The sequence below is a fragment of the Bubalus bubalis genome, chromosome 20, assembly GCF_019923935.1.
Source record: "Bubalus bubalis isolate 160015118507 breed Murrah chromosome 20, NDDB_SH_1, whole genome shotgun sequence".
NCBI lineage: Eukaryota > Metazoa > Chordata > Mammalia > Artiodactyla > Bovidae > Bubalus > Bubalus bubalis.
The window spans coordinates 7,928,999-8,001,087 of record NC_059176.1 but is presented as its reverse complement, the minus strand read 5'-3'; the positions used below and the strand labels follow the sequence as shown (position 1 = coordinate 8,001,087).

The window sequence follows — 72,089 nt, the reverse complement described above, 5'->3', positions numbered from 1 at the left end:
TTAATTACATTCATTCCATCCACTTTAGCTCAGAACCTGAGGGAGGGAGGAACTCATGCATTCTAACAACAAAGAAGAAGATGGTTTGAGGCATGAGATCTTGAGGAGACTGACATGATTACAGCAGTTCCCTCCCTGGACATGAGTGAATTGTCCAGAAACTACTTAAGAAATCATCAACTCGCACTTTATTCCCACATGGCATTCTGGATGCCTAAGGAAACTTGGCAGGTTGGTGAACCAAGTCAAGCTCCACCAAACAGCAAAGGACTCTACACCAGCTCATGGACACCCTGAGAACCTAGAACCCACTGCCATATTTACAATATTATAGGTCCTCATGAAATGTTTAAATGAGGAATAGGTGAATGAGTTCACGTGTCAGAGAATGCATAGGTGAGACAGTCAGTTAATGATGAAATGAGTCAGTGGAAAGGTAAATAAATAATGGACACATGTGCCAAGAAACTGAGGTCTTGCTTGTCTTGTTTTGGTTTTGACTCATGAAGAGTGGGAGATGCTGGAGTGGTTTAAGCAAATAGAAGATGTCACCACATGGTTTTAAAAATGGGAAAGGCTAAAAAAGAAAAATTGTTTAGTATCAATATTTAGAATTTTCCATATACTTAAAGGGGAACATTCCAACCTGCCTACATTTTGCATTTTCTCAATAGACTGAATTTATAATAGTAGTTATATCTTTAATAGACTGAAGTAAGAATTTAAATCACTTTGAATTATTTGGAATTGCTAATGGTTCCCTGCAGTGAAGGGAAGTTGAAGTGAGACTGACTTTATAGGTGGTTTGGAAGGATGACCCTGACAACAGGCTGGAGGTAGGAGCAAATGGGCGGTCTGGGGGCCTCCCATTGAAGGATATAATGGTGATCACGGCTTAGTGATGGTGAGACTCTGAGTGAAAGTCATTGCAGGGGGATGCACACGCATATACCTGGCGGTGGGTGACTTGATGAGATTTACTGACCTACCGGATGTGGGAAGCATGGGGAAGAGAACAGAAGTAACTAACAGATGATGTCACTGCCGTTAACTCATCTTCCTTCTCAGGTCTGTGTAAAAAGGAGAGTAACATCAATCTAGATATGAAATGTGAGCTCTGTTCCCAATGTCACTGGCCGAACATGAGTGTCTCATGGCTAGACTGTCCCAAGTCAGCCTGTACTTTCCTAAGGCTCCTCATAGAAGGGCCAGGCGTATTCTAATCTGGATATCTCTTAACTATCTCGAATGTACCTAGAACCTCTTGACGATCTGAAATAGATTGTAAAATGGAAGTATAGTAATTCTCCTACATACGAACAAATTCTGTTCTGAGAGCACAGTCATAAGTCCAATTTGTGTGTAAGTTCAACAAAGTTAGCCTAGGTATCCAGCTAGTGCAATTGGCTACATAGTACTGTCTGTAATAGATTTATAATACTTTTTGAACAAGTAATGCACAAAAAATAAGCACAGACAATAAACATTTTAAATCTCCCTGTACAATACCATGAAAAGTAGAGCAGTGCCAGCTGTATCACCACTGCTTTCTCACTTGGTTCTGGACGTCCTGGGCTTGAAATAAAGATACCGTACTCTGCACTCTATGTAGTTCTGTACAGCAAAGTACTCAACAGCACAACCACGTGTAGAGGGTGTACACACGCGACAATGTATGCCAGGCCAGACATGTGAACTTACACGACTGAACACGCAAGCTTACAGTTGCATCTTTGAAAGTTTGCAGCTTGAAAGTTCATATGTAGGGGACTTACTACATACAGAATTATTGCTGAAATTGGAGAACTCTTGGAAAGGTCATTTGTTAAAAATACAGACTATATTTCAACCTTAGGGCACATAATTAGCGGAGTAATGCCCTCAACTAATGTTCCTAATTATTTTGGTGATAATCATCTTCCACCGTATGGAAATGGTCTATGGATCCCCACGTAATACTGAGTTACACCTTTAAGAAGCACTTCTCAAACTATGTGATGAAGCTAGTCTGAATTTACTAGAAATACTAAGTGCTTTGGAACTGGGGAGAGTTGGCTTTAGATCTGCCTCTTTGTAGGAAGGTGACCTTAAAGCAGCTGCTTGTGTTCTCAGGGCTTTAGTTTCCTTGTCAATAAAATGGGAATAAGGCGAGTGGGCTGTTATTAGTGGGCCCAATGCCTCCTGGGCTGTTGTGTATACTGAGTAAGGTAGTAGATTTAAACACTTACCTCTGGGACTGAGACACAGGGGGTGATGAATAAATACTTAGTTGTAGAAGTGACAAATGATGTTCTGTGCACAATTTTATTGGAACTAAAGAAAAACAAAAAAGACAATGATTTTTGTGCATATGGATTTGAGGACCCCCTTAAAAAGACTCTTTTATTTGCTCCTCTGTAGGCATCCAGCCAGCTATAATTGAGAATCCAGGTCTTAATGTGTCTTGCTAACATTAATTATAAGTCATCAATTAAAAAAATCAAGATAATTCTACTTACACTCTGAAGATTATGAGTATGTGAAGACTGGATTGTTGAACCACCCCCAGGGTCAACGTTGTCTCTAATGGAAAACTCAATTTTTATTTGGATTTTAAAATGTCTCCAATTATCTAGTCAATATTACATGAATATTCAAAGACTGGTTTCATCTCATCTGAAAGTATATTCTCCAGGCCCACTCTTAAGAATCTATATACTTATAAGAATACAAATGAAATTGGGTCAATAAATTCTCCATATGTAATGTATGTATGTACATATGTAATGTATACCTGTACACATGTGAAGTGTGTGTGTACACACACATGCAATGAATGTGTGTGTGTACACATGTAATGGATGTATGTATGTAGTGAATATAATCCCCTGCTTGATGAGTGTTTCTGTTACCCAGCCAGCTTGGTTTGGACTTCTGAAATGGAGACAACCCAAGATGCTCCCTTCTTCAGCATTTCCGCCTTGAACTTTATTATGAAAAACAGAGGTTTAACTTAGAAATGGCGAAAACTTTCCATTTGTATGTCAGCCTGGAGGAATTCAACTTAAAAAAGAGTATTTAATAATACACAGAGTTGAAGGGGAAAAACCAGTTGAAGGACTTTGTGGTTAAGCCTGCAGCATTTGTTAACATTTAAATTCTTAGATTGCATTGCATTTTTTTCCCCCTAAGTCACATGGCAGTGGGTAATCACCATTAATCTTCCATGCTCATAGCTTTTCCCCTTCCCTGAAATAGTACTTCACAGGGATAAACATGACATCCATTTTGCCTTCCATTCATTTTTGTTCTTTTATTAGCAGAAGAAGGAAATGGCTACCAAGGACCAAGTTCTGTGGGTCGGGCACTGCGCTAAGCAATTTATGTGAATCACAGTGATTAATTCTGGAACCTGACAACATCTTGGGGATGAAGGACTGTTATTCCCTAATTAAGAGAAGGAAACTGGAGTTCAGAAGAGGGAAGAGATATGTCCAGAGAAACTCAGATAAGAAACAGGAGTGTGTACTGCCAGTGGCCATGTGTGAAGAATTGGAGCCATTTAAAAATGCCACAGAAAATATTCTGCATGCCACGGCTAAAGAACCCGCATGCTGCAAGAAGACCAAAGATCCCTTGCGTCACAACTGAGACACAACACAGCCAAATAAGTAAATAAATATTTTTTAAAAATACAGTTAAAATTTGTGTTTTGCACTAGAAGCAAGTTTGGCCAATGACGCAATTCTCCAGGTACAAGCTAATAAAGGCAGTGATTGGTCTTAAGGACTGACAGCTGACAGAGGGTATGTAAGAAGGTAGGGTAAATATCAGGATATCTGTGGCAAACAGGATCTGAGGCAACATCCATGATTCCCACCTCTTGGCATTTACATTCTTGAGGGATCCCCATTTTTGATTGTGGGCAGAACCTATGACTTGCTTCAAACCAAAGGAAAACCACAAAGGTGGTGGGATATCACTCCTGTGATTTCACTGTAAGACTGAAATGTCTGTCTTTCTGGGAGACAGTCCATTTGCTGGTTTTGAAGAAGCAAGTTGCCATATGGTAAGCTTGCTTAGGGGTTGTGGGCTAGGGGTTGTGGGCAGCCTCCAGCCAACATCCAGCAAGAAACCAGGGCTGATAGTCTGACAACCTGTAAGAAACTGGATGCTGCTAACACACCATGGGAGCTTGCAGACAGATCCTTCTCTAGACAAGCTTCGATGAATGAGACCCCAGCCCTGAAGGACAGCTCGACTGCGGTATTGTGAGACCTTGCAGCAGAAGCCCCAGTTGAGTTGGACCTAGACTTCTGACTTACTGAAACTGAGATGATAAATGTGTGCTGTTTTAGGTAATTCAATTTGTAGTAATTTTTTATGTAGCCATAGATAGCTAACAGGACATCTTTTGAAACCACACCATGAAATGTACAATTCGTTGGAAATCATGGTGATCTTATGAAAAGACCAGTAGACCTGTGTGTGAAATGACTCTCACTGAATTCACACAAGCCCAGTGGACACATTCCAGTATCCAGCTTAGGCGGCTTCTGGGGGATGGTGGACCTTCGATGGTGTTGATCACTCTCTGTTGAAATATCTTCATTTTTCTTCCTTGATGGTCCTCACCACTTTAATTTCTCTGACTATTCCTCTTCAGCTTTGTTTGTGACTTGCTTTCTCTTTCCAACTCTCACACATAGATCATCTCTGAAGATTGGCTGCCGGCTCTGTTTCTCTTCTTATACCAAATGCTCATGGCATTCAGTGCTGAATGCACGCTGTTCAGCCCCATATCCATTCCTCTTGCCCCAGGATTTCTCCTAAGTTCCTGACTCCAGTACCTCCTGGATTTCTCAGTTTGGATGTCCTGCAGATACTTTAAACTCAACTGTCCTCCCCAATTCCTTATCTCAGTGAGTGATACTTACCGCTTTCTATTCATCCATTCAGCCACTTGGGCCAGAATATGATAGTTATCATATTAACTTTCCTTCTCCTTGAAAGAACCACTGACTAAATCCTGTTAATTTAATCTCTGAAATAATTCTCAGCCTACACTCCTCTCCCATTCTAGCCCATGCTGACTTGGTTCAGATTTATGTGGATTCAGAGGAACTATGGAAAACTTCTCTAGGTGGTCTTTCCAACTGGTTTTCTTTAAGTCACTCCATATATTGCTTCCATAATGTAACAAAATCAGAGAAGCCTAGAAAAATTCATCAAGGAGCACCCTAAAACCTAAATCTCTGCCTCTTTCATATTTTATCATAGGAACCACTGACCATGAAGCTGATGATGTTCACAGCCCCTTACTTGCAGGGCTCCTTCCAATGTCCCTTCTTTCTCATGTTAAATAAATATTTATTTTTATATCCAACTGTATATTCATGATTATATATATTTTTTCTTAAAGAAAGTCCCTACAAATACTGCTTGTAAAATTTCTTTGGTTCTGGATTACCCCTGTGATTAAGGTTAAACTCCTCAATATGACCTGGGTAATGTGACCTGGTTCATCAAGCTTATCTGACACTCGTTGTCTCATATTTTATCTTAAGTGCAACAAATTTAATTTTTTACTAAATACCATGCTGGGTTGGGAAGATCCCCTGGAGAAAGGAATGGCTCCCCACTCCAGTATTCTTGCCTGGAGAATCCCATGGGCAGAGGACCCTGCTGGGCTACAGTCCATGGTGCCACAAAGAATCAGACATGACTGAGCGACTAATATGCTATTTCAGGTCTCTATGTCTTATGCTGGTCCTTTAGGTGGCAACATCTTTCCATATCTTATTGACTTATGCCAACATATGTCTAACCACAACTTCTATTGGATAATTTCTCCTCCTTCTACAAGACTCAGCTCAAGTGCAAACTGCCTGAGTAGCTTTTTGGGTCCCTCATCCGTCTGCCAGTGGATCTCTGTGCTTCTACAATACCTTGACCTTTCTTTTATCTCCATGGTGACTAAATCTGCTGTGTGCCTGACGTAGGTGTAAAATAGAAATTTGTTGAGCTGTTGCTGAATTACCATTCTGTAACCTAGGCAAGTTACCTGACCTTGTCAAATCTCAGTCTCTATCCTTGTAAACAAGGCTGTTACACCGCCTTAAAAACTGTAGCAAGATTTCAAATAGGTTATGTAAAATAAAAATATTCAGTATATGTCAAGCCTTATAGTTAACACAAATAGAATTGCCTGTATTAAAATATTTTTAGAATCACAGACATGTTCACCTTAAATAACACTGTACGTTTAAATGAAAACTGAATTCTTGAAGTCAGATCAGGAAAACAGTAAAAATTATATAGTGGTTCAAAGCATGGGGGGCTAGTTGGCTTGGGGGTGAATTTGGGAATCACCATTTACTAGATTGTATGACTTTAGTTAAAAAAAGAAAACTGTCCTTTCTGTGCCTCAGTTTCTTCATCTGAAGATGGAGACCGCAGTAGTGCTTCTGTGGTGATGAAATGTGTTAGCGCACTTTCACCTCTTAGTAGTCTCGGGCTCTTGGGGAATCCTCTCTAAATGTGAACTCTCACTATTGCTGACTATGACTAATAGAATTTCAACAAAGGCCTTTTTGGTATCACAGTGAAATTAAGACTTCTTGATGGCTAGTTAAGCACAGACACTCAAGCTGCACAATCCCATTACCGACAGAAATTATGGCCATATTTGCAGTTGTAGAGAATAATGATAAGACATAGAAGGCACTGGGATATTACTAGTAGATTTAATCCGAGAAATGGAGAGTTACTGCTCAAGGGAGAATGTTGATGCCTTTCTCTTTAAATATTTGAATCATTCACATTATAAGCATGGCAGCAAAACTAACAAAACATGAATAAAATTTTGTCACATGGATTAATAAACAGAGAATAACAGAGAGTAAAGAACACAAATTCCGGAGCAGAAATTTTTTAAAACTCAGTGGAACCAGTTTTTCCCATGGTAAACCTCTTCTTGGAGAAGGCAATGGAACCCCACTCCAGTACTCTTGCCTGGAAAATCCCATGGATGGAGGAGCCTGGTGGGCTGCAGTCCATGGGGTCGCTAGGAGTCGGACACGACTGAGCGACTTCACTTTCACTTTTCACTTTCATGCATTGGAGAAGGAAATGGCAACCCACTCCAGTGTTCTTGCCTGGAGAATCCCAGGGATGGAGGAGCCTGGTGGGCTGCCGTCTATGGGGTCGCTAGGAGTCGGACACGACTGAGCGACTTCACTTTCACTTTTCACTTTCATGCATTGGAGAAGGAAATGGCAACCCACTCCAGTGTTCTTGCCTGGAGAATCCCAGGGACGGGGGAGCCTGGTGGGCCGCCGTCTATGGGGTCACACAGAGTCGGACATGACTGAAGTGACTTAGCAGCAGTAGCAAACCTCTTCTGGATGCTACAGTTTTAGAAAACCTATTTCCAGAAAAGTACTAAAGAGAATTGCATGTCAGAAGTAACCTGGCAGTCTGCTTTAAGGACTGAGATAGGGTGGAGGAAGAACAATAATACAGAAATGAAGAGGGCAGTGTCAAGTTCTATTTCCAGCTCTATGGGAACCAGTGTAAACAAAAGATACAGATATAAGTGTGTGTCAGTTTATTGTACAATGTATCTGTATCTTTGGTTTACATTATGTCCCCTGCATTGGCAGTCAGGGTCTTTACCACTAGTACCACCTAGGAAGCCCTGTAGAAGGTACCTACTAGTCGAAAAAAGGCAAGGGTACCTATATTAATAAAAACAAAAGAAAAAAGAAGTGTCACCTCATAAAGCTAAAAGTTCTAGTAATAGTTCCCTAAATTGATGGATCTATAAAGATAGTCTCAACACAATTCATGCATTGGAGAAGGAAATGGCAACCCACCCCAGTGTTCTTGCCTGGAGAATCCCAGGAACGGCGGAGCCTGGTGGGCTGCCATCTGTGAGGTTGCACAGAGTCGGAGCAGCAGCAGCAGCAGCAACATAAATAAAGCCAAAAATGCCGACTTCAAGGAGAGATTGACAGGCTGAATATTATGGGACGGAATTTTTAACATGCTTCTCTTAGTAACTGATAGATATGGTTAGTATTGCCTAGACAATCTGGGTTCAAGTCTTGACACAGGCACTTATTTAGCTGTGAACCATAGGCTATGAACCTTAGGGAGTTTTCCTAAGTTTTCTAATCTATCAAATGATAAATATTCACTTATAAGATTTTGTGGAAATCATATATTAATATATAGAGAGCATTTGTAAATAGGTCTTATGAATGATAGCTCTATACGTCAGTATTACTTTTTAATTGAACCAATGGGCGTGTACAGGCTACTCTAGCCAACAGTTGTAGAATACATATATCAAACACACCAAGAACATATACAAAACTTGACCATATACTAGTCTAAAAGTAAATCTCATTCACTCTACAGTCTCTGCTCCCAATGTAAATAAATTAGTATCAACATCAAAAATACATCTAAAAATTCACTATATCTTTGGATATTTAGAGATACAGTTTTAAACAAATCATACATTAAAGGAGTGATTATAATGGAAACTAGAAATATTTAGAACTGAATATTAATTTAAAAACTTTCAAAATATGTGTGATACAACTAATGCAGTATGTAGAGGAAAATTTTATATTTCCTTTTGTATATAGAATATTATTCTATAAAGGATAAAAGTTAAAAAGCTAATGAAATCATTCTCCAATTTAGGAGGTTAAAAAACACACCATAATAGAGAGAAGAAATGACAAAAAGGAAATTATATTTGAAAAAAAGAGTAAAAAAAAGTAAAATTAAAATGGATGGACTAGAGAGAGTTGATAGAGTAAAAGCCTGATATTTGAGGAGAAAAAATAAAAGTGATACAGAAAGAAGAGAGTAAAGAGAAGTAAGAGTGAAAAAGAAAGGATATATTACTACTAAGCTGAAGACATTGAAATGATAATAAAGATATTATAAACAATTTCACAGTGATAAATTTTAAATTTCAAGTACAATGGAGACATTCTTAGAAAAATATGATTTACTAAAACTGACTCAAAAAATTAAACAAAGTATGAATAGCTCTATAATGAGTAAGGAAATTTGTTCAAATTAAAAAAATCTTCCCTCTCCCTCTAAACACTCCAGGCCTAGATGTCTTCATCACCAAGCTTTACCAAAAAGTCAAGTAACAAATAACTCAATTTTACATAAATTATTACAGATTAGGGAGTAGAGGAGAGCGCACCTCAACAAATTTTGGAACCAGAGTAACCTCAATACCAAAATCCCACATTTTATAAAAATAAAAATTATAGACCAATTTCCATGTGAACATACGTGAAAAAATCCTAAATAAAATACCACCTTATATCACAAGGATCATTCATTATGTCCAAGTAGGATCACTTTCAGGAATGAAATTAGTAAAATACTTTAGTAAATTTTCCAAATTCAATCTACAAAACTCAATGACATGTTTATGCACAGACAATAAGTAGATAATGTAATTTTATAGATATGCTGTTATTAATAACATCAAGAATATAAAGAATTTAAGAATATATCTAGCAAAATATATTTAAACTCTGTATGGATAAAATTAGAAAAGCAATTATGAGAAGATCTATAGAAATTGAAGTAACATGGATCTACAGATTGGAAGATTCAGTGTGATACATATGATAACTTCTCCAAATTGGTCTATAAAGTCACTATAATTTGAAGACCAGGTTTTGTGAATATGTGTATATATGTATAGAATTTGACAGGCTTATTCTAAAGTCTATATGAAATTGCAAATGGCAGGTAAAGGAGGATCCTCTTGAATGAGAAGAACAAAGTTGGTTGGCTGGTTTTTGCATATATCAGTAATTACTTTAATGATAGTAATTAAGGCAGGGTTATATTGTTCCTGGGTTATCCAAACCAACCAATGAAACAGTTTAAGAGTCAGAAATATGGGAAGATGTGTGTGTGCCTGTGTATATGTGTTTATTTTATGTGCAGAAGTAGCCTAACAGATCAGTGGAAAATAACACATTTTAAATACACAATGGAGGAAAATTTATAATCTGCAAGAAAACTGTGAACTCTACATCACAATATATTAATAGATAAAAGTGAACTTCAGGTTAAAAAATACTTACATGTGAAAGGCAAAATTATAAATGTAAAAGAAAACATAGGAAAATGAATTAAATAAATTCATGTGAAGAGTGTTCTTAAATAAGTCACAAAATGCAAAATCCATGAAAGAAAAGGAATAACTGCAGAAAACAGAAAAATAAAGGGAAATCTTTAAAAATGGAAAAGATATTTATAACATACATAATTGAAAATGATTACTATACAGGATAAAGAAACTCCACAAACCTGTAAAAAAGTATAATAAATAAAACTCAAGTGACCTAATAGAAAAATGGTCAAAAGATTTACACAGACACTTCCTCAAACCAGAAGTTCAAATGGCCAGTGACACAGGAGGAGATGTGCACTGGTAAACAGGGGAATAAAAATTAGAATAATAATGAGATACTATTTCATACCCACCAGAAGGGCAAAAACTCAAATAATTGATAATAATAAATTTTCAAAATGACAGGGAGCAAAGGAGACTCTTACATTTTTCAAGAGGGTGAAAATTGGTAAAACTGCTTTGCAAAGCAATTTACCATTATCTATTAACAACTCTGCTCAATATTCTGAAATAACGTAACTGGGAAAAGCATTTGAAAAAGAATAGATACTTGTAGATGTATAATTAAATTACTTTGCTGTACACCTGAAACCAACACAATATTGTCAATCAACTATGGGTTGTGCTGTGCTTAGTCACTTAGTCGTGTCTGACTCTGAGACCACATGGACTGGAGCCCACCAGGCTCCTCTGTCCATGGGATGCTCCAGGCAAGAATAATGGAGTGGGTTGCCATGCCCTCCTCCAGGGGATGTTCCCAACCCAGGGATCAAACCCAGGTCTCCTGCATTGCGAGCAGATTCTTTACTGACTGAGCCTCCAGGGAAGCCCCAATCAACTCTACTCCAATATAAAATTAAAAAGTAAATAAATAGAAAGAAAAAGTACACACCATAAACCCAACACTTTTTTCCTCTCTTGGGATACACCCTAGAGCTCTCTATATATGAAGAGCTGGAATAATCAGTCCATTGAAGCTTGACCTACCAAAACACTGGCAAGAACCCAATACACATTTGGAGCAGACTATATAAGGACATCATGTCCTGGTCACACAACAGAAGCTTGTTCAACAGAAAACATAAAGCACTGCTGCTGCTGCTGCTGCTAAGTCGCTTCAGTCGTATCCGACTCTGTGTGACCCCATAGACAGCAGCCCACTAGACTCCTCTGTCCTGGGATTCTCCAGGCAAGAATACTGGAGTGGATTGCCATTTCCTTCTCCAACATAAAGCACAGGGAACCATAACAGCAAGGATGAACCTCAGAAACAATAAGGAGCTAAAAATGCACAACAGACAGGTCACAACCACTGCAAACATCATATTGTCCAGAGAGCCCATTCTGGACGATTCCACTCATAGGAAACTCAAAAACATGTAACAGTGAACCTTAATTTGCAGGCAAGTGGTAAAGCCCTAAAGGGAATAAGGAAGTGATAAAAAGACAGACGAGGTTCATCTACCTGATCAGAACTGACTCAAATGTGTTCTTTTTATGACTGAGTAATATTCCATCGTGTATGTGTACTGCAACTTCTTTCTCCATTCATCTGTCGATGGACATCTGGGTTGCTTCCATGTTCTAGCTATTGTAAATAATGCTGCAATGAACAATGGGATACATGTGTCTCTTTCAATTTTGGTTTCCTCAGGGTATATGTCTAGAAGTGAGATTGCTGGGTCATATGGTGCTTTTATTCCTAGGTTTTTAAGGAATCTCCATACCCTCTTCCATAGTGGCTGTAGCCGTTTACATTCTCACCAACAGTGCAAGAACATTCCCTTTTCTCCACACCCTCTCCAGCATTTATTGTTTGTAGACATTTTGACGATGGCCATTCTGACTGGTGTGAGGTGACATCTCATTGTAGTTTTGATTTGCATTTCTCTAATAATGAGCAATGTTGAGCATCTTTTCATGTGTTTGTTAGCCATCTGTATGTCTTTGGAGAAATGTCTGTTTAGGTCTTTTTCCCCCTTTTTTTTTTGGTTGTTTGCTTTTCTGGCATTGACTTGTATGAGCTGCTTGCATGTTTTAGAAATTAATCCTTTGTCAGTTGTTTCATTTGCTATTATTTTCTTCCATTCTGATGGGGGAATGAGGCAGGAGATGAAAGGGAGGTTCAAAAGGGAGGTGATATTTGTATACCTATGGCTGATTCATGTTGAGCTTTGACAGAAAACAGCAAAATTCTGTAAAGCAATTATCCTTCAATAAAAAATAAATAATAATAATAAAAAAGACAGATGAGTTGTTCCAGGTGACAACAGGAGGTGTCAGGATAAGGTGTTAAATTGGGTGGGTTGTATCATTTTTACTTTTTATAGTTTATATACACTCTGGGAAAAAGTATTGGGTTGGCTAAACATTCAATCTAGTTTTTCTGACATCTTACAGAAAAACCCAGATGAATGTTTTGGCCAATTCGGTAATCATTCATGTGTGTGTGCTTGCTCAGTCGCTTCGGTTGTGTCTGACTTTGTGACCCCATGGACTGTAGCCCACCAGGCTCCTCTGTCCGTGGGATTCTCTGGGCAAGAATACTGAAGTGGGTTGCCATTTCCTCCTCCAAGGGATCTTCCCAGCCCAGGGATTGAGCCAATTATTCATATATAGTCATAATGTAGTATAAGGTGGGTATATGATGATGGAAATTACTCCAAATTTGATGAGTACACTGTAGATGTAGGAGGCAAATAGACTTCTATCTTGCAATTCTGGAAGGGTAAGATTTAAGGGAGGTTCATGGTGAGGGAGACCATCTCAGCTTGTACAAAAAGGAGGCAAAGTTTTAAGTGGGGAGGGACCTAGCATAGATTTGGCATTTTAGAGTTGCTGGAACTTGGACAATTTTTAAGCCAAGGTAAAGATCTGATGAAGCTCAGGGTCAAGTAAATGGCCACGAAAGTTGGCTTTGCCCCTTGCATCTGCTGACTGTCTGGCTGCGTGACCTTGGAGGAGAAATGTCTCACCCCGAGGCTTACTGGGCTTCCTCATGATGGAGTTAAGAAATCTACATGCCTCTAAGTGTGGTTTTGAGGGCTCAATAAAGGAACGTGTATATTGACTAATCAATCGTGTGTATTGAGCACTGTTTTATTGTGGTGGTGGTGGCTGCTGCCAGGGTTGATGGATCAGAAGAAGAACAGATACAGGAGGAGCAGGTATGAGGATGCAGGTAGGACAAGAGAGAAACTCAGAGGGCGGGGTGGCTGAAGCCCAGTGCCTGGGTGAGACCAGGGGGTGGCTGTGGATACACAGGTCATGAGAGGTCTTTCCTGCCAAGCTAAGAAGGTTGAACGCACTATGGAGACAAACAGTCAAGGGAAGCCACTAAAAGGTATCAAGCCGGTTTGAAGCACGCTCCTGGAGGGAGTGTGATGTGTCTGAAATCAAAGCCCTGTGCCTTTGCGGCTGCGTCAGCCCTGGGTGGCCTATTTTTGGTTAGAAAGATGCTACCAGGTGCCTCTGCGTGGAGGGTGACTTGGGGGACACGGACGGGGCAGGCTCTAGGGAGGCTGTCCTTGCCTTGTCCGCGCAGGTATGAGAACTGGGTGGGGCTCCACAAGAAAGGACGGAGAGCCACATGCAAGCCGGCGGCGTCTTTGACAGCATCTCTCTGTGGCTTAGTCTCAGAGCTTATTTTAAATGCAAAAAGGGAAATGGGGGCGGCCCAGCGAGCTTGGTGGCAGGGAGGAGGCAGAGCTCAGATCTTATCTGGACTCTTGGCTGTCATCGGAGCTGTTCAGAGCAGGTGTTTCAAAGCCTTCGGCGGCATGATCCTGCATTCGGGCCCGTGGCGGGTACACACACAAAGTGGGCATGCATTATTCAGGTGGCATCGCGCGCCTGCTCCGCGCCGCTCGTCAGAGCGTTTGCAACGTCGGTCCCTCCTTCCCCAAAAGCCCATTGTTAAGAATTATAAACAAACAGGATGGAAGCCTTTACAGTCACTTCCCTGCTGGCGAGATCCACAGTCATAACAGGAAATCACGCGCTTGCTGCAGAAAGATTCTAAGAGGCGGCATGAATGTCATTGACCTAAATTCCAGCGTCCCAGCCTCTACCTGCAGAACTTTTCAGCGAAGCGATGCTGGCGAGAGGCAGATTAAAAGGATCTGCAACTACTTCTTTCTTTCTGTTTTATGAGAATTCATTGCCATGAATATCTAGTGACCCTGAAACCTACTTCCAATTTTTCAATAGGCTCCCCCAAGGTTGACTTAAAGGTACAGAAGAAAACGCAGCAGATGCTGGCTTGTTATTTGTGGAAGCTGTGACCAGTGAGGCGACCATGGGGCCCAGCGCTGCCCTCAAGGGTCCTGCCCATCTGTGAAGCCAAAGGGGCAGTGCCCGTACGCGCAGTCTTTCAGATTTGGACCCAAGTCCGACGTGGCTGATTCACAGTGCCTCACTCGTGCTGGTTATCTCTATGACAAGCACATCTGCGACGGTGAATTATTACCATTTTGGGGGTGGGGCAGTTCTGTGGTCTTTCCATTTTCTTAGCACTTTGCATTTCCTAAAATGACTTGCCCAAGAGCTCATGCAGTTGCGTAGCTAGAGCTCAGAGTTCGTTCGTTGGGCCTGTTTTCCTCCTACCTCAATAATGTATCTTCGGGGGCTATTTCCTTCATTACACAGTCATCAAATCGCTATTTATAGCATTACTACTGCATTCAGGCCTGGTACTGAACACTATAGAGACAGAACTTAATCAAATGTAATTTCTGAATGCAAAATTCTCACTCTCCATAAAACAGCAGGTAAGTTGTAAGCTAGATATGATACACAGTGATAAATGCCACAACAGAGATTCCAGAGGATTCCAGAGAGGAGTCCTTAAGACCAGGGTAAGACATCCAAGGAAAGCTTCCTGGAAGAAGCAACATGGACACTGATTCACAAATCTGGCTTTCATAATTTGAAAGAAAAAGAAGGATGTTCTGGTGAGTGGTCATTTGGGTCTGAGACAGTCAGACATGACTGAGTGACTGAACAACAATAAAAGCACGTTCCAGTTGGTCATTTACTTTGGTGGGGAAAGGGTCGTTGTTCAGTTGCTCACTTGTGTCTGACTCTTTGTGACCCCGTGGACTATAGCACACCAGGATTCCCTGTCCTTCACTATCTCCCAAAGTTTGGTCAAATTCATGTCCATTGAGTTGGTGATGCCATCCAACCATCTCATTCTCTGTCACCCCCTTCTCTTCCTGCCCTCAATCTTTCCCAGCATCAGAATCTTTTCCACTGAGTCAGCTCTTTGTATCAGGTGGCCAAAATATTGGAGCTTCACCTTCTAATGAAAATTCAGGGTTGATTTCCTCTAGGATTGACTGGTCTGATCTCCTTGCTGTTCAAGGGATTCTCAAGAGTCTTCTCCAGCACCACAATTCAAAAGCATCAATTCTTTGGCGCTTAGCCTTCTTTATGGTCCAACTGTCACATCCGTGGACAGGGAAGCCTGGCGTGCTGTAGTCCATGGTGTCACAAAGAGCTGGACACGACTGAGGGACTGAACTGAACTGTCTCATCCATATACCATGGCAAATGGCAAGAGGTAATAACCATGCTGGGTAACATACTAGATGGGTACCAAGACTTCTCGATTTCCACCACTGCAGCTGAAGAACAATTCTATAAAGTAGTCACTAGAAATGCCTTTTGAAGTTTAGGAAACAGAAGCTGATGGTTGTGGGTGACTTGACCAGCCACAGAGCTAGCTGAGTGAGACAGAGATGGGAGCTTTGATGATCTGAACCCTGTAGTCTGGCCCAGGGTCTACACAGTTAACCACCGTCCCCTCTGCTGACGCACCCAGGGCATGGGTCACACCTCCCTTTGGAGGGATTCTGATTCCCGTTCCTTTATCGTCTCATCCAGAGGATGAATGGGTGTACCTTTCTCTCTGATGGTGGGCATCATTGCATTTACCTCTTCCTTTTGCACCTTGGATAGAGATGCCCTGGGCATGTGCATTTCCACCTGGATGCTTCCTCTATGGCTCAGAGACTCCTGGACCCATTTCCTCGCTGTGTGGAGGGTCATTCCTCCACTTGGAACTCCCAGGCCTTGCCACCCACTGGTGATAAAGTGAGAGGGATGGAATGTCATTCATTTTCCTGAAAGACTTGTGCCACATGTACTTGGCAAGAACATTGGCCGAGGGAAGACCAGACAGTCTCCACTTTTCATCCAAATACGGTGACTCTTGGGGGATACCTATCTTGCTCCAGCAAAGTAGGCCCTCAGGGTGGCTTTGCTGGGAGAAAAAGAACATGTGGCAGGACCGTAGCTTGTCTGGATGTGACAAGATGCCCCTTCTTCTGGCAGACACAGCCCTGCCCCAGGTGCTTGGCCCGGGAGGCAGTGCTCTGGGCGAAGTCCCAGGAAGTACCTTGTCCCCACTGATGCTGCAAAAAGGGATGTGGTGGCCATGGTGGCCTGCAGAACTGCTCAGACCTGGTCCACAGGAGACATGGGTTCAATCTCTGGGTGGGGAAGATCCCTGGAGGAGGGCATGGCCTCCCACTCCTGCATTTTTGCCTGGAGAATCCCATGGACTGAGAAGCCTAGTAGGCTACAGTCCCTAGGGTGAAAAGGAGTCGGGTGTGACTGAACGACTGTGCACACGCGTGCACACACAGAAAACTAGCAGCACGACCCTGGAGTAGCTGTGGCCTGTCCTCATCTCTGTGTCAGGGCCTGTGCAGCCTTGCTGAGAATGAAATCACGTACTCATCTCAAGGGCTGCATAAGACACCATGCTGCTCTCCCCAGCGCTGGTCCTATGGGTGCAGGCCTCTGGTGAAATAACCGGAACCTTCCTCCATGACCATAGCGCCAGACAGTGGTATGCCTTCCTGCCAGAGCCTCCAAGTGCAAGAGCAAGACTTCCTGCAAACCAGCGATCTCTGCTGCCAGCTCCCTTTCACGGAGGCGAGAAGTGGGGCTCAGAGAGGGCAAGTGACTTGCCAGGGTCACACAGCAGATGGTGGGGCTGAGCTCTGACAGAGCAACTGCCAGGATCTCCCCTGTGCATCTCTGACAAATTACTTAATCTCTCTGTGCCTCAATCTTTGTATCTGTAAAATGAGAAAATGAAGAGTTATCTACCCATTGGCCACTACTTAGCAACCAAACAGCAACAACGACCCATCTTAGAGAGTGGTACAAACCCCCTGAGTTGATAAAGGTAAGCCTAAAGGTCTCATAGACCTTTGAACATTCCATTTTATGTGCCTGGAATGTTCTTCCCCCGTTTACATTTCCATCCTTCCCGCACTCTCACTTTATTTTTCCCAACTTTGTTTATTGTTGTTAATTGCATTTTTCCTATCCATTCTTAGGTCTGGGTTCAAACATGATTTTGGAAGGATGCTATCTCTTATTTTTTAACCACTGTCATTCCAAACAAATTTCTTTGTCCTCTTCATCACAGTTTGTGATTATACGCGGACTCTGGTACCTATTTGATTAACGTGTGACCCTGCCACACTAGCCCACTAGTCTTTGCACCCATGAAAGCAGGGACCATTGATGGTGTATGCTCACCATTATATTCCTGAGCCAACCATACAGAAAACCCTCAAAATGCAGCAGGGTCAATTTCCAATTGCATGAGATTCCTCTGGCTTTTTGAAGGGCTGCAGATGTGAAGCTGCTGCTGGACTGATGGATGGATGCTTGCTTCCTTCTCTCTCTAATTGCCAGGTTCTGAGACCAGGGTTTGCCAAATCTCTGGTGGTTTCCCTTTATCTCCTTGTCCGTGTTGTCCCACATGCTTATTAAAGTAATATATTGTACACCCAACAAAATGATTGTGTTCTGCATAATGCACCAGTCATTAACCTGCAATTACTTTCCACATCACTCTTGCGTGTTCATTGCTAGGTGTGTGCACTGTCTCCTTCCCCTTCTGTTTATACCTGAGTAACTATGTGTGCTGGTTGTGGTATTTTAATCTGCTCTGTGTATTTTGACTTTATTAATTGATTCCACCTGATTACATTAATCATGAGTAATTGAGATGTAAAATAGTTTTCAGCTGAAGTTTTCCAACCGTTGCTATGATAAGAAAGGGTCTCCATCTCTAATGGCCAAATCATGTTAGAAACACAGTTTGCCCTTGAACCAGAGATCAAAACAAATCAGATACGTGTATATGTGTATACACGTATCTGATTTATTTTAATTTTTTACATAACTGGAATTCAACTATGCATTTTGTTCCACAGTTGACTTTCACTGATAGATTTCCGAAACCTTCCTGTGTCAGAGCTATCTTTGTGAGCTGCCTGGTATTTCATATTAGGTGTTATTGCTGTTGTTGTTTAGTTGCTAAGCCATGTCTGACTCTTTTGTGACCCCATGGACTATAGCCCGCTAGGCTCTTCTGTCCATGGGATTTCCCAGGCATGAATACTGGAGTGGCTTGCTGTTTCCTTCTTCAGGGCATCTTCCTGACCCAGGGAATGAACCCACTTCTCCTGCATAGGCAGATGGATTCTTTACCACTGAGCCACCTGGGAAGCTCTTTACTACGTCACACTGTGATTAATTCAATGAAATTCATTTAGCTTGGTAGCAATTTTTCACTATTACACAGACACATAAAAAGCTACAACAAGCAGCCTTGTGCATAGGTCATATAATACCAAGGAAAATTTCCTAAAAGTGGAATTCCCAGCTACACTGCTCTGCCTGCCTGAATCTCATTTTTATTTATTTTGCTACGCAAACACGTAGGTTGTCTGTTACAGTTACTCACTTTACTTTGAAGGTGTGCACGGCGCACACGGCCTGAAGTTGGTGCACACACCACAGAAATGCTGTGAAGAACTCTTCTCTGAGCCCTCCTATGCGATGTACAATGTATTTGCAAAGTTCACCTCTCTTCACCTGAGTGCCTAAGAAAATAACAAACCTTCTTTTTGAACTCTAGTTACCTCTGCTGTGGGCTTCCCTGGTGGCTCAGAGGTCAAAGCGTCTGCCTCCAATGCGGGAGACCCGGGTTTGATCCCTGGGTTGGGAAGATCCCCTGGAGAAGGAAATGGCAACCCACTCCAGTATTCAATCCCATGGACGGAGAAGCCTGGTGGACTACAGTCCACGGGGTCGCAAAGAGTCGGACACGACTTCACCTACCTCTGCTGTACATCCACCTCAAAAGCAGGAGAAACAGCTAATTTCCATTTTACCTTGTTCTGCTTTAAAGTGGTAAAAATATCCATTTTTGTTAATCTAGGGGCATTCTCCTTCTTTTAAAAAATTATAAAAGCAAACAGAAGTCGATCTTTACCGACGCATCTCTTAAGGGAGAGTGGCCCTGCAAGCTTTCAGGTGCAGTGGTCGAAGTTTAAACTTAGGAGTCAAACGGGCAGGTGACTCAGCCTTTATGTCTCTCTGTTGTCACTTCTAGAATTGCTGCCTCATAAGAAATCAGATTGGCACCAGGACAGTGAACACAGTGGTTCTTCACGCAGAGGTTGAAAATCTGATTCTGGATTCAGGCAAACTGGTGTCCAAATTCTTCCAATATAGACAATTTTGCATGTTAAGTCGCTTCAGTCATGTCTGACTCTTCACGACCCTGTGGCCTGTGACCTGCCAGGCTCCTCTGTACGTAGGATTCTCCAGGCAAGAATACTAGAGTGGGTTGCCAAGCCCTCCTCCGGGGGATCTTCCTGACTCAGGGATCAAGCCCGAGTCTTTTATGTCTCCTACAATCACAGGCAGGTTCTTTACCAATAGCACCATCTGGTAAATTAATAATTCTCAGATATCTAATCCACAAATAGAAAATATAACAGTACATATATTACAGAGCTTTTATAAGAGCTGGAAAAAAATATGATATAGAGATTGCTTTGTGCCAGGCAGGTAGTGAGCACTCAGTGACTATTAGCTTCACTTATTCTTGTTGTCAAAATATGGGGACAAAAAAGTCTTATTGTCACACTTGGGATGGGAGATGGAAGTTGAGGTTGTGCGTGCTCACTCGCTAAGTCGTGTCTGACCCTTTCCGACTCTATAGACTGTAGTCTGATAGGCTCCCCCGTCCATGAGATTTCTCAGGCAAGAATACTGAAGTGGGTTGCCATTTCCTCCTCCAGGGGATCTTCCTGACCCAGGGATGAAACTTGAGTCTCTTGTGTCTCCTGCATTGGCAGACGGATTCTTCCCTGAGCCACCCGGGAAGCCCTAGAACTTGAGGCACTCCACAGATAGAGCTACCTCTGGTTTACATTTCACAAATGACCAACCAGGCTGGGTGCTGAAAATTCATTATTTTGCAAGGGATTTTTATACAAAAGTATGCGAGAAGTGTTTTCCCTGGAAGACTAGAGAATCTCATTTCTTCTGATTGATGGTGAAATTCCTTGAGAAAATGATTAAGTCTTACATGGTGGAAGGTGACTCACTCACCTAGCTGGTGACTGGAATTGGCTATGTCATCTCCAGTATAAAGCCCACAGCTTTGCTGAATTCAAAATAAAGACTAAAGCTGGTAAACTCAAAGTGAATGGAACAGATTGTTTAAAGTGACTTTCCCTTATCTGTACAACACATGCATACGATAATGCTGTTGACATTTTTGTCAAGGAAATGAGATGTGGACCCTTAGCATCACTTTAGATGGAAGTCAGGGGGAGGTGGCAAGGCAGCAGGTGCGCCAGAATCCAAGCATCTGATGATAAGACAGACACAGTGGCCGCCTTACATGTTCTCGGCACCAGGTGAGCTGGGAAGAGACAGAACGATCTGTTCAGTCCTGGAAGGAAATGGGAGGGACCACATACATCCTGGAAAGTTAGCAGTGCCAGGGTGCTTGTAGATGATTTTGTCTGCCTTTCTTTCTGTATGTAGTCAAACAGAAAAGGGTCTAAGCCAAGATCAAAGGAAGAACTCTTAGTGGTGTGTCCTCCCTGAATGATGCGGGTCCTGCTAAAGTACCAGGGTACATTTTGCCAAAGAATGCCTCCCTCGTCTGCAGGTTGACTTCTGTTTCTAAGCCCTCTCTGTGGCTATTGTTTCATCTTCTGTGCCCAGTTGCTCTTGGCGTGAGTTCCAAGTGTGCTTTATGTAAGGCAGGTTCAAAGAAAGGTCCTCCATGCTGTTAATTCACTAAAGCATCAAACTCAGGGTACTGAGAGAAGAAGATGAAGTTCTTGCAGTGGCCAGCCACTTGTCGTTCTTGAACGACAACACACTGAGTCTGAGCAGGAAGTAGAAACGAAAATAAATCCACAGCCAGGCACATATGGTGACACTGGGAAAGGGCAAGGACAATTTCGAAAGCAACCAGTGAGAAAAGTCAGATTATCTGGAAAGAATAAACAGTTAGGTTGACAACAGACTTCTTGTCTCCCACACCAAAAGCTAGAAGACAACAGAATATCCTCAAAGCACTGAGGGAACATAAATCTCAACCTAGTTCTGCTGCTGCTGCTAAGTCACTTCAGTCGTGTCCAACTCTGTGTGACCCCCATAGATGGCAGCTCACCAGCCTCCCCCATCTCTGGAATTCTCCAGGCAAGAACACTGGAGTGGGTTGCCATTTCCTTCTCCAATGCATGAAAGTGAAAAGTGAAGTCGCTCAGTCGTGTCCAACTCCCAGCGACCCCATGGACTGCAGCCTACCAGGCTCCTCCATCCATGGGATTTTCCAGGCAAGAGTACTGGAGTGGGGTGCCACTGCCTTCTCCTCAACCTAGTTCTAGACATAGCCAAATGCTTATTTAAGAGTGAAGTAAGACAAGTCAGGCAAGCAATGTTCGTGAGAGGTATCGCTTAGGGACTCCTGCTAAAAGGGCTATCTGAGGGTATACACATGGGTGAAGGATGCTGGAATTCAAGATGTATAGGAATGTAAAAAACAATACTAGGCAAAAAAGATTTATTCTGCATGCAGATTTATAGCAAGCAATAATTATCGTAAGGATGTATTTGAATGGGTTTAGAAATAAGAGTATACTAAAATGTTAGACCACAATGTCATGAAAGATGGGAGAGGGAATTAGATATTCTATAGTTCTTGTAATATTCAGAAGAATAGTCACGTTGACTACATTTTGTTAAATGAAATATGCATTTTAAATGTGAATAAACCACCAAAGAAGGGAGAATTAAAAAATAAAGAAAACCCAATGAATACATTAGAAGGTAAAATAAAGAATTAAAAAAAAAAAAACCTGTACTACGTTACAAAAAATAAAGTTACTGAATTAAGCTTAAATTTGTCATGAGTCCCAATAAATGTAAGTGAACTCAATTTTCTAGTTATAAGAGAGATATGTATGGAGTAAAAACAAATACTTCTGAGTTATATAAGATCTTCCAGAGTTATACATAAAGATAATAATATGAAGTTGTTGAGAGTAAAATAATTAGGGGGAAAGATGTAAAAATAAAGAATTTAGGTAGAAAATCCCAAGGGAATCTACCAAATATTTCTAGAAATAGTGTTTCAACAAGGTCACAGGATATAAGACAAACATAGACAAATTAATTTTGTATCTATATACTAGAAATGAACGTATGGAGAATAAAATTTAAAATATACTGCCATTTATAATCCCTCAGAAAAATGAATTACTTAGGTGTGAAACTAATAAAACATGAACAGGACTTGTATGCTGAAAACTACATAACACTGAAAAAATAAATCAAAGGAAGTTTAAATAAATGGAGAGACATACTGTGTTCATGGATTGGAAGATTCAACAAAGTAATGGTATCAGTTATCCACATATTGATATGTACATTTAATGTAATTTTTATCAAAATCCAAGCAAGACTTTTTGGGTAGATATAGACAAGATTATTCTGAAATGTATATGGAAAAGGGACTAGAATAACTGAAACAATTTTTTAAAGGGTAATAAATTGCAAATAATCATTCTACCCAATTTCAGGACTTATTCTGTAGCTATAGTAATCAAGATGCTGTGGTAGTGCACGTAGATCAATGGAAACAGAGCAATAGACACATAGATAAATGGAACAGAGTAGAGGATTCAGATATTGACCCACACAAATATGTTCAGTGATGTTTGATAATCATGTAACGGGGGGTTCAGGATTGAGAACACATGTACACCTGTGGTGGATTCATGTTGATGTATGGCAAAACTAATACAATATTGTAAAGTGATTAGCCTCTAATTAAAGTAAATAAATTTAAATTAGAAAAAAATAAAACTAGTTAAATGAGAGTACAGCCTTTTAAACAAACGGTATTGGAGCAACTGGGCACCCAAAGACAGAGAACAGCAAAGACAAAAACAAAAACTAAAAAAAGAACCCCTTGACCTAAGTTTCAAGCTTTCTAAAAATTAAATTAACATGGTTAAAGGATTTACATGTACAATCATAACAGCTTTAGAAAAATAAAAGAGAAAAGAAATCTGCAGGATGTAGGGCAGGCAGAGAGTTCTTAGACTTAAGATCAACTGTAAAATTACTAAAAGAAAAAAATAGATAAGTAGGGCTTCATCAAAATTAGAAAAATTTTCTGCCAAAGACACTGCTAAGTGAATGAAAAGACAAGCTACACAGTGGGAGAAAATATATGCAAATCACATATCTGATAAAGGACTATTTTCTGGAATGTATAAAGAACTCTTAAGATTCAACAACAAACAAACCAATTGGACATCTTCGAAGACATAAAGACCGCTTCATCAAAAAGATACACATATAGCAAATAAGCACATCAAAATATGTCAGAATCATTAACCATTAGGAAAATGCAAATTAAAAACCTAAAGAAATATCACTACACACCTATCAGAGTGGCTAAAGTCAAAGATAGTGTGTATCTGTTAATCCCACACTCCTGACTTATTCCTCCACTCTGTTATAGATAAAAATAAGGTCCTACTGTATAGCACCAGGAATTATATTCAATGTATTTTAACAATCTATAATGTAAAAGAATGTATAATGAAAAAGAAAAAAAATGTATGAATTACTTTGTTGTACACCTGAGACTAATATAACATTGTAAATCAACTATACTTTAATAGAAAATTAAAAATAGAATAAAATAAAACAGAAAAAAATATAGTGACAACACCAAATGGTGATAAGGAGGTGGAGAAACTGGATCACTTAAATGTTGCTTAAATGTCCCATTTAAACGGGAATGTAAAACAGTGCAGCCACCCTGGAAAACAGTTTGGCAGTTTCTTAAAAACTAAACACACAACTACCATATGACCCAGCAAACACATGCCTGGGCAATTTAGCCCAGAGAAAAGAAGACTTAGGTTCACATAAAAATCTGTACACAAATGTTTATAGCAGTTTTATTCATAGTAGCTAAAAGCTGGAAATTACCCAGATGTCCTGCAATGAGCGAATGGTTAAACTTTAGTATGTATATGCTAGGGCTTCCCTTGTGGCTCAGCTGGTAAAGAATCAGCTTGCAATATGGGAGACCTGGGTTCGATCCCTGGGTTGGGAAGATCCCTTGGAGAAGGGAAAGGCTACCCACTCCAGTATTCTTGCCTGGAGAATTCCATGAACTATACAGTCAAAGAGTCAGACATGACTGAGCGACTTTCACTTCACTTTATGTATATTCTATGTAATACTGCTCAGTGAAAGGAAAAAAAAAAAAAAAAGAACTAACTTTTGGTACATACAGCAACCTGGATGCATCTCTAAAGAATTATGCAGAGTGAGTTGGATGAGTTCCTTTTATATTTTGGATATTAACCACTTATCACCCTTGGAGTGATAGGAATTTTCTGTATCTCGACTGAACCCATGTCAATATCTGAGTCGTGATACTGGCCTATAGCTTTACAAAATGCTAACATTGCGTCAAACTGGGTGAAGGCTTCCTGGGTTCTGTCTTCATTGTCTCTTACTCCTGTCTGATGTAAACCTGCAAGTATCTTAAAATGAAAAGGTAATAAACAAGCAGACGACTCCACATATGTTCTGTTTACAAGGGACATACAGAAAAAAAGTGATACAGAAACATTGAGAATAAAAAGATTTTTTAAAAAATCAGTAAAAAGCACAATGCGAGGGAAAGCTGGAATAGCAATATCAATATCAAAAAAAAAAAAACAGACTTTGAGGCAAAAAAAGCATTAGGGAAAAATAATTTTATCAGATAATGTTTAAAATAATAATGAGTCTTTAGGAAGATATAACAATCCTGAACCTGGATATATACCTAGCAATGTATTTTCAAACTATAGAGAAGAATGTATACACTATATTTTCATTATCTACCCATCAGTCAGTGGTCATTTTAGGTGGTCTCCATGGCTTAGCAACTGTTCATAGTGCTGCAATGAACATGAAATGCAGGTACCTTTTTGAGACAGCAGTTTCATTTACATTTATTCATTTACTTATTTTTAATTGGAGGATTGTTGCATTACAATTTTGAGTTGGTTTCTGCCATGTATCAGCATGAGGCATCAATAGGAATAGGTATGTCACCTTAAGAGGTGCCAGGTGGTATCTCATTGTGATTTTGATTCACATTCCCTTGATGACTGGTGATGTGATACACCATCTCATGTGTCTGCAGGCCATTGTATGTCATCTTTGGAGAAGCGTCTGTTCAAATCCTCTGCCCACTTTTTAATCATATGATGATCATTGTCATTCAGTCACTCAGTCTGTCTGACTCTTTGCAACTCCATGGACTACAGCACACCAGGCTTCCCTGTTTTTCACCATCTCCCAGAGCTTGCTCAAACTCATGTCCATTGAGTCAGTGATGCCCCCCAACCATCTCATCTTCTGTTGTCCCCTTCTCCTCCTGCCTTCAATCTTTCCCAGCATCAGAATCAGTTCCTTGCATCTGGTGGCGAAAGTGTTGAAGCTTCAGCTTCAGCATCAATCCTTCCAATGAATATTCAGGACTGATCTCTTTTAGGATGGACTGGTTGGATCTCCTTGCAGTCCAAGGGACTCTGAAGTCTTCTCCAACACCACAGTTCAAAAGCATCGATTCTTTGGTGCTCAGCCTTCTCTCTGGTCCAACTCTCACATCCATACCTGACTACTGGGAAAAAACCATAGCTTTGACTAGATGGACCTTTGTTGGTAAAGTAATGATGATGGTGAAGATGATTTCTGCTGTTGAGTTGTATGAGTTACTTTTATATTTTGGATATTTGGATATTAACCCCTTTTCAGATATATATTTTGCAAACATTTTCTTTCATTCTTAGGTCACAGCACAACATTTTGATGAGAAAGATTCAACCACACCTGCTTGCTTAATTGTTAATGTCCCTGTGAATTACTGATCCTATCCATGGTACTGAGCTGCCATGATGGTCTATTTCAGAGGCTCCTGAATGCTTCCCTGTAGGTTAGAGGTAGTTTGCAAGGTCATTTTCACCAGTCTGCAGCAAACGAGGAAAATCAGAGAGCGAGATGAGTAGACGTCATGAGTAGGACGTCATGGTGGTAACTTTCTTTGTTTCAAAGAAATGCCCTTTTCATTCCTGTACCTTTAAAAATGTCCTCTCTCCACAAAATGATGCTGTTGGTGTTTTTATGTTTATTGTTGTTTTTCAGACTCTTAATGGATGAAATTCCAAGTGTATAAAAGTATACTTAAAACGTTGCAGATGAATTCTGACTCTTGTTTTTACTTATCCTCCTCGCTACACAGATCAGAGTCTGTGACATTGGGTGTTTTTTGTATTATATACCATGACAATTTGCTCCAAGCACTTTTACAAATGTGGTCTTCTTTTGAATAACCTTGAGGCTGGTAATTTTACTACACCCATTTAACAGAAACTGTGTCTCAGACATTTGGGGGAACTGTTGCTGTCTCAGATTTTTCATATTTATCATTCAGCAATATGTTCATGCCACTTTTTCAAGCAAATTTACCCTCCCCTTCCATTATCTAAGACATATTTGAATTGGATTTTTTTAATGAGTTGATGGTCTCCAAATCTTTGGGTCAGAGGTCCCATAAAAGTACACCTAGGTTAGAAATGGTAACTAACATGATTCATTTGATGTATGTGTGTGGGGGGCATAGTTTCAAGGTCTCTGCATTAAGATCCCGTCAATATGCCCCCTTAAATTATATGCTTAAGAAAAGAAGATTGCTTTAATAAAAATAGATCCTACACGGCATGTTATTCTTCATAATTGGACGAGATCACAAAGAGCATACACTTACAAGATAATCTGAAAATGAATGGCCAAATAATATAGTAATCACCAAATCCTTATTACGTGAAGCCTATACGCGCCAGGAGGCCCTTTCTCCCTTGATGATCAAGCCTGACCCCTATTAATTTTAATAGGAGTTAAGTAGTCACATCAAGGGAGGAATCAGTGAGTACTCTCAGCAAACCAGCCCCGAAGATTAAGACCTCCACTTTTGGCTTTCTGCTGAAAATGTGACACATTGCATGATGCTTATCTGCTTTTAATTGTGTGTTGTGTGTGTGTGTGTGTTTTCTCCCTTCTTTTTGCAGAGGAGGCAATTTGCAAGTCATTGCTCTATGCCTCCCTACAACGAAGAGATAAATTATATGAGAGGCTGTGGTGTTTGGCCTGTTTGATACCCTTTGCTGATAAATTGAAGTGAACCTTCATAATTAATACCCAGTCTTTTCTGGTTGACTCCATTGCACTAAAGCTTGAGGATATCTGACTGTAATGAAAAATGATTGTTGTGATGCACTCTGCCTTTTTCCCTCTTTTTATCTCTATCGTCAAAAATATGCACGGAACAAATCTACTGGAGGTTCTGTTGGACAGCGTCAGAAAGATCTCTCGTTTTTATTAAGCAGCGTCTTCAAAGATTCAGCAGAGACAGACTTGCTTCTGTGAGCTTTTTAACATGTAAGTGACATTTCCCTGCGTTTAAATATGGCTTTGTTAGGCTGTGCTTGCAATCAGAATGCAAAAAAAGCCCCGCTGTTAGAACCTGAAACCAAAGAGAAATAGATCCTCCTTTAGTTTCACTCTTGAAATAGAAGTCAAGGGAAAGCCAGAATCAGAGAAATCAAATTAGATTTAAAATTCCTGTGAGCTCTCAGAATGCAAGATCAGGATAAACATTCCATCCTGAACAACTAAACCAAACAAAGCAAGATACCGTTTAATAAGATGTTGTGATAGATAAGTGAGCCTGTGCACTTGTGCTGGACTTACGGTTTAAGAAGTGTTTAGAAAATCAGCTTACCAGCTCCCTGACTTCTCATTCAGAGGGGATGAGAATAATTCAGGCCATTTTGCAGATGAGGAAATTGGTTCAGTAAGTAGGCATGACCTCTCAAGGCAGACCCAGGGTCAAAATATAGGTCTTCTCACAGCTGTTGCCATTTAATAGCAGGCTCCCCAACATTTTAGGGACATAGGGAAAAGACAAAATGAGGAAACAGACAAAAGAGAGAACAGATGAAGCCTGCATCATCCTGTTTGTGAGCCCTTCCCAGTGTCTTCCATCTTTCATTTTTTAAAAAACCAGCCAGCCCACTAGGCTGATTTTTTAAATTTAATTTTTAAGTTAAATAAAAATAAAAACTAGCTGGTTTTTATTTAATTTGTTCATTGCTGCTGCTAAGTCGCTTCAGTCATGTCCGATCTGTGCGACCCCATAGACGGCAGCCCACCAGGCTCCCCTGTCCCTGGGATTCTCCTGCAAGAACACTGGAGTGGGTTGACATTTTCTTCTCCAATGCATGAAAGGGAAAAGTGAACGTGAAGTCGCTCAGTGTCCGACTCTTAGTGACCCCATGGACTGCAGCCTACCAGGCTCCTCCGTCCATGGGATTTTCCAGGCAAGAGTACTGGAGTGGGTTGTGATTACTTATTTATTTATTGAACTGTGGTTGCTTTGCAGTATTATATTAGTTTCAGGTATACAGTATCAGTTCAGTTCAGTTGTTCAGTCATGTCTGACTCTTTGCGACCCCATGGACTATAGCACACAAGGCTGCTCTGTCCATCACCAACTCCAAGAGCTTACTCAAACTGATGTCCATCAAGCTGGTGATGCCATCCAACCATCTCATGAACTATAGCCTGACACACTCCTCTGTACATGGAATTCTTGAGGCCAGAATACTGGAGTGGGTAGCCATTCCCTTCTCCAGGTGTTCTTCCTAGCCCAGGGATCAAATCAGGTCTCCAGCATTACAGGGGGATTCTTTACCATCTGAGCCACCAGCGAATTTCTTAGTCCCTTATCCCTTTCTTGCCCCTCCATCCTTCCCTCTCCTAACTGGTAATCACTAGTTTGTTTTCTGTATCTGAAAACTCTGTTTTTATTTTGCTACACTCATTCATTTTATTTTTTAGATGCTACATGTAAATGATAACAAATAGTATTTGTCCTTCTCTGTCTGACTTATTTTAGACACTAAGCATAATATTCTCCAAGACCATCCATGTTACTGCAAATGGCAATTTATCATTCATTTTTAGAGCTGAGTACTATTCCACTAGGCTTCGTTGCATATTGGGTCTGCTCAAGTGGTGCTAGCGGTAAAGAATCTGCCTACCAATGCAGGAGGTGCAAGAGACATAGGTTTGATCCCTGGCTTGGAGCAGGAAATGGTAACCCACTCCAGTATTTTTACCTGGGAAATCCCATGGATAGAGGAGTTAGGCCCTACAGTCCATGGGGTTCAAAGAGTCGAACACGAAAGAGCAAGCACACGTGCATACACACACACACACACACACACACACACACCACATCTTCTTTACTCATTCATCTGCTGTTGGATACTTGGGCTGTGTCCACATCTTGGCTATTGTAAATAATGATGCTAGGAACATTGGGGGGCTTATATCTTCTTGAATTTTTGTTTCTTCCATACTTGTTTTGGAATTGCTGGATCATATGGTAGTTTCATTTTCAGTTTTTTGAGGAACCTCTATGCTGTTTTCCATAGCATCAGTATACATCTACAGTTCCTCCAGCAGGGTAGAGTTTTCTCCACACCCTTTCCAGTATTTATTATTTGTAGACTTCTTGATGATGGCCATTTAGGCTGGTAGTTTTGATTTGCATTTCTCTAACAATTAATAATATTGAGCATCTTTTCATGTATCTATTGGCCAACTGTATGTCTTTGGAAATATGTCTATTCAGGTCCTTGCCCATTTTTTTTGATTAGGTTGTTTAATTTTCTGATATTGAGTTGTATATATTTTGTATATTAAGCTCTTATCAGTTACATCATATGCAAATATTTTCTCCCATTCTGTAGTTTGTCTTTTTGTTTTGTTTATGGTTCCCTTTTCTGTGCACAATATTTTAAGTTTAATTATATCTCATTTATTTTTGCTTTTTTATCTTTTGCCTTCAGAGACAGATCCTCAAAATATTGCTATGTTTTACACTAAAGAGTCTTCTGCCTATATTCTCTTCTAGGAGTTTAATGGTTTAAGCTCTTATATTTAGGCCTTTAATCCATTTTGAATTTATTTTTGCATATGATATGAGGAAATGTTCTAATTTCATTCTTTAACATGTAGTTGTCCAGTTTCTCAGCCTCACTTCTTGAGGAAACTTTTCTCAACTGTATACTCTTGCCTCCTTTGTTGTAGGTTAATGGACCATAAATAGGTAGACTTATTTCTGGGCTCTCCATTTTGTACCATTGATCTATGTGGTTTTTTTTTTTTTCTTTTTTTGTCAGTATCGTGCTGTTTTGATTACTGTAAGCTTTGTAGTATAGTCAGAAGTCTGCAAGGGTGTTTTTGTTTTTGTTTATTTCCTCAAGATTACTTCCCACTGACTTCCTGAGGGCCGTCCCTCCACTGAAAGTGAAAGTGAAAGTTGTTCAGTCATGTCTGACTCTTTGTGACCCCATAGACTGTACTGTCCATGGAATTCTCTAGGCCAGAATACTGGAGTTGGAAGCCATTTCTTTCTCCAAGGGATCTTCCCAAACCAGGTCTCCCGCATTGTAGGAGGATTCTTTATCAGCTGAGTCACAAAGGAAGCCCATGGATATTCACCATGTCTGTTGCTATGTCCACACTGCTAATCCAGGGTCTGACTCCTTTTCATACTCAACAGCCCTCACTACCAACACAGTGCTATTCCCCTGCTCATTAAGAGGGATCAGAGTGAATTCTCAGGGCATGGAGGGGATAGCTTTTTGGAGGGACCGCGGCATCTTGAGAGTCACAGCTGTAGATGTTGAGATGTTTCAGCTTTTGCAAGGCAGCAGAGTTTCTGGAGGGACCACAGACAGACTCCATAATACATGTGTCTGAAAACCCCAAACTATTGTTCCTAGATGTAGACCATTATTTTTAAGTGCCCGCTGTTTAGAGTTCTGTGGGGAAATCAAACTAACTTAAACTGAGAGTTTACATTTTTAAATGCCTTCCACGAATCAAGTAAGCTCATGAAATGCTGACAATTCCACAACATGAAACCAACTATCAAGTCACCCACCCATGCAACCTTCGTTGGTCAAATACTGAGTACCTACTTTATGTAAAATTCTTGCCTACTGATGTTTGGAGCTTACTTTTGGAGATTCCTTATGGATGGAGGTAAGAAATGGCAAACGTGTTTGAAATGCCCTTTCAGCTGTTGATAGTTTCTATAGGGAAATGTAAAGCAGGGTAAGGAAAGAGACATGAGCAGAGCATCAGCAAAGATGTCTCTGAGGGGGAGCCTCTGAGCAGTGACATAATCAGAAAGAGTGAACTATGTAAAGGACTGGGGAAGAAACATTCCAGGAGCAGGGCATGAGAAGGTAAGAGAATTTTAGGGGTACAGGGTTCAGTTCAGTCCAGTCACTCAGTCCAGTTCAGTCACTCAGTCGTGTCTGACTCTTGGTACATGACCATGAAACATAGCAAGATGACCCACAAGAAAGCTCTCCGTGACCTCTGAGCTGGAGGACATGCATCCATGAATGCTGTTGTTCAGTTGCTACATCATGTCCAAATCTTTGCAACCCCGTGAACTGCAGCACATCAGTCTCCTCTGTCCTCCACCATCTCCCGGAGTTTACACAAACTCATGTTTATCAAGTCTCTAATGATATCTAACCATCTCATCCTCTGTTGCTCCCCTTCTCCTTTTGCCCTCAATCTTTTCCAGCATCAGGGTCTTTTCCAATGAGTCATCTCTTCAGATCAGGTGGCCAAAGTATTGGAGCTTCAGCTTCATCAACAGCACTTCCAATAAATATTCAGGATCGACTTCCTTTAGGATTGACTGGTTTGATCTTCTTGCAGTCCAAGGGATTCTCAAGAGTCTTCTCCAGCACCACATTTCAAAAGCATCAATTCTTTGGTGTTTGGTTTTCTTTATGGTCCAACTCTCACGTCTGTACAAGACTACTGGAAAACATCCTCAACTGCCACTAACCAGCCTCATGATTTGGAAAAACTGCTTCTTCTCATGTTGTTTCCCAGTCTTGGAAATAAGCGGATGAACTGAAAAAATTCTGGGTTACTTTGACTAAAAATTCTGATTCCATGTGAGGATGACCCTAAAAACTTGATAATCCTTCTGTTTTTTGTTTGTTTGTTTGTTTTTCATTTTTCCTAACCCTGTTTTCTTTGGAAGGAATGATGCTAAAGCTGAAACTCCAGTACTTTGGCCACCTCATGCGAAGAGTTGACTCATTGGAAAAGACTCTGATGCTGGGAGGGATTGGGGGCAGGAGGAAAAGGGGATGACAGAGGATGAGATGGCTGGATGGCATTACTGACTCGACGGACGTGAGTCTGGGTGAACTCCGGGAGTTGGTGATGGACAGAGAGGCCTGGCGTGCTGTGATTCATGGGGTCACAAAGAGTCGAACACGACTGAGCGACTGATCTGATCTGATCTGAACCCTGTTTTCCATTCATGTTAGAAAACTATGGTGAGTCCCCTATGGATTCCAATCTTGGGTTCCAATGGTGTTTTTGGAGATTCCAAATGTAAATAATGAAGAGACACATTGTGTATTCTTGATGAAGTATCCTTAGCACAGATAGAAAATTATTCTTCAGAATAAGACCAGAATGTCATGCAACAACAGGGAAACATCATAAAAAGTCTCTTAATGTAATAAATGGATAGTGATTATTCTGAAGAAGACAGTTCATGTGGTGGGAAAGCTCCTCTGCCAACTTCCTGTCCACGTTCAGTTGAGAGAGCTCTGAATCCTAACTACTAGACCATCAGGGACTTACTAAATTGAGACACCATATTGGAAAGAAAGATTCATATTAACTCTTCAAGCCAGAATGTTTAGGAGAGAATACCTGTATTCTTGTTTTATAAATATATAGAGGATATGGGTATAAAAGATCAGAAATTCAAGAATTGTTTCAGAAAAAAAAAAAGCTTCTACTTCTTTTGAAAAGAAAGATAAAATAAATTTGTGAGTTATTCAGTAATACATTATTGTATCTATTAAGTCTATTAAATAAAATATTGCTTTTTAAAAAAGTTGAAATGTAGGTGATTTACAATGTTGTGTTAGTTTTAGGCATACAGAAAGTGATTCAGATATATATATATTCTTTTTAAGATTCTTTTCCATTATAGATTATTATAAGATATTGAATACAGTTTCCTGTGCTATGCAACAGATCCTTATTTGTTTTATATACAGTTGTGTGTATCTGTTAATTCCAAATTTCTAATTTATACCTCCCTCCCCTGTTCCTCTTTGCTGTGTGTGAGCTCAGTTGCTTCAGTCATGTCTGACTCATTGCAATCCTATGGATTGTAGCCTACTGGCTTCCTCTGTCCACAGGATTCTCCAGGCAAGAATAACTGGAGTGGGTTGCCATGCCCTCCTCCAGGGGATCTTTCTTGATAGTCATAGATTTGTATTCTATGTTTGTGAGCTTATTATGTCTTGCAAATAAGTTCATTTGTGTTATTTTTTTAGATTCCACATAGAAGTGATATCATATGACATTTGTCTTTCTCTCTCTGACTTATTTCAATTAGTATGATCATCGCTAGGTCCATCCATGTTGCTGCAAATGGCATTATTTCATTCCTTTTTTATAGCTGAGTCCTATTCCATTGAATGTATATGCCACATCTTTATCTTTTCATCTGTTGATGGACATTTAGGTTGCTTCCATGTCTTGGCTGTTGTAAACAGTGCTGCTATGAACATAGGGGTACAGGTGTCTTTTTGAATAAGATTTTTCATCGTTTCCATATATATGGCCAAGAATGTGATTGCTGGATCCTATGGTGTCTCTATTTTCAGCGCTTTAAGGAACCTCTATGCTGTTTTCCATCAGTTTACATTCCTGCCAACCATTTAGGTGGGTTCCTTTTCTTCACATCCTCTCCAGAATTTACTATTTGTAGAGTTTTTGATGAAGGCTATTGTGACTAATATGAGGTGATACCTCTTTATAGCTGTGATTTGCATTTCTCTAACAATTAGCGATGTTGAACATTTCTCCAAAGAACCCGTACAGATGGCCAACAGGCACATAAAAAATATTACTTAAAAAAAAAATGTTTTGGAGATTTGTCCTAAAACTGTCAGTTGCAAGAATGCTCACAATTTGGAACATTTGTTAGTAGCTGAGTTTGTGGTAATAAAAGGGCTTCTGTTGAAAGACCATTGATCTTAGGGTTAGAAGACAAGATTCAGGCTACAGCTCTTCGTTTACTAGCTGTGTGATCTTAGTCAAGTTACTAGGCTAGTCTAAACTTTGACTTAAGAGTATAAATTAGGGTCATTACACCTGTCCAGTTTACTTCATAGAGTGAGAAGTGAATGAAAACACATGTAAATAAAATTGCTCTGTTAACAGCAAAACACTGGCAAATATGAGGAAGAATTTTAAAAGGAAGGCAAAAAGGATAAAAAAAAAAATAGAAGAGGAGGAAGGAGGGGTGTTGATGGAAAGAATTTACTTTCACACATTTTAATCCCAGTTAGAATATTGGAGAAGGAAATGGCAACCCACTCCACTGTTCTTGCCTGGAGAATCCCAGGGATGGGGGAGCCTGTTGGGCTGCCGTCTATGGGGTCGCACAGAGTCGGACACGACTGAAGGGACTTAGTAGTAGTAGTAGTAGAATATGGTCAGACTTAGAGGATTTTAGCAGCAGTAGGTAGGACCCTAAACCCACATTCTTTCTCCAGCATGTTCCATGCAATTCCCATAGTTTCTCATGCCCCTTGGGTCTATTTATTGTCCCTTTCGTCTCCAGTTTTAAGGGATAAATAATCCTCAGAAGGAAGCATATTTTATTGACATTAGTCATCATTCAAACTTTTCAGAGTCCCCACTGCCTATAGACTAATGGCCAGATTTCTTCCATGGTTTGCCATTAATCCCCCTGACTAAGAAGATTATGCTTTTTCTAATCCTTCTTAAAGACATGGGATTCACTCTAGCTCACCTCAATGCAGAAGAGATATTGAAAGTCTCCAATTCAACAAGACACATGTACCCCTATGTTCAGGGCAGCATTCTTTACAATAGCCAAGACATGGAAACAATCTAAATGCATATAGACAATGCAATCGGAGAAGGCAATGGCACCCACTCCAGTACTCTTGCCTGGAAAATCCCATGGATGGAAGGGCCTGGTAGGCTGTAGTCCATGGGGTCGCTAAGAGTCGGACACGACTGAGCAACTTCACTTTCACTCTTCACTTTCATGCATTGGAGAAGGAAATGGCAACCCACTCCAGTGTTCTTGCCTGGAGAATCCCAGGGATGGGGGAGCCTGATGGGCTGCCATCTACGGGGTTGCACAGAGTCGGACACAACTGAAGAGACGCAGCAGCAGCAGCAGCATACAATGCAATATTACTCTGCCATCAAAAAGAATGAAATGATGTCATTTGCAGCAACATGGATGGATCTAGAGATTATCACACAAAGTGAAGTAAGTTAGAGAGAGAAAGACAAATATCACATGAAATCATTTACATGTGAATTCCAAAATGTAATACAAATCAACATATCTATGAAACAGAAATAGATATAGGGATGGCAGTTTGGGGTTAGCAGAGGCAAACAATTATATAGGATAAAGAGAGAAACAAGAAGGTCCTACTATGTAGCACAGGGAATTAGATTCAATATCCTATAATAAACCATAACGGAAAATAATATGAATATATATATAATATACATATACATATATATGTTGTTGTTCAGTCATGAAGTCATTTCTAACTCTTTTTATAGCCATGGATGGCAGCACACCAGGGTCCCCTGTCCTTCACTATCTCCCAGAACTTGCTCAAATTCATGTCCACTGAGTCAGTGATGCTATCTAGCCATTTCATCTTCTGCTACCTACTTCTCCTTCGAAAAGCCTCATGTTCTTTTCGAATGAGTAGGCTCAAGTATAAGTGAATCAATTTGCTGTACAGATGAAGTGAAATCAGTCCCAAAGTATCCAGGACCTATTCACAGTTACAGCAGTCATTGTCATCAAGAAAAGCCAGTGCAAGAAACATTTGGAGCAAGGCAAACATGAGGCTGTGAAGCTGCGAATAACCAAGAAATTCCATGTGCAGGACCAAGAATGAAGAAGCAGACCAATGGGACATAATAAAGAAAATGAGGGTGTGTGCTTGTGAGTTATGGTTTGGGCTGCACATAAATTTGGTTTCTCTTGGAGATTCCAAGTGCTCCCCAGAATCAGTGTTTGCCTCTAAGAATGAAAATCATCACATCCACAACACAGTGGGTGGGTTAAACCATCTGTGGGCACAAACCCCAGCAAACCATAAATTTTCACTGGAGCTTGGATACAGCTCAACCCAGATCAAAGCTTCAGCAGTAGTATCTAGGAGTCATGGTTGGAATAAACGTATCCTTTAGGAAGTGGGTGCCTGTTGGCTTTGTTATGTTTGTTGTTGTTTAGTTGCTAAGTCATTTCCGACACTTTTGTGACCCTATAGACTGTAGCCTGCCAGGCTCCTCTGTCCACGGTATTTCTTAGAAAAGAGGTATCAGGCTGTCCCAGCTGGATGTCAGAGCCACCCTGTCTGGACCCAGTGGCCGTTCTTTTTCACGGAGCTTTGAGCTTCAGTAACTTTCTTGGTGGGCTTCCCTGGTAGCGTAGATGGTAAAGAATCTGCCTGCAGTGCAGGAGACCTGGATTCGATCCCTGGGTTGGAAAGATCTTCTGGAGGAGGAAATGGCAACTCATTCAGTGAGGGAATATTTTGGTCAGCTTGGGCATTCTGTCACTGGCAGGTCAATTTCTTATCTAAAGTGAGTCAGTGAACAATTGGTAGCAAATATATCTGTCTTTTGAGATGGATTATTGTCCAGGCATGAAGTATTTCTTCCAACCTGATCTAGTTGCTTAATGTGCCAAGGTGAATGGCGATTTCTGGTTTTGGACCATAATGCAGTCATGATTAGCTTATTTTAGAAATGTCTTTCTATAACTATGTGCTTTGCTTTCAAATGACAGCATGCCACAATCTTGACTGCTAGGGCTGGTTCAGCTCTGTGTGAATTCCTTATGGCCGGATCAAAGACATGTATGTTTAAGCTAAACCTTTTTCATAGGAAGCACTCAGCTGAGAATGAATGAATGAATGAAAGGAAGTTTGCTCACTTCAGTTTATCAAGGTTCCAGATCTGACGGCCTATTTTTTATGTGCGAAATATTTTTTCTAAAGCTTCATTCCCACCAAAATAAACATTGGTACAAGAAAGAGTTTTTATAAACGTTTCGCTGTGCTCAAGCCACACGGCCGTTTATTAATGACACTTCCAAGCTCCGTTCTTGTGCTCTAACTGGCAAGGGGGAGTTCTGTGCTCACAGAATGTAATTCAAGAACCAATAAAAGTTGATTACATACATATGAAACGTATGGACTGGGGGTAGGAGTCCTGGATGGATTACAAAGTGGGTGTCATGTTTCATCTTCTGCATGGGGTTTTATGGGAGGCCTGCATGAAGCCACAGACTTCTACATCGTCCCTTTCACTAAACATCATGTAAACAGAATCATGTTCTCATTCAAAAATACATCTGCAAGATCACAGTTCAGAAAGAACTCCAGGTTTTCTATCAACTTTAGCTCTAACTGGAGAATCTTATGAGAAACTCAGTAATTAATTAGGAGGTACAAGAGGTCATCTTTAACTATGAACAATTAAAATAAAATAGACTATTAGTTCCCTGATTGGAGATGTGGCAGCTGGAGGTACACGATCTTATAGAATGATGAGCTTTTTTTTTTTTTACTTCAAAATAAAGCCATATTTCCCACTCTCCTCATCCCCAAATTGTAACATCTACTGATGAGTATTATTGAGCAGCCATTTTTTAATAGCAAAAGAAAATGTCTGGATACTTTGCTGGTTTTCTCTGGAGCCTTGGCCACAGAAATATCCAAGCCTTGTTCTGGTCTGTGTTGAAACACAGCCACCTCTGGGTATCCACATGGCAGCTGTTTGCCAGCCCCCCAGCACAGCTGGTTTTGAGCAGGAAATGAGGGAACCCTTCTCTGGGGAAAACTACAGGGAGTTTTTGGTGAGCAGAATGCAATTACCCTGGCTGGAAGTGTGCCAGGCGAGGATGGTACATGTCTGACTGTTGCGAAGGCATCATGGGACCCTCTCCCATGTAGGCTGTGCTTTAGCAGAAGACAGAATGAAAATATAATTATGATCATCTTAATGACTATAAGGTAATTATGATGATGTTAATGTTTTTCAAGAAAACTTCTTTCACTTTCCAAGGTTGAGAATGCAAAGCAGTGGACATGAGGATTGAAAACAATACATTCGCAACAAATGATCCACCTGTGTTAATAACTTGATCAACTCTTTCAAAATGACTGACAGGTATGTATCAATTCTTTAGTAAGTCCTGGTGACTCTTCTGCTTTGCATCATAAATTCTTTCTAGAGTTTATCTTTACTTAAGAGTTTTACAAATCCTTTTAACAGTCATTTCCTCTGCGCCCTCAAGGCAATTTAAAAGTGTTTTGAAAAGATGCATGTTTTTATTATCCCCAATTTACAGATGAGAAAACCAAGGCTTAAAGAAATGAATCATTTACAATCATACATTGCTAAGTGTTAAAGTCATTACACTACATTTGTCCTTACCCTTTACCACTTTTCCAGAGAAAGTTGAATAATACACATCATTCATCCCCCAGAAATGCTAATTTATGTTTCTCCACATATTTTTAGTGCCAGATTTTAAAATTATGTAAGATGTAGTTTTGAAGTTGGAGCCATCAAAAAGTTCAATCATGACTAGTTGACTAGAAAATATATCTGATAATAAAAATTCAGTTCAAAAAATGGATTACATAATCCATTTTGCTAAACATAGCCTGCAAGGATCTAATGAGAGTCAACTCTGAAATCAATCACTCAAGAAGCTAAATTGTTAAAGTTCTTGTGAAGTAGTTTCCTGATAAATGGCATTCTTTGATGGAGTGTCTGGGTAAATATGGTGCATTCGTGATTGATCCTCCAGAATCTTGAGTTATTTTAAAAAGAATATTTCATTTTTATATTGATATGTGGTTGCAAAGAATGAAATGCATGGATTCAAATTCCAGCTCCACTGTTCTCTGAATGACCTTGGAAATGGCCCTTCATTCTGGAGTAAGACGTCAGGAGATAGAATAAAATTGACATTACATGCAGAGTTACGAGTGATTAAATAATATATATGAAAATGTCTACAATGACATCTCCACACAGTATGTGCCCCAGAGCTTATCAAAATCCTTTCCAACAGCTATTTACAGTTGTCTAACTTCAATTGAAATAAAATACAAAACTAATTTACAGGACATGCTTCTCAATACATATGTTAATTTTCATGATATTCCCTTGAAATTTAATTTGGATATTTACACTGAAGACAGAGTGGACTGAAGACAGAGTGGCCCAAACTGTATTCGGGACTTGCAGATAGAAAAATTCATTAACAAATAAAACAGAAACAGAGAAGAAGAGTGTATCATATAATCAGAGGTCCAAAGCATCTGAGTTCTAAAAAATCTAGGCTCTTTCTAGTTGATTGATTTTTTGCATTATCCATGTACTTACCTAATATTTGTTACACACCTGTTAAATGAAAAATGATATGTTAGGTGATGAGAATATAAACATTTTAAAGCAGAGATAAGATAAAACAGTATACTTTTTGAGCTCAAAAAGCTCACAGAATAACTGCTAAACAGATTTGGGGATAATGCATTTTCATATAATAATTATATTTATGAGTAAGTGATGGTACCTTAAGATTAATCCTCTTGGAGATGTTAGGTAATTTCCTAACTAGTGTCTTGAAGCATCACTAGTTCTTGGTTATAAACAGCTGGCTGAGCTGGGCAAGAATAATACTGAGAAGTAGGCCTTGATTCTCAGATGTCCTCATTGTTTTCAGTTGCTCAGTTGTGTCCAACTCTTTGTGATCCCAGGCTTGCTTCTCCTTCACCATCTCTCAGAGATTGCTCAAACTCATGTCTGTTGAGTCAATGATGCCATCTAATCATCTCATCCTCTATTGCCCACTTCTCCTCTTGCCATCAATCTTTTCCAGCATCAGGGTCTTCTCCAGGGTCTTTACATCATTTCAAATCAGGTGGCCAAAGTATTGGAGCTTCAGCTTCAACATCAGTCCCTCCAGTGAATATTTAGGGTTGATTTCCTTTAGGATGGACTGGTTTGCTCTCCATGTTTTCCAAGGAACTCTCAAGACTCTTCTCCAACACTACAGATGCCCTAGACCTTCAAATGTCCTAGACCTTCCTTATGGGTTGATCTCTAGCTCAGCTCGTAGAATTCCTGCACAAACCCAGGAATCTTATGTGTAAACAAGGCAATATTGTTTTCTGATATAAACATTGGGATATCAGGGCTGTTTGATATATGTGAGAAATTAATGGAACATTCTTGTTCCAAGTCTCCAATCCTATGTAAGTCCTGAGGTGACTATGCAAACATGCTTGTCCCTCTTCTCTGTAATATCCCACTATTGTGTGACTCTAACCAGAGGTATGGGTTAATTTTAACTCACTCCAGCATTCTTGTCTGGAGAATCCCATGGATAGAGGTGCCTGGCAGCCTAAAAGCCATAGGGTCTCAGAGTTGGACACAACTTAAGTGACTTAGCACACATGCATGGGTTAATTTTATGAATCCATCATTACACTTTGTAATACAGACAGTGTTCCATATTAAGACTAGAAGGGGAAAAAAATCTTCAGGGCACTGCCAATTCTGAGCTGTCACCTCCAGCATCTTGTCTCTTTCTCATGATGGCAGATGAAAGGAAACGAGAGGGAACAATAGAGCAGGAAGGGAGGGAGGACCAAGAGAATGAAAATCACAAATTTGGAAGCTTTCTGAACACCGTGAATCCTTTGTCCACAATTAGACATCACTATTTTCAGCATCCCCATCCCAGGTCTCCTTCCCAATTAAATTGGCTGCATGTGTCAATGAGTTTCTATAGAAACATGTTTCCACCTCTCAACTAAGCTGTGAGGACATACCTATAAATGTAGGATCTAAATCTCTTCCTTTTCATTGTGCAACTTATGACCTTTAGGAAAATTTGCAATATTCATTATCCATTTCACTGAAAACAGGAGTCGTGTCTAATTTTTGGAGCATTTTTGGAAGTTGAAGAAATATAGTCTGGCTTAATTTGCAAAGGATTCTGTTGACTCTTCAGTAATAACATGTACCAAGGAGAACAGGAGACAAGGAATTTGAGTTTAGGGTGTATTCTAAGAGAGCCCATGTCTGATCTTGGGAAGTTGCTGATACTTTTAGCTTTCCAAGGACAGGATTGGACTCTAGGTATCATTTAACAATATGACTCATCAGTCACGGTAACATCTTTGGCCCTGATGATTCAAAAATTATTATTCACCCAACACATTTTTTACAACTTTCTTCATTTCATGAGAAAGTTTTGGTCAGCAAAAGTGATGGGCATTCACTCTTCCTTCTCACCCTATGAAATGTTGGAGCATATGAGTGTTTCCTTTCATTTCCTTGAAGAAAGGAGATGTTGTATGTCTTCTCGGCATTTCCATACATGAGGTTAGTCTCCTCATCATAAAAAACTTAGACAACATTAAAATGAGTAACCAGAATGCTAGTACACACATGAACATACTCATAAACACACACACACACACACCACTGGAGGTAATGAAGTGGTTGGGGTATTTCTCTATCTTTTTAACCCTTGAACATCTTAGGGATCAAGATTTGGCCTGTGACTTTGTATTTCTGTGGTGCCCTAAGGACCAAAGAACAAGGTGAAAGAGAAGGGTCTTCGAAAGAAGGAACCGAAAAAAAAAAAAAAAAAAAAACCCAGACCCCTATCACCCCTTCCTGCGCCTATGTTGTACTGTTGAAGAATTTTTGAGCCCTCCTAAGCAGTATGGCCTGTCTTCCCTCCTACCCCATGTAAGGGAAATGTATTTGTCTTATTCTTCTCCCACCCAGTATACAAACTTTATCCAATCAACTTGCAAGACCCCTACACCACTCCTTGTCCCCTGGCTATAAAAACGAACCAAGGACCCACATTCAAGGTCTGCTCTCCATGACTGTCAGGAAGTTGGCCTGCGGTACCGGCAGTGACTCTCACCACCATCACCCCGCCCCTGCTAACTCTAATAAAGTTTATTCTCCTTTCATTCTGCCTCATGTCTGGAAATTCTTTTCTAACCTGCACATAGACCATAATTTCTATTAGGATATGGTGAACTAGGAAAATTAAATATGACCTGGAAATGGAACTTATATAGCACACATAATTTACATGACTTCTTTTGTGCCAGTAAGAGAGAGCATGTTCAGAGGCAACTGGGCCCTTGAAAAAGCCATCTAGCTACTTTTCACTTCCTGATTCCATTCTAATAATCCTTTCCAGAACCCCCAAGGATGGGGAGTTTGGAGCCTGCCTTTAACATCAGGCAATAAGCCACACCCCTGCGCCCTTACCGTGAGAGTGCACCATATTTTTCATTTCTTCAACTTGCTTTGGCAATCTGTTGTAGCATAATTTGCACATTTACACATTTTAGAGAGCAAGGCACAGTCATGCAACTTAATTCCAAAAAACATAAGCACTGAAGGCTGCCTCTGCACATTAGCTTCGCAAAGCATATGAACGCCTTTGTCGAAACTCAATCCAAGGCACAGGCTTATTTGGAATCAGCGTCAAGAGGTATTTGCTGTTGGTCATTTCCCAACCAAAAGTTTTTGGAGTGGTCATTTACAGCCCTTTTGGGTTGACCTTTAAATGTTGGCTTGAGGTTGGCAAGCCTTGGTCCTGGGCTCAGCCTACCTTCCAGATCTATGGGTTCACTAGTATTCTGCAGACACCAAGAATCTTGCTGAAGCACTTGCTTCTGAGTGTCAGGGAATCAGATTTTGCCCAGTTCTTCAATGAAGAGTTATTTGACTGATTGGTCCTCCCACACTGACTGTTTCTTTTAAATGGTCTCGTACAGCTCAGTGGAAAACAGAATTGTCACCTCTTAGCTGGAACAAAACCTTTGGAATCGCACAGAATTGGGTGCAGATCTCACCTCTTCCCTTTCTGGCCTGGTGTCCTTGAAGGTGGACTTCATCACTCTGGGACCCCATTTTTATCCACAGAAGGGGAAAGAATTCTTCAAAAATCTTGTCAAGACTTGGTGAGAAAACACATGGGAAGGAACACTGGCACAGCAATCTCTCCATTGATAACTGTTCCTCTCCCTCCTCAATGCCAGTGGGAGGTGGGCTCTCACTAGGAAAAGGAAAAGGACAAGTCATTTACAGAACAGAGTGTGCCTTGCGTCTCTCCAGAGGAAGTTTCTCCTGAAAGACACTGTTTGTGACCCCCTCTGACAGTTGTCTTGGTATACAGAGTAATTGAGTTTCCCTCCTCTTCAATTGGGCTGCTTCCTTAAAAGTAGTGATTAAAACAGATTTACTGGAGGGCAACATGACATTTATATGGACTAGAGGCATTTTCCTGTTCATTTTGTTTGGGGAGTAACCTTTCAGAAAGGGTAGATTTAATTTAGGGAACACTTCATTAAGCCGGGGACGGATCACTAGAAGGAAAATTCTTACAAGGAAAAATGCCATCCTCTCAGAAGGGTGTGCTCAGTTTTAACAATCTGACAGTTAAGGGAATTGAGGATTTGGGGAGGGAGGGGTGTGCTTCTTCTAGTTGGTGGTACTTGGACTTCTCTCCCTTTTTTCCTTGCATTTCCCCTGCCTTTTGTTGGTTTTAAATAGTCAGTGGTGCAGGAATGCCTATTCATTATTGCAGTTGTTGGTGAAGTCAAAATAAACAGAGCTGTATACATGTAGACACTTTGGGTGCTAATTTGTATGTCGAATTTATTCGAAGAGTGATGATCTTTTCTCTGATCACAAAAATTCGCCTTCAGTTATTAGAGCTATTCAGAGATTTTTAGGATGGTGGTATGTCAACTCTTTCTTAGGCAGAAAGTTGAGTTATGAAGCAGAAAACTTCAAGGAATAAGATAGACCTCATTCACTTGGAAAACACAGTAGCCTGGGGGAATAACACATTTATACAAAAGCAGCAGGTACTCACTAAATTTTTCCTTCTTGACCCTTGCAGAGCAGAACAAAAATATATTTTGTCGATGATCTCTGGGTGGTCTTTGGCAAGTCTCTCGGTGTGAGAAGCTTTCTCCTCTGGGCTCTCATTGTGGTGTTGGTTTCGTTCCTTAGAGCAGCGTTCTTGCTGCCTCTCCAGATTCTTCAGTTCTCTTATGGGTCTAATGGCAAAATCTCAAAAAGACTGAAACCAGGTTCTCAAAGCTCTCTTTCATTCTGCTTCTTGAACTCAGAGTGCTGTCCGAGTGCCAAGGGCACCATCCACCTTCTCCCTTTGGCATAGTACCAAGCCCAATAATGTGGGTCCTTAAAGATGCACTAATTCAATCACATTCAGAATTTAGCGCAAACTGCCTTAAATTTTATGCAAAAAAAACTAGTATCACCTTTGTTTCTATGGACTATTCCCTGGACTAGAAAGACTTCCAGGGAAGCCCTTGAAAGACTTCAGTATCTTAACCTACCATGGAAAAGAAGAATCTAAAAAAGAGTATGTGTAGATAAATAGATATTGATATTGATCCTAAGCAAGACCCTGTGGGGCTCCTGAGCACAAAAGCCTTTCTGTGTCCCACATTTCTTGACTACAGGAAATAGGCTTCATTCAGCCTCCTTGACCTTCCCTGAGTTCCAAGGGACAGGTTCAAACAGATGCTAATTAGAGAAGGAAGGGCATGCAGAGACTAGAGAGGAGCAGTCAAGAAACAATAGTGCAGCCTTGGGGCAGAGTCCTGGTTCCCCCTCTAGGGATACACAGGACAATATCTTTGAGATGTTTTGCAGGTACTGAAACCCCCACTGGTGGGAGAAGTTAAGTATGCTGCCCCACAGGCACGGAAACCCCAGACTAGCTGCAACCAGAAGGTTGATGATACTGACTCCCTCTTACCTCACCACCAATTAGACTCAGAAGGTAAAGAGTGTGCCTGCAATGCAGGAGACCGGGGTTCGATCCTTGGGTCAGAAAGATCTGGAGAAGGGAATGGCTACCCACTCTAATATTCTTGCCTGGAGAATCCCATGGATGGAGGAACCTGGCAGGCTACATCTATGTGGTTGCAGAGTCTGACACAACTGAATGACTAACATTTTCACTTTGACTTCAACCAGTCAGAAAAAAGTCCATGAGCTGATCACACTCTTTTAACTAATACTATACAACTCCTCACTAACCCCTCTAGGGTAGGACACACAGCTTTGGCCCACTATAGCCTGCTTTGCCTGGCAAAGCAATAAAGCTATTCTTTTCTACTTCACCACAAACTCTGTATACAGAGCTAATTTGGATCAGGTTACTGAGGCCAGATTCAGCATCAACATGGCCAGCTAGCTAGCTAGCTAGATGTATAACTAAGTCACTTTGCTGTACTCCTGAAACTAATGCAACATAATAAATTAACTATACTGCAGTTTGAAAAAAAAATTAGGTTTTCTAAAAACAGTCTACTATGTATGATAATGTATTACAGCTTTATAGCGTTCATTGATTAGAAAGCATTCTGGAAGTATACTTTGAAATATCTTGATGAATTAAAATGTTTTTAAAATGAATCTATTGCTTGGTATATGTCTAAAAATTATTTCAGGCAAAGGTTACCATTTTTTGTCATCATTCTAATTTGCAGACATCTTAAAAAATCTTGCAACAGAGGAGATGCTGTGAGACAGACACTCATATGCTCTTTGCAGGAGGGTAAATTGGTCTAATTTTTATGAAAGGCAATTTGCCAATATGCGTCTGGAACATTAAATATGTTGGTACTCTTTGACCTAGTAATTCTATTTCCAGGAATCCATTCTAAGAAAGTAATCCAACATAGATAGCTATTTTCCTTGAATTGGTTTATTTAAACATTACTGCAATTATGAAGAAAAAAAGGGAAAACTACAAAATGCCCCCAAAAGCTGAATGATTGGGGAAAGTATTATATATAAATATTAGGCTATGTAAGTGAGGAAATTTTAACAATATAAATAGATATTTATTGATGAGAGTAAGAGCAAAATGCAGTGAACTCAAATCTGTTAAAAGTATATGCATAGAAGACAATGCAAATAAATCATGCCAAAGTATTATTTGTTATTGTTTTGGGCCATTTCCCCCTCTTTCTTTATCCTTTTTGTATTATAAGCATGTAAAATAATTAAAAACATTCTAAGCAGTAATCATAATTTGGCCAAAATTGTGCATGTGTACGTGTGTTTCTATGAAGATTTTTTTTTTTAAGAAAAAATATGTCTAGCAAGAAAGATGAAACAAAGAAATAGTTGGGCTAAGTTCACATTTTGCAAACCAACTTGTGCTTCTAAAATAAAATTCTGCATCTCTACACACTGGGTTCCTGGAAGCTGACCAAAATCTGCTCAGTAATATTAACTCCACTTATAAAAAGGGAAGAGAACATATTGAACGGCATTCACTTATGGTCTGGGTGCTTGGAGGAAATCAGTTGGTGAGTACCAAAGTGATGACATGCATGTTTCTATTTGCATGTTGAAAATTGACAGATAATTGAAAGGAATCAGCGTATGCAATTTCTCAAAGGAAGCCAGCTGAAAAGTCAGAGGAACCTTGCCTACAAAGGCATCCTGGTGTCTAAAGTCTGCTTGCAGAATGTTCTAGAAACATATAACTTTTTAGTTACCATCACATGAACTCACTGTTTGCTGGGGACCATGAAGACCTTAGCTTGACTGTCCAGCTGATGCAATAATGCTCTTCTATATTCAGAACGTCTTACCCATTCCTTTCTCTGATTACAATTGCTGCAAAATTGTAGAGACCTCACACAAGAAATCATCAGAAATTATAATCCATCCTGGTGCCTTTTAGGATATCCATAGAGATACTCTAGAGAACTGCCTTATCTAATTATTAGTTTTAATTAATAAAAACTAATTAGTCTGACTTTAAACTGGCTAGGACTGGCTTTAATTAAACAAATATTCAATATACATGTTTTAAAAGAATCACAGCTAAGTGTATATTAAAGGCCACAGCTGTGCAAAAGTATACACACTAATAGATTAAAAAACAAAGCATATAGAAGAATAAAATAAATATTAAATGTATCCCTAAAGGAAGAATAACACAACTACCAAATAAAGATGTTTCGCAGCGGGAACAAGAGATGGTGAAATGAACAAAGCCAGAAAAATGGGGGAGGAGGCAGAGAGTTAAAAGAAACTTTACTAACAATAACATGCGCTTTTGATTATAGCTGTGTTAAGTTTAGACCTAAAATACCTATGGGAAACCATAAATCTGAATTTACCACCTCATTCTTCCCCCAGGGCAGGGGTAAGGGTGCTGAGAAGCAAGCAGAATTTATCCGAGAACATTGCTCACACGTCTCTTTCCTTTAGTGCTCCAGTCTCCCACAAAATGTATTTATTTAACAAATGTCACCCAAAACAGCTTGGTAGCAGATGAGGTTTATTTAATGGCAGTAAAACAGGTGAAACATTCCCTACATTTTGTGTCTCTGTTTATGTTTCTATCAAAAAAAAAAAAAAAATGGAGCTAGTTACAGCTCTTTACACACTCAAACAGAACCGCGGCATATATTTGGGAAGTCATGCAAATTTCATTTAGTAACTGGCTCGGAAAATACACATCTCTATATTTTCTCAAAGCAATTTATGATTTCTCAACCCAGAGGACAGGAGAATCCAATCCCAATTCAACTTTGTTTTATTTTTATTTTATTTTTTTCAAATGCGTTCCCCTTCAAAATCGGCTGTCTCGATTTGGCACCGGTTTTAAGTTCTTTTAAGTCTTCTGTTCTCTTCCTATTTTAGCTTTACTATGCTTTAGAGTGCCCTCTCAGTGAGGGAAAAAACCCCACCCGACCTCCCCCCCAGTCCTTTCAGCTGTAACCTTTCTACAAGTAAATGCTAATTGAAAAAGAAAGAACACCACTAATCTTGGAATTTAAATGCATTTAACAAAACCAATCTCACTCTAAATTGTTGTTTCGCCATTCCCTTTTCCCTAACAGATGTCGAGAAACTGCAATTCCTATTAAGAACACTTGACTGTTTACTCAGCACGAGAACTTCAGCCTCAGTCTGTATCAATCTAAATGCGTTTGGAGACGTCAGGCACCGGAAAAGTGCAGACGGTTAGTTGGTTATTTTTAAATGTAATCTTCACATAAAAGAATCACGGCGTTTTCCCTTTCACTTTGTCATCCCTTCTCTTTTTTAACGAGGGCATCGGCAGACAAGGGAATTTTTATGACCCGTTCCGTTTAAGTTGCTGTTGGCATGAACTAGCGGCTTTGTCATGCCGGGAATGAAATTATTAGTTAAGTTTGTGAAGTTGATTGGGGGAAAAAATGTGCCGTCCGAGATTCTCTCAGCCCAGACACTTAACAGCTGAAATGAAGTTGCGTTTTCCTGATGGTGTCTGCCTGTGGCTGCAGGACCGCTGGACACAGGTAGGCAGAGAGAGTGGGTGGGGGGCGCTAAGGGGATGCTAAGGAGGGGTCTCTGGCATGGTACTTGGCTGGCAGACAGGGGTGAGGTGAGCACATGTCCACATCGGAATCTAGAAGACTCTCATACTCACTTGGCCTTATCCTCCAAGAGTCTTATCGTATTTGTCATTTGTTTAAAAGCACTTGCTTAGCACTTGGCACGTAACATACATATATTGCACACGCGAGCTGCGTGATTTTGCAGCTCTGTGTTTGCACTGGGTTGTAGGGGCCCTTGTCATCTTGCCAGCACCAAGCTGCACAATTTGGAAAGTTATATTTTCAGAATTCTCGGCATTTTGACATGTTTTCCCTTTTCAGTTCACTGTCCCTTTGATTAAACTTATTAAGAATAGAAGGAGAAAAAAAAAATACAGAAAAGGGAATAGCATCAAGTCAGAACTGGAAAAAAAAAATTCCCTGTTTGGAATGTAACTGGGACATGTATAGTTTGTGGTTCCCTGAGGATAAATCAACTCAAGTAGTCAAGTGCACTGAGGCATCACCTTGACTTTGTACAGTAGCTGATCCTATGACTATTACTGGTCCATTTTATAGGTGAGAACACTGATGATTTGAAAGGGTGATTTGACCTCAAAGATGGTCTGTAAAAAGAGGCTAGACTAGTATAAAGCTTATCTATACTCTTCTATTCTCTTATCCAGGTTTGCCTGGTGGCTCAGATGGTAAAGAATCTTCCTACAATCCAGAACACCTGGGTTCCATCCCTGGGTCAGGAAGATCCTGGAGAAGGGAAAGACTGCTGCTGCTGCTGCTAAGTCGCTTCAGACTCTGTGTGACCCCATAGACGGCAGCCCACCAGGCTCTGCCGTCCCTGGGATTCTCCAGGCAAGAACACTGGAGTGGGTTGCCATTTCCTTCTCCAATGCATAAAGTGAAAGTGAAGTTGTTTGGTCGTGTCTGACTCTTAGCGACCCTATGGACTGCAGCCTACCAGGCTCCTCTGTCCATGGGATTTTCCAGGCAAGAGTACTGGAGTGGGGTGCCATTGCCTTCTCCAAAGGGAAAGGCTAGCCACTCCAATATTCTTGCCTGGAAATTCCCATGGACAGAGGAGCTTGATGGGCTACAGTCCATGGGGTCGCAATGAGTCAGACATGACTGAGCAACTAACACACACATACTCTTATCCAGACCCTGAAGGTTGCTGGCATTTTTCCTTTTTAAATTTCCTTTTAAAACTCATCTTTAAGAGATGTTTAAACATATATGTAAAGTTTCTCATTGCATGGTTAAGCTCCTGGAAGGCAGAGTTTGTCCTGATTTAATATGGTATATTCCCCAGAGTTTGTACCTTTCTGCTGGTCATAAATTAGTGGTTGAACAATGAATTAAGGAATCAACAAATACATGAATTGCGAGAGTTATGGTCACATCTGCATCTTAGGTCTAATTTTCCAACAGAGGTTGACTTTTCTAGCCTGAAATTATTAAAAAAAAAAAAAATTCTGGGGCATTGGGGCCTGGCCCCCAGGCCATTTGGCATGTGTGGTTCAGGCTGCAAACTGTTTTCCCTGACTTGTTCTAATTGATTTCCATGCTTTGGAGTTCAGTGTGTGTCTGAGATTCTTTGGGTGAGAACAAGGTTGAACTTGGAGGCAGCCCAACCTGATGGACAGTCCTGGACTCTGGGATCAGGTGGGCCAGACACTGGGCTCACCTGTCAAGCAGCTTCAGGAAAATGATCTTAGCTAAGACCCAGCATCCTTCTGATGATGGCGACAAGTAACAGTCCTGCCCGAGCTTCCCTGCTGGCTCAGCGGTGAAGGATCCACCTGCCAAGCAGGAGAGGTGAGTTCGAGCCCTGGGTGGGGAAGATGTCCTGGAGGAGGGAATGGCAACCCACTCCAGTATTCCTGCCCGAGAATCCCATGGACAAAGGAGCCTGGTGGGCTACAGTCCTGGGGTCGCAGAGAATAGGACACAACTTAATGACTAAACAACCCACAGGGAGACTCCATGGACTGAGTAGGGAAAAGTGCAGGGGTGTGGTGACTTGTCAGCTCCAGTTGTTGTTAGTAGAATTTACAGATTTGAGGATCCAAACAGCAAAGTCCAGGGGTTCTATTATTTAATCTTTAGCAAGTCCTGTCTCCTCTTATTTTCTGTCTCTTTGTCTCTCTGTTGCCTTCCTGCCGCCATCCCTTTCTGCCTTCCTTCTCTTTCCCTGGCCCCCGCTCACTCTCCAGCTTTTGTCTTGTCTCTTTCCTCACTTCCCACTTTTCCTGGGTCTCATTTTCCCCCTCCCTTTAACTGCAAATCCTGCTCTCAGGCTCTGTTTGTGCCTTGACAAGCGGTCGCGGAAGGCAGGGCACCCACAGGTGGGCAGTGGACAGCATGCATCGAGGCTTCCACTGCGGGAGCTTCCCTGGGGCCAGTCTGGGTTGGAGATGCTCTCCAGAGCAGGATGTTAACTGGACTTTCCAGACTCCAGGCACTTTCAGAATCCCTCAGTGCCAGCTGAGAGGGGTGGCCCTTCATCTGTCTGGAGAATCCAGGGGAGAAGCCCAGCATGGTGTTCCCTCTGGTGTGTCTTCCGCTTGAGTTCTGTGGGGTTCTTAGATGGTGGATGATAACAGGAGGAAGTGAATGAGGAGAGGGGGAAGAGTGGAGATGCTAAGATTTAAGACTTTTAAAATAGCCCCATTTCTTTTATGGAGGAAGAAATGGAATCTCGGAGAGTTCAAGAGAACTTTCCACACTCACACAGAAGGAAACAAGGAGAGAAACCCATGTCTCTCGAGTCTCAAATTTCTCTCTACTCTTTTCTGTTGTTTTCTAGAAAGTGGACAAGGTGAGGATGGTGAGAGGAGGCCAGGAAGAGCAGGGCACAGCTGAGGGTCTGGGGAGGGGATTGGACTGGCCTCCTGTCCACAGCTGAGTCACACACACACACACACACACACACCCACGATTTGAAATCACGTGACTCATGAAATGTTCTGTGACCTTGAAGAAGACTTTGACTTCTTGATTCTGTTTCCTTTATCAACCCAGCATTACTTCCCTCCCTTTTGCTGGTAGAAGATCCAGATTTAAATCTCACTGACATATGTGGACACCTGCACTGCGTAAGGCATGGGTGAGTCGATTCTTCCAACCAGCAAATTACCTTTTACTGCCCCATTTTATAGATGGGAAACTGAGCCAGTAGCTTCCTTTCACTCTCTTCGTTCAGGAAATCATACTGAGTATAATAGTAGAAATGAAAACTTTCAGATCAGATCCACTTGTATCTGAATCTCTTTCTTTCTTCCTTCTTTCCTTCCCTCCTTCCTTCCCTTCTTCTTTCTTCCTCCCTTCCTTCTTTCCTTCTCTTTCTTTCTTTCCTTTATTCTGCCACTTTCTATACTTTTTACAGGATGTCATAGCTGTGAAATTCAGCCCTCTCTTCTGTCCATAGAGATAAAGGGTGATTGGGAACTCCTATAGAAAGGCATCTAGCCCCTGCTAGAGGATCTGATCACCCCCCAACTAGGGGACCAAAGCAAAAGAAGACACAACAGCACCTGTTACCCTTCAGTCTGGAGCTCGGCCCTGAAGGTGTGTGAACAGAGCAAATAAAGAAAAATTCAGGAATCTTCCCACATATGGAATTTCATTCTTTTCATTTGGGAAAAACCAACAGATCCCCCACAAGGATTGAGTCATGCTTCTCGGTTTTGAAACTGTCAGAATGCTTCAGAAAACAACCCCAAAACGATGACTGGTGGGAGCAGAAAAAAGGAAGCTCTTAATGAGGCAAAAACAATGGCTGGAGAACAAGTTCTAGACCCATGGGGTGCTGACATTTCCCACGCATCCCCGGCTCTTCCCATGTGGCCAGCCCACTGGGCCCCACGTGGAAGAGCCAAAGGGAAACCCGTAGGCGGGGCCGTGCATGGTGAGATGCACACTCTCTCCAGTCCATCTCTTCTTCCAGGGAGCTGTGGAAGAAAAGACGAGAAGAGAGGATGTGAGGTGAGTTCATTGTAATAATTTAGATGCTACCTTCTTAGATAACCATCCATGTTGCCAACACCCAGAAGGTGGCTGTGTGCCACGTAGAGGGCTTTCATCAAATCTGTGTGATCGTGACAGGTTCTTCCTGAAACCTTGCCCATCACCTGTGTGGTTGAGAATCCTCATGCAGAAATTCAGACCTTCCAAAGCCACTGGCATTCAGCATGATTCAAAACAAAACAAAAAAGAAACATGAGCTCCGGTCGGCAGTCACAGCCTCCTCGGTTCCCGTTCCTCGCAGGAAGGGTCCCTGGGCTCAGCCCCAGGGCTGACACAGCCTGAACCCCTGGCTCTCACTTTCCTGCCCTGTGGTTTTCCCACACCGGTCAACCACCTGGCCTGTCTCTTCTTGGTTCCACCCTGGCCCGCCCTTCATGGTTTGTTCCAAACGTGTCCTTCGTTAGGAACCTCAGGACCCCTTCAGCCCCAGCCACCGCCCCTCTCCTGGGCATCAACACAGTCTCCTTTCTTGTCTGATTTCTTCCCCAAAATCACAGCTCTGTCTCCACAGGTCCACTCTTTTTTTTTAATTTAATTGGAGGATAATTCAATTTTAGTTTAATGTTGTGTTGGTAGGTATACATATATCTTCTCCTGCTAAGCCTCCCTCCCACCTCCCCACCATCCTACCCCTCTAGGTTGTCACATATTACTGAGCTGAACTCTCTGTGCTACAGAGCAGCTTCCCACTAGCTATATACATGGGAGTGTATATATGCCAGTTCCTCCAACCCTCTCTTTCTCCTGCTAGGTTCACAAGTCTGTTCTTTCTGTCTGCATCTCTGTTCCTACCCTGCAAACTGGTTCATCAGTACCATTTTTCTAGATTCTCAAGTCCACTCTTTCCAACCCTCTTAGGACACTTGTGAGATTCTCCATTCTGTTTGGTGGCAAGGAGAGTGCTGTGTATGTGACTTCACGCATGTGCTAGTGAATATACATGAGTCACAGACTTGAAGGGTCAAACTGAGGATTCTTCACTGCAGATCTGGGCCTCATAGAGGTCCTTCAGTGCTCTCTGCTCCGAGTTTTGGCACCACGGGGCTTAAGTTGTTATTCTGACTGAGCCAATTCCTTGATGTGCCCTTGGGCTAACTCATTAAACTCTCCATGCCTTAGTTTCCTCATCCTTGCCATGGAGCAGTTAATACTGGCTCTCTCCTGGGGTGCTGTGAGGGCTGAATGCATTAATGCCTGCAAAGCATATGACCAGGATTGGGCATCCGTAGGTCAGCTCTGAAATGTACAGGTAACGTGAGCTAGAAGACCCAGAGAGAGACTCCCGTCCAGGCCCTGCCAATGCAGATTGAAAAACGCAGAGAGAGCCCCAACCAAGGTCACATCCATGTGGTCAGCTTGTGATGGGGCCCAGGCAAGACCTCTGACTCTTTGTGACATTGAACATAACTATGTATGTGTGCGTGCGTGCATGTGTGTATGTGAGAGAGAGAGAGAAAGAGAGAGAGAGAGAGAGAGAGAGAGAGGCGTAGGATAAAAAGATGAGACGAGCAGGCAATACCAGACTGTTTCAGAATCTGAGCAGATTTCTAATTAGGATAACATTCAGCTATTCTTATGAGAAAATATAAGGACGGAACAACTCATCACTGGGCCTGCTTAGAAGTACATGGTGGCAGAAGGTAATCAAGCTCCCCTGAACCTCTGTAACGGGTTGGCTCAGAGTCTGGCACGGGCTATCTTTGTTTCCCTATCTTTTCCCAAAGCCTTTAGCAATCACTAACAATCCTATTTACTCTGTGTACCAGACAAACACAGTTACCATCGCCATCTCACTAGTTTTATCTAATATTGAAATTTCTCTCCCTAAGAACAGCTCTGAATATATTATGATATCTGCTGAATAAATGATGTGCATAATATACTGTGCAGAGATGGCATTTATGAAGCCAGACTCTAACAGAAATGAAGGAATCCAATGAAGAATTCAGTTGTCGTTTGAAAGGAAATTCAATTGGATACATTTTCAAGAAAGCAAAGTCATGTTTTTTTTTTTTTTTAATCCTTGCTAACTTTTGGATTCAAGGCCAATTTCTTCATATTCCCTGGTGGGATAGACGGTCCTGCTATTTCTAACATACTTTTCGTGCTGAAATCGAGGCTGTCTCCGTGTTCCTACATGAGGCATGTCCCATTAATAACGTCATTGTGTGTGCATGCTCAGTTGTGTCTGACTCTTTGTGACCTCATGGACTGTAGCCCACTGGGCTCCTCTGACCATGGGATTTCCCAGGCAAGAATACTGGAGTGGGTTGCCATTTCCTGCTCCAAGGGATCTTTCCGACCCAGAGATCAAACCCATGTCTCTTGTGCCTCCTGCGTTGGCAGGCAGATTCTTTATGTCTGCCCCACCAGGGAAGACCCAATAACACCATTATCATTGCTTTTATGTATAATAATATGTCAAATGCATCCGGTAGTGTTTGAGATGTTACAAGCCATTCTCTCAACACGTTTCTGAATGAAAAGGGAGTTAAAAGATTCCCATTTTGCAGAGAAGACTAGTCTATATTGTGACAGAGCTATAGAACAATTTCTATTTTGCCAGCTGTACAAAGTGTTTGCTACTCACCGTGTCATTTTGTTTGGTATTTTATGTTTTGTTCCGAGGGACTCCAGTGATGGTAGCATGGTGTTATTAATCGTAACACTCTGCTTATTCCAACAGGTTAAAAAGTTCTTTTGAGCTCCACCATCTCCAGTGACATAGGAGAACGGAGGCCAGGAGAAGAATGGGTAATTAGGCATGGTTCCACAGATAACAGGGCTTCCCCAATGGCTCTGTGGTAAAGAATCTGCTTGCAGTGCAGGAGCCGTTGGAAACATGGGTTGGGAATATTCCCTGCAGGAGGAAATGGCAGCCCACTCTAGTATTTTTGCCTGGAAAATCCCATGGGCAGAGGAGCCTGGCAGGCTATGGTCCATGGGGTTGCAAAGTGTTGGACACGACTGAGTGACTGAACATGAGTGCCATGGATAAAGATACTGAACTTGGGTTCGGATCAGGACATCTGTGTCTGAATGCAAGGCCATCAAGAGGTCTCCACTGGAATGTGCTGCCTTCCTCCTGGGGCCTGGATCCTTGTGATTCTGAATCCAGAAACAAAATTCAGCTAACTTTGTTTTCACAGAATTGGAAGTCAAGAAGTCAGATTCAAGAAGTGCTGGTCCATCTGTCTGCATGTTCCTCACCCTGTGAATTTTTATATTGGAATATAATTTCACTGGAATATAATTGCAAATGTAACTTTACAATGCGATGTTAGTTTCTGTTGTACAATGAAGCTTGTCAGCTATATGCATACATATGCTGCTGCTGCTAAGTCGCTTCAGTCATGTCCAACTCTGTGTGACCCCATAGACAGCAGAACACTAGGCTCCTCTGTCCCTGGATTCTCCAGGCAAGAATACAGGAGTGGGATGCCATTTCCTTCTCCAGTGTATGCATATATCCCCTCCTCATTAGGCTCCCCTCCCTCCAGCCCCATCCCACCCCTCTGGGTCATTACAGACCACTGAGCTGAGCTCCCTGTGCTGTATAGCAGGTTGGCAATCACTGCCTGCTTTACAAACGGTACATGGCAGTGTATCTACACTGATCCCCATCTGCCGATGTGTCCCACTGTCCCCTTCCCTGTCTGTGCCCACATGTCCATTCTCTATGTCAGCATCACTATCCCTGCCCTGCAAATAGGTTCACCTGTACTGTTTATCCAGATCCCCTGCTGCTGCTGCTAAGTTGCTTCAGTCATGTCTGACTCTGTGCGACCCCCAGAGACGGCAGCCCACTAGGCTCCTCTGTTCTTGGGATTCTCCAGGCAAGAATACTGGAGTAGGTTGCCATTTCCTTCTCCAATGAGAAAACCATAATTCAAAATGACACATTTACTCTGATGTTCACTGCAGTACTATCTACGATAGCCAGGACATAGAGACAACCTAAACGCTCGACAACAGATGAGTGGACAAAGAAGAAATGGCACATGTATACAAGGGAATATTAGTCAGCCGTAAAGAGGAACAGAATTAGGTCATCGGCAGAGATGCAACAGACCTCGAGTGTGTCATACAGTCGTCAGTCACCCTCTGAATTTGCCTCCACATTCTAGCTCTTCCAAAAGACCACAAAAATCATCCTGCAGCTGGAACAAAAGCAACAAAGTAACAAAACCCTCGGGAATTTCCTCAGCCAGTGTCTTCCTTTTTCACCTGAGGGAAACCATTTTACTGAGGTAGCTCAGAAGGGTGAAGGGACTTCCCAGAACCACAAAGCTAATAAATGGTAAACTGAAGACCAAGGCTTAGGTCTCTCAAATGGATCCTTCCATGAGGTCACGAGGTGGCTTCTCGGCTGGTCCTCAGTCCGTAAGTTGATGTTTCCCAACCTTGCCTTTTGGGTCTATTAGGTCCCCTCAAATCCCAATCCTGTCCACCCCGATCATGGATCATCCAGATGAAGGTGAGCAAAAACCTCTCCCTTTGTCTGCACCCCAGAACCTGCTGACACACACGCTTCAGGGAACCATCCTTCAAGACAAGAGTCCTTTGAGTAGGCACAGGAAGGTCAGAGAAGTTTGGGACAATTCTGGTTACAGTTTCTTTGCGGTAGGACTTTTCTGTCCATGCAAGGAGCTACTGTGCGTGATAAATGTCCAAGACAGTCAAGATGCGAAGTGCTTCTCACTTGTCTAGAGAATCATCTTTTTTTCCAAGGATATTTTGTTTGGTTCAGGGTTCTTGTATCATACTTTGGGAAATGATTGCTTTAGACCAGTGATCAACAAACTATGGTCCACAGAGCAAATCTGGCCAGGTGCCTGTTTTGTAAATAAAGTTTTATTGAAACACAGACCCGTTTGTCTGTTGAAATAACCTTTGTGGGTGATTATGCACTATAAGAGCAGAATTAAGTAGTTGCAATTGATAGAGTATGGTCAGCAAAAGTGAAAGTTGCTTAGTCGTGTCCAACTCTTTGTGACCCCATGGACTATAACAGTCCATGGAATTCTCCAGACCAGAATACTGGAGTGGGTAGCCATTTCATTCTCCAGGGGATCTTCCTGACCCAGGAATCAAACCAGGGTCTCCTGCATTGCAGAAGGATTCTTTACCAGCTGAGCTACCAAGGAAGCCCATGGCCACACCTGTATGTCACTGGTCCTTTACATAAAATAACATGTATATCCCTTTAGAGAAGACTACAATGGGATCCTCTTTCCTTTTTATTATAAGCTTAGATTAGAGCCAAGTATTAATCATTATGAGAGTTAGAGCCAGAACAATTTTCTCCCTTCTTAATGGTATAATGAGACTTAGCCATTGAGAAGGTCATTATGGACACACTTTTAGAGTTACGACTTAGAATCCATTTAATTTTCCATTCACAGGTAAGTTACTTAAGACTTAGCAAGTAATTGTGACATCCCTGAGATCATGAAGATGGACAGTTACAGGGCTGGGCAGTGACACCTGCTGTATGGCAATCTCTGTCACTTGGGGCTGAGTGGAAGCAGTTGGGATGGAGTGGCCGCATCTCTATGGCAAAGGCCATCCTGACTGGACATTCACTCTAAGTTTCCCAGCAAAGAGGAGCCAAAGCTCAGCTGCTGCCTGTTGTGTGCCAGTGGTTTACAGGCAGGCCAACTTGATGTTTTGCTATAGGCTTAAATTTATCTTCAAATTCTTTATATTTTTTTCTTTTGTTGCAGATTGGCTTTCAGTGAACTGAATATTAAAAAGATATTACAGGGAGAAACAACCGCGCGGCTGATTGTTTCTTCCCAAAATGGATGAGATGATGAACGAACACTTTCATTTACATAAACAATCAGCTGAAAGGGCCTCGCCGAATGTGAGCATTCATATTTGATGACACCCTGATTGTAACCATAAATAACAATATTTTCATTGTTGGGTAATAAACATCATTACCCAGTGTGTTTTAGGTGAGTGGGCACTTAACAGGGTAAAGAGAAGATGATAAGGAAGATTAAGGTGAGTACTCAGCAATATGGAAAAGATAACCTTGCAAATTTCAGGTGTGTAACAAATGTCTCTGCCAAGGGCCCCGTTGGTAAATAAGATGAAGTTTTTGACTCATACCAGGTTAACTTCTGCAAATAAAATGTATCAAGGCAGAAAAGCTATTTCATTCACCCTGCAAGCCTGTGTCGAGGGACCAAATGTGCCAGGCTCTGTCCTTGAGCTCTGGTCTGGCTGGATGACAAGAACACACCCAGACAAGAGGTGACGGTGTCACATGATAAAAGCATCAAAGCAAAGAACCCACATTTCAGTGAGTGTCTTTCCGTGTGGATACTAAGTTTCTGTGATTCTGATTCTATTGTCCGATTCTTTTGATTTGTTTTGATCTTCTGGTTATTTTTAAATTTTTGTTTCTTGGTTTTGAATTCTTTTATTGAGGCCTGACCTACTTCCATAAGGCTCATCTGTCCACAGAAAAAGAAAAATAATTCAGTTCAAGACACAGACTATTCCAGCAATATTCCTACAGGTGGAGTCTTTATTTTTAAATGGGAACTGTTGAATTAAGCAGATATTTTAAACCCAAGAACAAGGTACATTCTGAATAAACACAGGGAAAAAATGTAATAGAGACAAAAAAAAAGGAATACATTGAAAAAAATGACAAAGAAGGCATGTCCCCCAGTGATCATAAACACAGGTTTCAGAACAGACGGACCTGTGTGGAGGCTCAGTGCTGCTGTGTATGAGCTGTGTGTTTCTAGAAATCTGTCTTATCTCTTTGTGACTCAGGTTCCTCATTGGCAAAATGCAGATGACAACACCCAAACGTGGGATTGATGGTGACTTTGGTGCCATAACCATGGCAGCTCCTGTGGAACAGGCCACCTGGTACCTCACCCACATGAGAGTTAGTATACAATGGCACTGTGATGTCAGCAGTGAAGACCACACTTTCAGCAAGTCAACAATTTGTGTAACCCTGAAGGAATGGATTTATTTGTCAAATGACATAAAAGTCATAAACAAAGAGGGACCGGCTAATGATGAATGTTCTTAGAGCGTGGAGTAAAAATGTGACATGGTGACAATTGAAGGAATCTGAGGTTCACAAATGATAGATGTTCATCTTTTAATTTTTTTGTTCCACAACTTCTGTACTCTTTGTCACCTGAGCCTTTGCATTCATCGGGAACAAAGAATGGACTGACCTCCTGACAAGCTGACCCAAGAATATGAGTTCTCAAATGATTTTTGAACAAGGATAGAAGATAGTGGGCATTTTCCTGGTGGCTCAGACAGTAAAGAATCCACCTGCAATGCAAGAGACCTGGGTTTGATCCCTGGGTCAAGAAGCTCCCCTGGAGAAGGAAATGGCAACCCACTCCAGTATTCTTGCCTGGAGAATCCCTTGGACAGAGGAGCCTGGTGGGCTACAGCCTATAGTGTTGCAAGGAATTGGACATGACTTAGCAACTGAACAGCAACAACAATAAAGGAGATGCTAGTAGGAAAAGGAGTACGTCAAGGCTGTATATTGTCACCCTGCTTATTTAACTTCTATGCAGAGTGCATCATGAGAAACGCTGGACTGGAAGAAACACAAGCTGGAATCAAGATTGCCAGGAGAAATATCAATAACCTCAGATATGCAGATGACACCACCCTTAAGGCAGAAAGTGAAAAGGAACTAAAAAGCCTCTTGATGAAAGTGAAAGTGGAGAGTGAAAAAGTTGGCTTAAAGCTCAACATTCAGAAAACTAAGATCATGGCATCCGGTCCCACCACTTCAAGGGAAATAGATGGGGAAACAGTGGAAACAGAGTCAGACTTTATTTTTCTGGGCTTCAAAATCACTACAGATGGTGACTGCAGCCGTGAAATTAAAAGACGCTTACTCCTTGGAAGGAAAGTTATGACCAACCTAGATAGCATATTCAAAAGCAGAGACATTACTTTTCCAACAAAGGTTCATCTAGTCAAGGCTATGATTTTTCCTGTGGTCATGTATGGATGTGAGAGTTGGACTGTGAAGAAGGCTGAGCGCCGAAGAATTGATGCTTTTGAACTGTGGTGTTGGAGAAGACTCTTGAGAGTCCCTTGGACTGCAAGGAGATCCAACCAGTCCATTCTGAAGGAGATCAGCCCTGGGATTACTTTGGAAGGAATGATGCTAAAGCTGAAACTCCAGTACTTTGGCCACCTCATGGAAAGAGTTGACTCATTGGAAAAGACTCTGATGCTGGGAGGGACTGGGGGCAGGAGGAGAAGGGGACGACAGAGGATGAGATGACTGGATGGCATCACTGACTCGATGGACGTGAGTCTGGGTGAACTCCGGGAGTTGGTGATGGACAGGGAGGCCTGGCGTGCTGTGATTCATGGGGTCTCAAAGAGTCGGACACGACTGAGCGACTGATCTGATCTGATCTGATCTGAGACTCAGAATCTTTTCTCTTTGTCACTTTGAATCTCATCATAGATTACCCCTAGGTGATGGGCAATTATATATGTTGACCTGGTTGGGACAGGGTGCTCAGATACTTACATAAACATGATTCAGAATACTTCAGTGAGGGTGTGTATTTTTCAGATGTGATTTACATTTAAATCAGTAGGCTTTGAGAGAAGCAGATTTCCCTCCGTAATATTGGTGGGCCCCATCCTATCATTTGAAGGCCTTAATAGAGCAAAGACCAACCTTTCCTGAGAGAGAAGGAATTCTGTCACCTCATGGTCTTTGGATTCAATCACAACTGTCCCCTAGGTCTCCAGCCCGCCAAGCAACCCTGAAGATTTTGGACTTCTCAAACCTCTACAGTCACATGAGCCACTTCCTCAAAATAAAGTTTGCTCTCTCTCTCTGTCTAAATATGTGCCACCTTCTGTTCTGTTTCTCTAGAGAATGCTGACTAATACCTCTCACAGAAAGGAAGACAGTCCAATTTTTGTGCGGCTCATGATGCTAGGCAACCGACAATCTCTTTAAAGAGCAAAGAGTGGCCTTTGGAATCCTGAATTGTGATCTGTATGCTTCCTAAAGCTTTGACATGGTCATGGGTCTCTGAGCCTTGTTTTCCCCATTGTGATGGAGAGGCAGTGGAGTCTTGTGCTCTAGGCTACTTGCGATAATTCAATGATGCGCCATATTGCATTTCCTGGTTGATGTTAGACACTGATCAAATGTTGACTCCTCTTCCTTCTTCATTTGGAAAGCAGACTATTGGAAGAAAACTGCAGTTTCTCCTGCCTTTGCAAGCTCCAGAACATTCTCTTCAACAAAGCAGGCCAACAAAGAGAGGGTTGGTGAGAAAAGTAAATGAAACACCAACTGGTTTTTCTTCCTTTAATTCAAATTTTATCTGTATGGATAAATGTCATCAGAAATTGGCCAAACGTTTGATGACTGAAGAAGGAATTATTACTTGGAGAAAGAAAATGAAATAAAAGAAGAGAGAACAAAATAGGTTCTTTGGTTCTAGATATACATACATATACATATATATATATATATATATATATATATATATATATATTTTGTTTGTTTGTTTGTTTTCCACATTAATGCCTTGATATGTCTGTATCTAACCAACATCTGGCTGTTTTACAATTGATGCAATTATTTTGTCAAAGGTGGTAGGGCTGATTTTTTTTTTTTAAACCTTTGGAACAAAGTTAGTTTACAGTTTATTAACTTAGATTACTGGAAATCACTCCCATGGGCTTTTCAATTGCAACAAGACCTCAGAAAACTGAGTCCTTAAGACCAATCTGAAAGACTTAAAAACATTAATAGCTATCATTGAACCAGCAGGAGGAAAAATAGACTGTCTTTTCTTTTTTTTTTTTTTCTCCCTTTTCATTCAGGATCAAGTTTTTGTATTTTCCCCGCAAACAACCTGAGTATGATTTTTCTGTTCTTTTCTCCTGCAGCACAAATGGCTATTTTCTGTAATGATGATAATTATATAGCACCTAAGGGGCTTAAAAACACATTTACTTGCATGCTTTCTATTAATGGACTCTTAGCTCACTCTAGAAAAGAAAGATTATTTGTTGATTATCTAGTTTTTAGTTGAACAAACTGAAACTCAGGGAGGCGGGCTAATGTAACCAAATTGCAGTGACCACAGTGGCTGAGAAGGGTCTAGAAACTGAGGTTGATTTGAGTAGCCTGCCAGCTTTTTTTGTGACAATAAGCCATATGTCCAAATTATACAAATTTAACAACCAAATTGAGGACCATCTCCTGCCCAGTGTCTAAGTGTTCTCCCCCTTTCTCATCCCTTTTCCTCTTCTCATCCCTCCCCATCTTGGAATTTATTTTATTATTATTTTTAGCCATGCCATGTGGAATGTGGAATCTTAGTTTCCTGACCAGGGATCAAACCCATGCCCCCTGCAATTGAGTCACAGAGTCCTAACAACTGAACCACCAAGGAACTCCCATCCGTCTCCATCTTTGAAGATATCATCCAAATCTGTCTAGATCACCATCATCCAAGAGTCAGCCCTCCCTAAGTCAAAAGTTACCCGTCGAGTGTCTCCAAAGGGCCACAGGGAAAGAAAGCAGAGTGGCCATCTCCTGTTTGGAGTTTAGGTCCTCTTTCTAAGCATCTGCCTGCAATACAGGAGACCTGGGTTCAATCCCTGGGTCAGGAAGATCCCCTGGAGAAGGAAATGGCAACCCAGTCCAGTACTCTTGCCTGGAAAATCCCATGGACACAGAAGCCTGGTAGACTACAATCCATGGGATTGCAAAGAGTCGGACATGACTGAGCAACTTCACTTTCACTTTTCTGACCTATAAATAGCTTTGTGATCTTGGCTTTACATAGTCTTAAAGAATACTATAAAAATTTTAAAATTCATATTTGAATTTATATTTAAAATATGTATTTGAGAGACTTTCAGAGGCCAATCTAGAATTTCCCTTGCACAGCTGTATTACAGATCCTCATCTTTGGCTTGAACCTCTCCTGTGACATAATGCCGCTGCCTTTCATAGTCAAGCCACTCTGTTACAATGGCACAATGGCATGCCTTGAATCAAGATGAGAGCTGCCTTCTCTAACATTTGGGCTTCCCAAGTGGTTCAGTGGTCAAGAATCCACCTGCCAATGCAGGAAACACAGGTTTGATCAATCCCTGGGTTGGAAAAATCCCCTGGAGGGGGAAATGGCAACCCACTCCAGTATTCTTGCCTGGGAAATCCCATGGACAGAGAAGCCTGGGGGGCTACAGTCCATGGGGTCACAAAGAGTCAGATATGACTGAGTGACTGGGAACACATTCTAACATTTATCCATTCTCCATGGCTCCACCACCTGAGAAACCGAGAAGCAGCCTATTTGATTTTCCATAGGAGAGCCTCTTAAATATTTGAAAATACAGTGAGCTTCTCTATAACTGTTGTTTTGAAAACACACATTTGTGATTGATATATTAAAGAATTAAACATTACGCAAAGTTTGCTGTGGCTTATGTGTCATTTCCTCTGCAGCAAGCACCAGTGAAAGCGAAAAACCGTACCCGTGTGGATGGAGCCATGTGGAAATGCACAGATTACACATGCGTGTACCCCTCAAACACCCACTCACTGCCCCAGCGTACTGTATGTATTACAATTAACGGTCACAATACAGCATTTCCTCTGATTTCAGAAAACCCTCCTTCCACCACTTTTCAATAATTCACAAGTTTTCACCCTTCCCATACCCACTTCCATAAGCAAGTTTGAGCCTTTTTTCTGGGTAAAGCACTATATTTAGTGCCATAATCATATATTTTTTCTCAGCCATTAAATATGAGTTACATTTTCTTGAGCTTCCCTGGTGGCTCAGATGGTAAAGAATCTGCCTGTCGCCCAGGTGACCCAGGTTGAAACCTGGGTCGGGAAGATCCCCTGGAGAAGTGAATGGCTACCCACTGCAGTATTCTTGCCTGGGGAATTCCATGGACTGAGGAGCCTGGCGGGCTGCAGTCCATGGGCTTAAAAAGAGTCAGACTTGACTGATAGAGCAACCAACACTTTCACTTTTTGTATCATCTCTTGTTTTTTTCTTTTTTTCAGCATGCCATTGATAAACAGTCTAAACATTAATCTCCAGCTGAATTTCCTCCATTATCTTGTGTATTTTATTGCATAATTTTGCATAGTGGGTGATTTTTAGGTATACATATATCACATGTTGGGCTTCCCTTGTGGCTCAGCTGGTAAAGAATCTGCCTACAATACAGGAGACTGGAATTCAGTCCCTCGGTTGGGGTGATGCCCTGGAGAAGGGAAAGACTACCCACTCCAGTATTCTGGCCTAGAGAATTCCATGGACCATGTAGTCCATGGGGTCCCAAAGAGTCAGACACGATTGAGGGACATGTACGTTCATATCACATGTTAGCAGAGCTGGTTTTGGACCTTGCGTCTTCTTTTAGTCTGTTAATGAAATGGGCAGTATTTGTCATTAAGGTACATCTCAACATTTTCTCAATAAAAATGCATTGTATGTTGTGCCTGGCCCGACGCTGGCCACCCAACAGTGAATAAATACATGTAGTCCCTGCATGTCTTAGAGCTCACAGATTCTAGGTCTCCCAACCTGCTGATTCTCCTGGGAGGGAGAACAAATTGGCAAACAAAGGAGGGTACCAGTGAAATGGTATAATTTCCGGTTTAGCTAACCCAGCCACTAGAAGCAGGGAAAAGGAATGAATTCATACTTGGTGGGTCACCTGTGCCAAACTCTATGCCAAGTGTGTGTAGGAGGATTAGAAGAACCCAAGCCCTTTTTAACCCTCAGATAAATATTACATCTGCCATTTTCTAAGTGAGGTAGTGAAATGTTTTAACGCCTTCTCAAGAACTAGGACTCAAGTCCAGTTCAGCTCTGACATCAATTCTTGTGCCTTTTCTAAGATGCCACTTTGAAAGCTCTTGAGAGTTCCTTGGACAGCAAGGAGATCAAAGCAATCAATCCTAAAGGAAATCAACCCTGACAATTCGTTGTAAAGACTGACACTGAAGTTCCAATGCTTGGCCTATCTGATGTGAAGAGCCAACTCGTGGGAAAAGACTCTGATGATGGGAAAGATTGAAGGTAGGAGGAGAAGGGGACAAGAGAGGATGAGGTGGTTGAATGGCATCGTTGATTCAATGGACATGAATCTGAGCAAACTCCAGAAGATGGTGAAGGACAGGGAAGGCTGACATGCTGCAGTCCATGTGGTTGTAAAGAGTCGGACAGGACTGAGCGACTGAACAACAGCAACCATGTTCCTTCCACTGCACTTTTTCATCTACCCAGTGTCTACTCTACTGAATTAAGGACCAACTATATTCTTGGTACTGGGAGTTCTTCACAAGTCCACAAAGCAGCCAGAGAGCTGAAAATGGGAACTGCCAAATAAAAGTAGGTGGAATTTGTCTGACCAGCAAGGACAACAGAGAAAAACAAATACACAGATTACTATTAATAATAGATATGACTTGCCACCAAACCTAATTTAGAACTAATAAAGTTGCATGATTCATGCAATCATGAAGTCAGATATTTTGTAAAATTGCCTCACATATGGAAGTGATGAACTCCCATCTAGTATCTGTGAAATGCAAGGGTGATTTCAAAGCTGCATTTCAAGTGGTGCTTGAGGGACCGTAACTGGCCGGAAACGGCCGATACAGTGAAGTTGCAGCCGTTTGGTGCAGGCATGGAAACTAAAAGCTGGAACCGCAGCCAGAAATGCAGTAAAAACAGACTATTCATCCTGTTTCTATGACTTGTATTCATCACTGTAGACAACCAGGTAATTCAATTATCTCTGGCCTTGGAAGTCTGTCATGTGGTTTATATGCCCTTCTCTATCAGTCCCTGCTGTTCAGTCAGACCTGGGGATGGTGAGGGTGGACTTGGGGGTGGGGGGAAAACCCTGGTGTGCACGTGGACTGCAGGCTGAGAAAAAGAACCTGTGTTATTTACTCTGAAAGCGATGGCAATGATCTCGTGGTCCAGAACGCATTGTCCCTTGGAGCCCCCGGTAAGAATATCATGATTCATTTTTATAGCAGCAGATTTTATACAAACTCTTTTGTTGGTGGAGAAAAATGTCTCATCTGACATGATTGCAGGGGAAATCTTCTTGTGTTCTTTTCTCTCTCTTGCCACTAATAGTCTCGTGCGCATCTATAAGAGGACATAAAATGCGTGGCCTGCAGGATGGTAATGAGACGGCAGGCTTTTTCTAACATCAGAATTTCAATAAGGAGGAAATTTGCCTCCAAAAGAGGACAGTGATCTTTTCACAAACACTGTCCTTTGTCCTGAGGCACACAAAATCCCCAAATCCCTAAAATATTTCATCTGAAGATAAGATAATTTTGCTCCAGCCTAGGCTGAAAAAGAAAGAAGGGGAAAAAGTCATCTATCAGATGCAGCCAGGAAAGTCCTGTTGCTTAGGGAGAAGGTAAATTAAAGGCTCCTATCTTATCTGTATTTCAATTAAAATCTTATTTTTGGTCCCCAGCAGTGCAACCCGTTGAAGTCTTTCCAAGTGAAAAAAACACCATTTCAGTAGGTAGACGTTAGAGAAATCTTTAATGGGCATATTCTACATGTGATATGGGCTACTTTTCATGTGTGGGAGAAATGGCAGGACAATATTTTGAAAGAGATGTGAAACTTACAAAGGTGGAAAGGGCTGTGAATGCATTACCCTGGTGAATTCTCTCTTGCAGGATCCTGCTTTTTTCACTGAGCCCCCATCTGAATATTGCGAACCTGCCCCAAGTACTTAAAAAAAAAGTCGATAAAGGGGTGGGAGGAAAGAAATGCAGGGAAAAGAGTTAGGAGCTATATGAATATCTTGTCCAAATCCTTTTGAGATGCTGAGTTTCAGATTTATCTCCACAAAGCTGGTGAAAAGAAATAAGCCAGTACTCAGATTTAGAGAATGTTATCTACGTAAGTAACATTTATGGAAACAGTTTGGTAGAACTCAAAGACTGAGATCTAAGGACCAATGATAAATCATACACTAAATCAAGCACCAAACAATAGATCCATCAATTAATTGATGGATCTATTAAACTAAACGTGAAGGATACAAGACTATGTTCCAAATTAAGAATAAAGTGTTAGTCACCCAGTCATGTCTGGTTCTTTGCAACTCCCTGGACTGTAGCTCACCAGGCTCCTCTGTCCATGAAATTTTCCAGCCAAGAATATTGGAGTGGGTAGTGTTTCCTTTCTTCAGTGGATCTTCCTGACCCAGGGATCGAAACCGTGTCTCGTGTATTGCAGGCAGATTCCTTACCATCTGAGCCATCTGGGAAGCCATAAGGCAAATGTAAAATGCGAGTTTTAAGTTAGCCAGCAAGGAAATACAAATGAGGACTTTCTATGTCCAGGACTCTGTACTGTGTAATCATAGTGAGGGGTGGGGGTGTAGGAAGGGGATGAAGTGAAGAGAAGAGGCATAGATTCTACAGCTGACTTTGCTACAGATGACCAAGAGAAAGGTTGGTAAACTTTCTCTAGGAAGGACTAAATACTAAGTATTTTAGGCTTTGCAAGCCACGTTGCCTCTGTCAAGCTACTCCACTCAGCTGCCCTGAGCACATGCAGTTGTAGACAACAAGCGTACGAATGGGTGTGGCTGTGATCCAATAAAACTTTACTTACAGATTTGGAGATTGAATTTCATGTACTTTTCATGTCCTCAGGTATCATTCTTTTGATTCCTTTTTTCAATCATCAAACATGTAAAAACCACTCTTGACTCAATGACCATACAAAAGCAGACAGTGGACGCATTTGTCTTGTCCCTGGTGGTCTGCCAATTGCTGATCAAGATGGTACCTTGATACCAGCACAGGGTGGTCAGGTTCATTGCTAAAGAAGTGATTTGGAGAATAGATGGTCTGCAGTGTGAGAGTGCTTTCACTCGCAGTGTTCTAAGATGCAAGATCTACTCCTGTTCAGCTGGGGGAAGGATCAGACAGCCCTAGTTAACTGTTAGCTATTGATTAACTAGAAACAGTTAGTGGAAGCAGCAGTGGGCTCATAATAACAGAAGTAGATCATTTTATTGAGCTAACACTTGCTGAGCTCTTACTCCAAGTCAGGCGCACACTGTCTTCCATGCATTTCTACCTTAACCCTGATATCAATCAAATGAGGCAGTTTTTTTTTTTCTACCACCACTTTGCAGATGAGGAAACTGAGCCTTGATGAAGTTAACTAACCTGTCAGAGGGCACAGAGCTTATAAATTTTGCATCCAGAACAAACTGGGGCATGTGCGTCAGAAATGAGAGCATGAAGTGCTGAGCAGAAGTGAAGCCATGAGTCAAATTGTCTGGCCAGCAGTCAAGACACCACCACTTGACCAGCTCCAGGAAAATCTTCCTAACTCTCTGACCCTCAGTTTCCTCATCCATGAAGCAGAGCAATGATTGTGTTTATTTCATAAGCTAAGGTTGAGAAATAAATGAATTTAGGGTTCAGAACTAGTCCCCAGTAGCGTTGGTTAATGGTACCATCAACCATGAATTTTCCCACGTGTTCTCACACTTACATGGTACCATATTACATCCTTTGCTTTGAGCTAATCCCATTTGGACTTTGAGAGGTTCTTCTAGAGCCATTATTTGCATCAGGATTTGGAAGATGAGGCCTCGCTTGCTCCATCCATAAACATGAAGTTTATAATATTTTTAAACAGCCTTGGAACATCCTGAGGACTTTTCAGATAGCCCTTGGGTATGTCCCAGGAGTCTTGGTGAAGTCCCAGACTCTACTTGGTCTGGAATCCTGAGCAACATCCAGCTCTGCTGATGGAATACAGAATCAACAGGCTGGAAGGGACCTGGAGGCTGGTCCCTCTGCCTCCAAGGGATACAGCATGCAAATCGTTCCCACCAGGGCTCTGGGCCTGCGGCCCATCCCCCAGGTTTCTCTCACCTCCATAGAGATCTGTAGTATCGGCTCGGCTAAACTCCATCTGGCTTTATGTGCAAACCCTTAATTATTTTAAGCAATGGGATTCTTGGGTGTTGCAGGTTTTTCTTTTCAGGAGTTCCTGGTTTAAAAATCAAGATCAGAACATACCGCCACGTAAGTCAAGTGTTCTCATTCCCAGAGCTTCAGTGACTGCCTGTGATTTGTAGGATAAAGTTCAAAATTTTTTTCCCCCTGACATTCAGGGTCTTTCAAACTCTCATTCATCTACTTACACATCAGAGGTTTATCAGTTTCAGTTACTGTCAAGCACTTTAAGAAGCACACGTAAGCATCTCTAAAGTTGAGGTGCACCTTAGAATCCCGCAGCGTGCGCCCATCACTCTACAGCAAGGGCAGTCCTGACCCAGCCACAGTCTGCATGTGTGAATCTGTCAAAGACACGCCAGCACTGCCATCCTGCAGACCTGCAGAGAGAAGCGTAACCGGAAGATGATGGCATGGCACCTGCTTAAACCAGATGGCTCAGTGGTAGAGAATCTGCCTGCCAATGAAGGAGACATAGGAGATGTGGGTTTGAGTTTGATCCCTGAGTCAGGAAGATCCCCTGGAGAAGGAAATGGCAATCCACTTCAGTATTCTTGCCTGAAAAGTTTCATGACCAGAGAGCCTGGTGGGGTACAGTCCATGGGGCCGCAGAGTCGGACCTAACTGAGTGACTGAGCACGCATGCACACAGGACATAAATGGTTGCGAGAAAGTGACAAAGCAGCCAGGTTTAGCAACATTCCCAAGGAAGAAAAAATCCGTGCGTTCCACATACTTGCAAAGCAGACTTAATAGCCCGGCATTGATGACTATAATAACTCTTTAAAGAAATTCTGCATCTCCAATACTCTGGGTGTCAGAAGAAATAATACTATATGGAAAAAGAAACTGAAAAAGTGAGTCAGGAAAGCTGAAATCTGTGAGCAAGTGTTAAGACTATCTTAAGCATATTCCTTTTTCTATCACAACAGTGGTATGTGATAAACATCTGTCTACTTAAGTCTAAAGGACTTTTTCCAATAAGTATAAGATAAAATGTCTAAGTCATAAGAAAGCATAGTGCCATTGTTTTATTGTCAGGTCTCTTTCTTTTTTCTTAGTGGCACATACAATATTCTTTTAAAACTGGTGGTATCTTCAATTTGATAAAACACAGTCGTGTGCTGATCATGGTCTAGAAGCAGGGGCATGGATGTGCAGAAGTGGTCTTTGCTCTTAAGGACTGATGGTTTGGTATAAAAGAACATCAATTTCTTTAAAAAAACAAAAACAAAAAAGAGAGCTACCATATGACCCAGCAATCCCATTCTTGGGCATATACCCAGAGAAAACTATAGTTCAAAAAGATCCATGCACCCCAATGCTCATTGCAGTTTGCAACAGCCAGGATATGGAAGCAAACTTAATGTCCATCAACGGAGGAATGGATTAAGAAGATATAGTACATATACATACAATGAAATATTATCAGCCCTATAAAAGAACAAAATAATGCCATTTGCAGCCACAAAGATGGGCTTAGGGATTGTCATATTAGGTGAAGTAAGTCAGACACAGAAAGACAAATATTGTATAATATATAGCTTATACGTGGAATCTAAAAAAAAAGTACAAATTAACTTATTTATTAAAACAGAAGTAGAGTCATGGATATAAAAAACAAACTTATGGTTACCAAAGGGAAAAGCGAGGTGGGGGGAGGGATAAACTGGGAGATTGGAACTGACATATACACACTGCTATTGACATATATAAAATAAAATTAGAACTTGCTGAATAACACAGGGAACTCTTTTCAATACTCTGTAATGGCTTATACCAGAAAAGAAGCTTAAAA

The 72,089-nt window shown here is 41.3% G+C and overlaps 2 long non-coding RNA genes across 4 annotated transcripts; both read left to right on the top strand.

Moving 5' to 3' along the window:
• The first annotated feature begins 27,500 nt into the window (after positions 1 to 27,500).
• Positions 27,501 to 44,535, top strand: LOC123330760. Of its 3 annotated transcripts, none has more exons than XR_006546872.2 (3): positions 27,501 to 28,018; positions 38,852 to 38,956; positions 42,352 to 42,795. It is a non-coding gene; the product is annotated as an uncharacterized LOC123330760 (long non-coding RNA). The 3 variants fall into 3 exon arrangements; XR_006546871.2 differs by lacking the exon at positions 42,352 to 42,795 and adding an exon at positions 43,615 to 44,535 and having other exon boundaries at positions 27,502 to 28,018; XR_006546870.2 differs by having other exon boundaries at positions 27,502 to 28,018; positions 42,602 to 42,795.
• A 5,820-nt stretch (positions 44,536 to 50,355) lies between these two features.
• On the top strand, positions 50,356 to 56,598 carry LOC123330793. Its single transcript, XR_006546963.2, has 3 exons — positions 50,356 to 51,036; positions 52,243 to 52,327; positions 55,934 to 56,598. It is a non-coding gene; the product is annotated as an uncharacterized LOC123330793 (long non-coding RNA).
• The last annotated feature ends 15,491 nt before the right edge of the window (positions 56,599 to 72,089 follow it).